General features: G+C 42.6%; 2 protein-coding genes across 6 annotated transcripts; both read right to left on the reverse strand.

The window, feature by feature from the left end:
• Nucleotides 1–8,980: 8,980 nt before the first annotated feature.
• LOC121550792 (transmembrane protease serine 9) lies at nucleotides 8,981–20,171 on the reverse strand. The gene is given in 11 exon segments (XM_045210646.1): nucleotides 8,981–10,299; nucleotides 10,411–10,508; nucleotides 10,836–10,904; nucleotides 10,907–11,091; nucleotides 13,112–13,289; nucleotides 13,405–13,675; nucleotides 14,334–14,470; nucleotides 14,898–15,169; nucleotides 15,490–15,652; nucleotides 15,802–15,822; nucleotides 20,103–20,171. Coding segments are annotated over 11 exon segments (1,860 nt in total). The 5' UTR covers nucleotides 20,161–20,171; the 3' UTR covers nucleotides 8,981–9,891.
• An 8,646-nt stretch (nucleotides 20,172–28,817) lies between these two features.
• Nucleotides 28,818–58,551, reverse strand: LOC121550325 (RNA-binding protein FUS). Of its 5 annotated transcripts, none has more exons than XM_041862550.2 (15): nucleotides 58,383–58,550; nucleotides 53,761–53,785; nucleotides 53,302–53,465; nucleotides 52,903–53,068; nucleotides 52,495–52,736; nucleotides 52,190–52,373; nucleotides 45,903–45,937; nucleotides 36,687–36,722; nucleotides 34,682–34,791; nucleotides 34,219–34,348; nucleotides 33,825–33,953; nucleotides 31,432–31,549; nucleotides 31,231–31,334; nucleotides 30,716–30,854; nucleotides 28,818–29,165 (listed from the first exon to the last, which is right to left on the reverse strand). In XM_041862550.2, exons 1-15 carry the CDS (start codon nucleotides 58,393–58,395, stop codon nucleotides 29,126–29,128), a joined length of 1,635 nt encoding a protein of 544 aa, XP_041718484.2. In that variant the 5' UTR covers nucleotides 58,396–58,550; the 3' UTR covers nucleotides 28,818–29,125. The 5 variants fall into 5 exon arrangements, with proteins under 5 accessions (XP_041718484.2, XP_041718485.2, XP_041718483.2 ...); XM_041862551.2 differs by having other exon boundaries at nucleotides 33,843–33,953; nucleotides 52,495–52,739; XM_041862549.2 differs by having other exon boundaries at nucleotides 52,495–52,739; nucleotides 58,383–58,549.
• Between the last annotated feature and the right edge of the window lie 13,538 nt (nucleotides 58,552–72,089).

Consider the following 72,089-nt stretch of genomic DNA (forward strand, 5'->3'; position numbering starts at 1 on the left):
TATGCCTTTTCAACTTGTGTTAGGTTAACTACCACTTCTGGCTGAAACAGGAGGGTCCGTGTGTGTTAGGAATATGGCCCCCACAATCAGACAGCTACCTATCGTCGGGAGACCTGTGAATCCCCACCCTCGCCCTGAGAACATGTCAGACGCCAGAGGCCAACCCATTGCTTCACCTTCTATCGAACTCACACAGGGATGATCACACAGGGTAAGGGAATCTTCGTTAAGGAGCCAACCCCCGAGCCCTAGTGGTGATCGGTTCTTTCTCCTAACTCTGTGTTAGTTCGTCAGGTGTAGCTGGGTTTACCTTTTTGCAGTGAGTGACATGCACCCAGATGGATCTCTCAGCTATTCTGCTGGCAAAGGCAGTACTTGGTAGGGCCCTTCCCGCCAGGCCTGCTTCAGTCTCCTGGTTAGATAGAGTGGGTCACCTTCTCCTTTAGTTCACCTGTGGGGCACAAAACCTCTGACATACAGGTGTGGTTAATAAACTATCATAAATGTTTGTTTGTTTTTTTAAGTATTTTGTCCTCTCCTTCGTATATATTTAATATTTAATCCAACCATCCCCCTTTTTGACACATGATTTGGCCATGTGTCAATATTACCACCTACCTAAACAATCACTTTGGTAATATTGGTAATTCATTATCCAATTGCCATTCCTCCACTCTCACTTCTGTTATTTTATGGTTCAAATTAAATATATTATTACCAAATTATAATCTTCTTCACAATTTGCACAGTATTACCCTCAACTTAGTAAAATAAACTATCTTAAAGTCCTCCTCTCATGCCTTTAGAATTTACTAGTGTGGATGATTAAAATAACACCAGAATGTTAAAACAGAGTTCAGAGGCAATTGAAATCATTTAACGAACTGTTTAATCCCATAGTATACTAAACATTACCATTATTCTAAATATTTCATAAATGTTAGTTATCCCAAGTGTTCATTAAGTCCTCATGACATTCATTCTCATAAGAAATCATACATACCCCAAACTCAGCCAAAAGCTAAAAAACTCCATAAAATTCACTGTGTGTTCCTCTAAGACCTATCACCCTTGACCTGCTGAAACCCCCCAAAAATTGAAACAACAAGGCTTTATAAACATCATACTAGGTGTGTTGTTTTTTGTTTGAAAAACCCAATTTGAAAAACAACCACAAATAGCCAGGCCTTAATTTGGTAGCTCACTTTTATGACCTAAATACTGCCTAACTTCACTACTGCTCCCCCTAGCCCTGGGCAACATTCCAATGAGATGAGCTAATCTCTTTCTCCTGGTTATCCCCAGTCTTAACCCATCAATAATTGTTTGTATCAATCTAATTCCTCATAACTAATCTATAAAACCACTCAAAATTCCTCGAGTATACAATGATTATTAATTGATTACCCTAACTCTGCTACATGTGATCTCATCTCAAATGATCCATTATCAATTATTTGTTCAACCCCCTAGGAAAATCTGTCTCCCCTTCTATTGTTCCTGTCCCCCCAGTAAATGTCATATTTGAGTTTTTAGCCAATACAATCACGGTTACATCAAATGTTCCCTCATTTAATGGTATTTTCTTCCTAATATAACTTCCCTAAATGAGATTAAATCCCCTGCCTTCCTCTACTATCCTTATATCATTACTGGATCAATGATAATAATTGTAATAACTATTTCACATTAAATTGTGTCTTTTTTCTGATAATGTTATAATTGTAGCCTATTCCATCACTTTAGTTTAAAATATAAGTTTATGTAACAAATCCATAACCCACCACAGGCTGGCGCTATTCCCCCATCACAACAGCCAATGTCACTTGCATCCACGTAACCAAAATACATTATCGTTCTTAATTGTACCAAAAATTTATATTTTCCCCGCTAAACCATTTGAGTTCGCTATTCAATTTATTTAACTGTTCTCTCTGATTATGCCCTAATTAATAAAACAAATACTTGCTATCGTTGATTAGCATACATTTAATGATGTTCCTACCATCTGAACTGTACTGTCTCTCACCCTCCCCTTGCTCCTTCGGGGAGAGCGCATGGTAACCTTATAACATATTTTCATAGACTTTTCTAGAATACTTCTATTTAAGCTATCTAATTCAACCTTTCACATTTCTCAATCCACATAGTAATCTAGGTATATAGCCCCACTGCGAAAGCTTTGTCTACTGTCCCTACCTGTGTTCGAACCAGGGACATCGCCAGTCACTCCACACCATCTACGATTCTCTCAAAGTAAATACTTTCACGTCGCACATCCAGCCACGTCATCACCCCCCGTCTAGCCAGCCCTTCCGTCTCAAACACCCTATTAGCAAAAATAAAACACACTCTCTAACAGCGTTCTGCATTTACCTCTATCATCGGGTTTAAGAACTAATGTAACAACATTAACTATTCTCTATTGCTGTAGTAACGTCTTGTTTGGTTCAGTTTATTTATTACGGAGTGTCCATAATACTATAATAATACATATTCGAATTCCCCTCATGCATACAGATTTCACCTTATGCCATTGAAATGCCAAATAAACCATAATAGTTCAATGGAGCCCCCTATTGGCTCTCCCCTACCTATACATTACTTCCATAACCACATTAGTTATGGTCCGATTAGCAATTAAACCTTATCACATGATCAAACAACGCCACAACCTTAAACTCATATGGGGCGGCAGGCAGCTTAGTGATCAATAGCGCCGCGCCAACAACCGAGAGGTCGCCGGTTCCAATCCCGAGCCGACCAGGCGAAAAATCTGCCGATGTGCCCTCGAGCAAGGCACTCAACCCCAATCGCTCCTGCAAGTCGCTCTGGACAAGAGCGTCTGCCAAATCACCAAAAATGCAAATGTAAATATTCTCTACTTTCTCACCCATCTCATCCCTCGTCAGAAACCCACAGGCACCTCTCAAATAATCACCCCGTGGTGTTCCCAGCCAACTCCCAGTCTTTCCTCGCTCCAAAAGCCACAGTTTCGCTCTCTCCAGCCCCCTCCCCTCGCAACTCTCTCTCCAGTGCTCGGGTGGGAGCAGGCTCCTTCGAGGAGCTGTGTTAGTGTTTCCAATATTCTGTGGTTATTTTAAGTATTTTAGTCTATTTATTTAAATCAAATCACTCCCACCTAATTAGTCAAAGCTGGTGCATGTTTATATTGAAACGATAAACCAAATTATTTCAGTCTAATTGTTTAACCAGTATTTTGCAGGGTCAAACGTCAAACGCCACAGTTCAATCATATCAGCTCAAACGTTTCAGTTCAGTCACACTAGTCATTCATCACTTTAGCTTTATGTTCCTAATTGTTATTAACGGGTTATATGGTTTAAGCAACCACAAACCCAACAGTTAACCCCAAATTATACAGTTTGGACAGCCACAGACGTTTTAATTCCCAATTAGTTTTCTATCAAGGTATACAGGTTTGTCATTCACACTCTCATGCATACGACAACACTCGCACTGTCTAACTTTTAAAGTACCTCCTATGAGCCTTCAGTCATAGCGTCGCACTATCTAATCTATTTTAAAGTACCTCCTATGAGCCTTCAGTCATAGCGTCGCACTATCTAATCTATTTTAAAGTACCTCCTATGAGCCTTCAGTCATAGCGTCGCACTGTCTAATCTATTTTAAAGTACCTCCTATGAGCCTTCAGTCATAGCGTCGCACTATCTAAACTATTTTAAAGTACCTCCTATGAGCCTTCAGTCATAGCGCCGCACTATCTAATCTACTTTAAAGTGCCTCCTATGAGCCTCAGTCATAGCGTCGCACTCCCATGGGTTTAACCATCACAATTATCAAACATTTGCATAGTATATTATGAAATCGAAATAGTATACTGTAATCGTTATTTATAGTACAATAGGGTTCACTTACATCAAACAGGTGTTTCACAAAATTAATTTGGATAAAGCCAATGTGCAAAACTTTAGTTATATTACAATAGATGTTTTGCTTACCTTTTTTAGAAGCCCGGGCAATTTGTGAAACACACGGTTCGAAGACAGCGATTGTCCAATAGGCTGGATGAATTCCAGCGAAGTGAAGTTCCGCTACAAGATCACGTCGGGGTCACCAATTGTTAGAAATTGCGTAATTCAAATCTGGTATTGGAATAAGAATCAAGAGATCTTCAATCCAAGCTTAATTTATTATATGCAAAATGTATGCATGATAAGTATGAAGGTTCGTATATACGGGTCCACTGAAATACCTCGCAGGGCACTCAGAGAACTAAAACATTGTTTACAGGTTCTTTTCTCAAATACTCTGACAGATAGTTCCCACCTCTTCTGTTGGCCAATCAGAGTAAAGGACTGAGTGTGGTTTAGACTTTACTCAGCCAATCCGTTGGCGCAGGGGTTGGTCCCAACTCCTCGGCACTCCATTTGTTGCACACTGTTGCCAGGCATAAGTTGCTATCATAATAACCTGTGGAGTCAGCACCCAAAAGACACCATTCCACTGTACTCCATGTACCCACGTTCAAGGACGGTTTCACAGACAACAAAGAGAGAGTGTTCGTATCTGTGAGAAATACAAGTCTTATCTCATCCTAGCCCCTAACGTTCCCCACATGAATCACAGCCTGCTATGTGAAACAATCCATATCAGTACAGTTCAAACCTATGCTCCTCATTAATACATTCCTTCTAAGTTATTCATCACATACAGATCCAATTATGAGAAAAAATAGAACCCAACAGAATGATGTGAATAATCAAGTTAATAAACGTTGGGTAGTTAGTTAAATTATAGTTAATATACTGCCTGGCATGTTCGATGTATTAGTAGCCAACTAACTTTAGGTAACTAGCTAACATACCGGTACATACTGCTGTAATGCGGTTCGTAAGGATAGTGTAGCTAACAAATTGTCAGCCAACATAAGGTGTAATGTAACTTGAAAAGTCATTACTTTATTACATTGCTCAACATTTTCTTAACATTTGTCATAATTAGTTAAAGCAATGAATTTGTATCCGCTCTCGTTGGACTTTGGCTGCATATTTTCAATTTTCTACTAATCTAAAAACATTGTGAAGCCACACCCATTTTCTGAAGAATTGCATTATGGGCCCTAAAAGCACAGAAATAGTGTCCACTGCTTGTATACTTCCTATTTTGGCGAATTTATTACGATATCTGGGAACTTTTGGCATATTAACCATATCCATACTATGACCAATAAGCATACTACATACGCAATTTACATCACAAATAGTACGGTTAGGCGGTTAGTATGAGCATTGGAACACAGCTCCAGAGCTACCTCTGCTGCGGAGGATAAGTTCATTAGAGTTACCAGCCTCAGAAATTGCAGCCCAAATAAATGCTTTACAGAGTTCAAGTAACAGACACATCTCAACATCAACTGTTCAGAGGAGACTGCGTGAATCAGGCCTTCCTGGTCGAATTGCTGCAAAGAAACCACTACTAAAGGACACCAATATGAAGAAGAGACTTGCTTGGGCCAAGAAACACGAGCAATGGACATTAGACCGGTGGAAATCTGTCCTTTGATCTGATGAGTCCAAATTTGAGATTTTTGTTCCAACCACCGTGTCTTTGTGAGATGCAGAGTAGGTGAACGGATGATCGCAGCATATGTGGCTAAATATGTGTATGCGACCAATAAAATTTGATTGGATTTGGATAAGAGAGATGACTAAAATGTAATGGAAATGTAAAGAGAATTTGTCTTTTAGACCTAAGAAATTCCATATTTGGCTGGGCTCAAGAGTATCCTCACTGATATTTGCATTGATAATACTGTACAGATAGCAAGAAAGCAGTTTATCCTCTACTTCCCTTACATGGGAATTCTGACCCGAGTTAAGCGCACGAAAATGGAACGTAATTCCCCTTTTTATGCACTTTTCTCTCTACTCTAACCTTGAATTTAACTATTTGAATAGCATGATATTCACCCGCTATTCATTGGGGGTGGAGATCAAAGAAATGTGGCAAAGAAATGTGGCGGAGGTGTGTCTACTGATATGCCGTATTCTGACCATGACTTTACACGTGATGAAACGATAAGGTCCAGCAACCTGTCGGTTTCAAGTGGAACAACATCTACTTTCTCTTTTCCGATAGAAATAACACCATTCTCCATGCACTGTAATTTATAAAATTGATAAGGGCTATTCATAAAAGCTAGGTAAATGAATAAGCCGTTTGGATAAGGGGATTGTAAATATAAATGACAATTGTTTTAGATCTATTTTACCTTGTGATCGCCGGAGACAAATGTGAAAAGTCATATGGCAGCAAACTGAAGCATATCAACATATCATCGTGAAATGCTAGAGGTTACCAGAGGTTACTTGTCAAAAAGCAGCTCTTTCTAAAGATCTAATTTGACTGTACTGTATATATAAATATGTACAGTGCCGTCAACGTATTCCCCTTGACTCTTTCCACATTTTGTTGTGTTACAAATTGGGATTAAAATGGATTTAATATACTTTTTTTGTCAACAATCTACACAAAATACTCTATCAAAGTGGAAGAAAAATGTTCACAAAAAATATTAATACAAATAAAACACTAATGTATCATGATTAGATAAGTATTCAACCCCCTGAGTTAAAACATGTTAGAATCACCTTTGGCAGCGATTACAGCTGTGAGTTTCTGGGTAGGTCTCTAAGAGCTTTGCACACCTGGATTGTACAATATTTATACATTATTATTTGTACAATTATTCAAGCTCTGCCAAGTTGGTTGTTGATCATTGCTAGACAGCCATTTTCAAGTCTTGCCATAGATTTTCAAGCCGATTTAAGTCAAAACTGTAGCTAGGCCACTCAGGAACATTCAATGTCATTTTGGTAAGCAACTCAGTGTATATTTGGCCTTGTGGTTTAGGTTATTGTCCTGCTGAAAGGTGAATTTGTCTTCCAGTGTCTGTTTGAAAGCAGACTAAACCAGGTTTTCCTCTAGGATTATGCCTGTGCTTAGCTCTATTCCGTTTATTTTTATCCCCCCAAAAAACTCTAGTCCTTGCCAATGATAAGCATACCCATAACATGATGCAGCCACCACAATCCTTGCGTGGTACTCAGTGATGTGTTGTGTTGGATTTGCCCCAAACATAACCCTTTGTATTCAGGACATAAAGTTAATTTCTTTGCCACATTTTTTTTTTTTTTTACATTAGTGCCTTATTGCAAACAGGATGCATATTTTGGAATATTTTTATTCTGTACAGGCTTCCTTCTTTTCACTCTGTCATTTAGGTTAGTATTGTGGAGTAACTACAATGTTGTTGATCCATCCTCAGTTTTCTCCTAACACAGCCATGAAATTCTAACTGTTTTAAAGTCACCATTGGCCTTATGGTGAAATCCCTGAGCGGTTTCCTTCCTCTCCAGCAACTGAGTTAGGAAGGATGCCTGTATCTTTGTGGTGACTGGGTGTAGTGATACACCATCCAAAGTGTAATAACTTCATCATGCTCAAAGGAATATTCAATGTCTTTGGAAAATCTCCCTGGTCTTTGTGGTTGAATCTGTGTTTGAAATTCACTGCACGACTGAGGGACCTTACAGATAATTGTATTTGTGGGGTACAGAGATGAGGGAGCCATTCAAAAATAAGTTGCACATAAGTTACAGTGTTTAAATTATGTGACTTGTTAAGCGCATACATTTTTTTATTCCTGAAATTATTTAGGCTTGCCATAACAAAGGGGTTGAATACTTATTGACTAAATACATTTCAGCTTACATTTTTTATTAATTTGTAAACATTTCGAAAAACACAATTCCACTTTGGGGTATTGTGTGTAGGCCAGTGACACAAAATCTAACTGTAATCCATTTTAGATTCAGGCTGTAACACAACAAAATATTGAAAAAGTCAAGGGGTGTGAATACTTTCTGAAGGCACTGTATATATGAAAAGTGTGTAAATAGTTTGTTTTGTTGTCTCTTTGTGTCTTTCCTATATATAACTCTTATTTATTTATTTTATTTTTATTTACAATAATGTAATATCTTGTTGTTCTTGTCTATTACTGTTCTATACTTTGTCATGTGTTTGTACGTTTTATGTAGACCTCAGGAATAGTAGCTGTGTAGTAGCTAAGGGCGATCCTAATAAACTAAACTAAACTTATCACCTTCTCCACAGTGAAGTTTATGAAATGCTGGCCTTATAACTTGCAAGAATTACATTTGGAGATCCAATCTTCTGTAGCCATGCGCAGATGACAGTATAGCGCCAAACCTACCGAATTGATATATGATTTCTAGAATGTTTTAATTATATGCCTGGACTTTTTACTGTATGTTTTACAATTTGTATCGTGTTAAATATTAGCCACTATCGGTAGCCACTGTCAGTTATACCCACATACATTTATAACGGTCACATTAGTTTTAGTTTCCTTACATTTTGCATCATTCCATTACATTGTTAGTTTACCTTTCTTTCCTCTGTCACATCCGTTTGTTTGTTCCTGAGGATCGCTAGCAATAGTGTATCATATTAGGCCAACGTATTACAAGTTGTGCAATAATTTGGGACATGTAGCCTATTTGAATCATTATGGAACGCAGACCATACGTAGCAGTTTAAACCTGGAGCCTGGTGCACAGTTCATGACAATTGGACCTTTGTCATCACAATTCCATGATTAGTGTGGATTATTAGGGTAGATTTATAGGACTCTTGTTGGAGGACTCCGAATTTTAGGAATATTTCAACCAGGGTTTCTGGAAAACCGTTTTGTAGTCTGGCTGACACCTAACTCAGTCCTCCCTCGCTGTGTACCACACGAGTTACATCAGCCAGGGTATGAACTTTGGGAAAGTTACCAGAATTTTGCAACCCTACAACAAATTATGATATTATTATGAGGACATGGTATTATAGGAAAATATGATACATTATATTTTTTTCTACAATCAAAATTGATAAACAGTTGACTAGACAAAGGGACACAAACTGGCAACCATACATTTATTGACTGAATATTACAGAAACATTTTTGTCAATGTATTTTTTGTCTTGAAATTGTATTAATTCATCACTGACATACAGTATAGGACTACTTCCTGCATAGAGCACTTTAAGATGGTGGAGAGACAAGGTTCTTCAAGTAAAGCAAAAGATCTTAGCAAATGCTTTCAGAACATGAAAATAAAAAACGTGTCATATTTTATTTTTGTACACAAAATAAAGTCTGTGCTTCACACAACATCAAGGATTACCCTGCTTACATAGAGATAGTTGTTAAAACACACAGTCATATTCAAAGCTTAGTTAGAAACATGATGAAATACAAAATCTCATACAAAATATACCTTCGACAGGCAGCATTTTGGATTCAAGTCTGTTAAACCATCATCATAACGTTGTGGTGTGTTAAGTATATAATAATCCATGGCACATGTCCAGTAAAGTGCAGTATGACTATCTAATAGTTCAGTGCATGTAGGCTACTTAAAGTGCCATTTTGGGTCACAGATACTCCAGTATAGACTCTACTATAATCTTTGGGGAAAGTCGAGTGTGCTACTACGGTCATATTTATCTGGATATTAATATGTAACACATGCCCAGATAGCTTTGAACAGAAAATCAAGCATATTGAATCATAGCATCACAACAAATATTGTGACAGCAAAAATATATATTATTGATTGTTTTTCTTTACTATGTCAAAGCCAAAGGGGAAGTTGTAAACATTCATAATTCAAGTGATTGGAGATGAAGGCTCCCTGAGTTCAACATTGCAATCTTGGCTTTGACAGACACTGCCAGTCACTGACAGAAATTGATGAATTGCTAGAAAAATAGACTTTTGATTGGTGGAAAGTTACATAAAGGGCTTGGTTGCCATGGAGTTGCTTAGTGTCAATTCCAACCCAACAGGAGGACAGAGGAGAGAGAGAAGAGGAGGACGAGGAAGAGAGAGAAGGAGGAGTGGGCTGGGGAAGCTCCACTGCTGCCACCAACTGAGGGGGTCGTGATAGCGATGGTAGCAGTGGTTGTGGTGTTTGTGGCGGTGGTGGGGGATAGAAAGGGTCCCAGTTTGTCAGCCAGGAAGTTCTTAAAGTGAGAGGTTTTGGTGAAGACTTGGATGGTGGAGATGCGGGGACTCTGGCTCGATAGTGCTTTGCTAGTGCTGTTAGTGCTAGTGGTGTTGCTGCTAGTGGTGTTGCTGCTAGTGGTGTTGCTGCTGCTGCTGCTGTCGACAGTCAACACAGCAGTCTGAAACCACGAGTTGCCCTGCTTACACATCAGAGGACCACCAACATCACCCTATGGGGAGAGACGCATGGGTTAATATGGTTATACTGTTATGTGCTTATAATAACATGATGCAAGCAAAATAGTAAGACGGGACAGATTAATAGATCAACTGTACCATACCTGCAGTAGTGTCACAGTTCCGGTGCAAATGTTGTCCGAAGATGAAACATTCACGCAGTCCACCACAGAGGTCTGGAACTCCTGCAGGACTTGCTCAGCTGAGGACAGAGAGAGAGAGAGTGTATTACTTATCATACCAATACACACACACACACATCCACCCATACTCCTAAGGTCGTATCTTTTCGGAAACAATCCCTAGCCAGCCCCTACCCTAGGCATTTGTGTACATCTGAGAGGCCTGGATAGAGTGTAAGCAATATGGTGAAAATCCCACCTATCCTATCAGAGGAAAGGTGGACCTACAGTCCTACCATTGCTTTTCCAATTCTTTCAGATGTACACAAGTGTCTAGGCGCTATAGAGGTTGTTCCTGAACAGGCACATTTCTCACAAACACACAGACAGTTGTCCATCCACTTACCCCCCACCCTGGCCCGTGCCCCAGCCAGCCACCCAGCACTTAGTCCCTGTGCTGAAGGTGCTGATTCCTGGTCCACACAGATAGGCTGGATATAGTTAGACAACTTGGGTTTGCTGGCCAGTAGGAGGATGGCCACGTTGTTGCCCGTCAGGTTGCTCATGGTGATGTTGAGGACATTCAGGGTTACCTCGTTAGGGTTGGAGCCGTTTTGCTTCAGACGGCCCAGGATCACGGTCCACTGAGAGACGTTGGGCTGGCTTGAGAGATGGAATGAGTTGTGTCTGTTTAGTGAGGGACACTAAATTCTTCATTCTGATTGCTGTCTTATGAAATGCTTATGTACTGCTTATAAATGCGATATGTAGGGGTTATGAATGTGTTATGAAGAATGTGTTACTCCCTAGGTAGGCACCCGTCATACAATATCTAACTTTTGGGCGACCCCGACCAAATTCGCATAGAAATGTGAGTTATAGATCTTTCATTCCCGTTGAAAGCAAGCTGTAGATCTGTTGTATGTGTGCTATTTCTATGCTTCCCATTCTGAAGTTTTGTTTTTGCATCTTTTACTTTCAGTTTTGTACACCAGCCTCAAACAGCTGAAAATACAATATTTTTGGTTATGGAAAATATATTTCACAGTGGTTTAGATGGTACAATGATTGTCTACACAATGATTGCTTGTTTTGTCACATAAACTGAAATTAGGCAAATGGCGGCGCGATTTCTGCATAGTGCATCTAACTTTAGTATGAATGTTGTCATCATTTTCAATACAATTAATGATTGTAGCAAGTTCATATTTTCTTACTTGCAGTTGTTGACATAAGTATTTATTAAATTAATATACACTGCTTATGAATGTGATATGTATGGGTTATGTATACTGAACAAAAATATAAACGCAACATGTAAAGTGTTGGTCCCATGTTTCATGAGCTGAAATAAAAGATCCCAGAAATGTTCCATTCGCACAAAAAGCGTATTTCTTTCAAATTTTGTGCACATCTTTGTTTACATCCCTGTTAGTGAGCATTTCTCCTTTGCCAAGATAATCGAGCCACCTGACAGGTGTGGCATATCAAGATGCTGATCAGCATGATCATTACACAGGTGCAACTTGTGCTGGGGACAGGGCACTCTAAAATGTGCAGTTTTGTCACACAACCCAATACCTCAGATGTCTCAAGTTTTGAGGGAGCGTGCAATTGGCACACTTACTGCAGGAATGTCCACCAGAGCTGTAGCCAGATAATTGAATGTTAATTTCTCTACCATAAGCCATCGTTTTAGAGAATTTGGCAGTACGTCCAATCGGCCTCATAACTGCAGACCATGTGTAACCACGCCAGCCCAGGACCTCCACATCTGGCTTCTTCACCTGCGGGATCGTCTGAGACTAGCCACTTGGACAGCTGATGAAACGGAGGAGTATTTATGTCTGTAATAAAGCCCTTTTGTGGGGAAAAAGTCATACTGATTGGCTGGGTCTGGCTCCCCAGTGTGTGGGCTTGGCTCCCAAGTAGGCCTATGCCCTCCCAGGCCCACCCATGGCTGTGGCCCTGCCCAGTCATGTGAAATCCATAGATTAAGGCCTAATTTATTTATTTCAATTGACTAATTTTCTTATATGAACTGCAACTCAGTATAATGTTGCATTTATATTTTTGTTCAGTATATATGTATCTATGAAGGTATCAAAACTTTAAACTGTCCAGCTGATCAGGATGGTAAAACCAGAATTGTACAGTAGTTTTGGAGAGATGTTGGCTGATGGCTCTCCCCTTTGGTACACTACAGTAAAGGGCTCTACACACTCTACGCAAACAGAGCGACAGAGCGTTGTATACAAGACCGTTCCAAAAATTCAGTACATAGAACCATGCAGAGTGTGACGCAAACGGAGGTCCGTCGCGCAGTTGGCCCCATGCAGTCACATCCAGACACTGATTGACATGATGATTACACCATGGCCATGCTTTCTGCAGCACTGGTTGTGTAAAACATGGATGGTGTTTTTGCACAGCTATCCCTAAAATGATTTTCACTAGCACAATGATTGTACGAATGTCCTACGTCGGACTAATTAACCTTGGTTAACCTTTTGCATGAGTCTTGAAAAGGAAAGCGTCATTAAATGTTAATGTAATGGCACCTTGAAAAATCTAAAAATAGGTTATATGACTAGATTTCCTTAGAATCATGTAAGGACTGACATTTTAATCCAGAATTTAACTACTTGCTCTCCCCTTTCACATACAGGTAGAGTTAACTTACCTGGAGAAGCAGCTAGCGTCGCTCATGACAGAGTCCACCGCCACTAACGTGCCCCCGCAGACGTGTGCTCCGTTCTTCCGTAGGCTGGCTATCCAGGGCCAGGTGCCTGCTGTCGCCAACGAGCTTCCCCCACCAATACGGGAGTTCAAAGAGGCGCTGGCGCTGCCACACACCACAGCTGCAGAGGGAGAGACAGATAAAAGGGAGTAATCCAGTAGTCAGATTTGTTACAGAGGTAGAGAGATTCACATCAAGGTTTAGCCATATTCACAAGTTAGACTATAGGTGCGTACGTGCAGGTGTGGTAGTAGGGGTGGTGGTGGTTCTGACTGATGGCAGACCAGCGCAGGTGACACTGAGGTCAGAGTCAGTCCCATTGGAGGAGAAGGTGACGAAGCCTGGCTGGTTACTGGTGATCTGGCTGTTGATCCAGGTCTGGAACAGGGAAACTCTGGCGTACACCCCTGGGAAATTTGCCAGAGCACAGCCATGGCCAAAGCTCACAACGCCAGACTGGATCCAGCGAGTACCCTGTTTGCTCACCATCGGACCTCCTGAGTCCCCCTATGCATAGACAGATTTACAGTGTCACTGAGATTGAATTTTCACAGGATTATGAAATATAATGGGTCGGTTTCCAAGATGAAGCCTAGTCTCAGACGAAGAAGCATTTTCAATGGGGAATCTCTATTGAAAATGCTTTTTAGTCTAGGATTAGGTATAACCTGTGTCTGGAGAATTGGTCCAATGTGTAATTGACCGACACTGTAATAAACAAAAATGCTATATTTTTTTTAGGGGGTAGATCAGCTTTAATATTGCAGATAGATTGTAACTTCCATCAATGTAATTGTCTGCATCACTTCCAATCCCCCATATGTTTTTTTTCTCATATATATATATATATATATATACACACATACATACACTCATACATATCCTTTTAAAAATTATATTTCCCTTCATTACTTTCCAACAACAATGCTTAGGCCTCTACATACTATATACATTTTATGGACACAGTCAAATTTTACAATAATTATATTATTATTATTTTTTTACTCCTGAACTTCCTCCGATCATTTTCATGATGTCCATCTGGTTTGCTTCTATATGCCATAATTTTCTAACTGTGCTCTTTCACAAAAGCTCTCAACCTATAACCTATATACTTATTATGGACACAGTATGCTTTACATTAGTTAACAAAAAGGCATTTTACCTGACAGGAATCCTTTCCTCCTGCTGATAAACCAGCACAGATCATGTTGTCAGTGATGGAGCCAACTCCATAGTTACAGTTACACTGCCTGTTTCCCACTACTGGCACATTCACCTCCTGTAGGGTCTGTGGTAGAGCTGGGATGATAAACGGAAAATTATTGACCCCGACCATACCAACCACTTACAGGCATTGCTGATATTGTTCATTAAGATAAGTAGCCTATGATAGAGAAATTTGAAATGAAATAAGTTTGCTGATATGGGTGATTGTTCATGGGAAAATTGATGGCTACAACAATCAAACTAGTAGTAGTAGTTTAAAGGGTAATAAAAAAAACTGGGTTGTACATGAATGTTATAAACGTATTGTGCCATTCATCGTTATCGCATCAATTCAGGCAATTTATCACAATATACATTTTTCGCCATATCGTCCAGCTCTAGTCTGTGGTGAGGGCAGGGACACTGAGGAGACACATTCAACCCATACACAAGACAATATCTCTCAGAATTCTGATCCATCATCAGTAGTACTTAAAGCAAGCTATATCTGTGTACTCACATCCTCCACTGCTGGTGGTTCCCCAGCCGGTGACCCAGCTAGTAGTGCCAGCATAGAAGGAGCTACCTGGTGCTGCCAGGCAGACTGGCTGGATGTAGTTGGTAAAAGTCACGGGGGAGGAGAGCTTCAGCAGACACATGTCGTTGTCACTGGTACTACTGAGGTAGTTGGGGTGGCGGATGATCTGAGCGACCGTCTGGCTCACCTCGTTGGGGTTGGAGCCCTGCTGGCTCTGACGACCCAAGGAGACCACCACATTTGATGTACTGGTGCTGAGAAAAAGAGTTTCAAGTTAGAAGTGTATTAAATGTTTGAAGGGCCGGTAGCACCCACCTCAGCAATATTTGAGTATTATCGTATTTACGAACTTCTTCCCTTTACTTCCCACATCTCATTTTGGTTGGTAAATTAAAACATGGGGAGGAAAGTCTGTTTACAAAGTATTTTTACTGTCCCAAAAACTATTTAGTGGTTTTATGTGATCACATGAAAATCTAAATATATATTATTATTCCTACTTTGTGACAGTTTGTGGAAATACTACAATACGGATTTGATTGAATTGAGCCCTGTGTTTTTTATGGGTCCTCACCTGGGAAAGCAGTGAGCAGCAGTCAGCACCCACTCTTTGTTGATAAGGGATCCCCCACAAAAATGTCTGCCAGATATCTGCAGACTGACCTGCCATGGCCAATTCCCTGTAGGAGCATCCTGACCCCCCACGATCCTAGTGTTGAGAGGAGAGATTCCACACACTAACAAAGACACAGATGGACAAGGGATTACAACAGAGCACACACAGGAAGTGAAGAGATTGGAAGCTCACAGTCAGTGAATAGGTGCATGGTTATGTCGTTCAATTAGGAAAAGAACGGACATTTGATTGAAAAACGAGGGGACTTACCATCCAACTGAGAGTGAGACCCTGTAAAACAGGAGAAGCAGAAAACAGTTGAACAGTTTGGTTTTGGCACACTGTGGGCAAACATGTAATTCATAACTCTTTGCACTCCATTGGTTTTATAGTAGCTACATACAGTCACGAAGCTCTGTCTGTCTGGCTGGCTAGGTGGCTGGCTGTGAATGATTATTGTGTTTTCTGATGGTACTGTACAGTATGTGTGTATTTAGTGTCCCAACAGAGTTTTCCTGTGAACAAACTCTGTCAAACTGTTTTCTTGTTATGAGTCTGTGGATTGTTAAGCCAAACGCCATCTGTCAAAACTAGTTTCATCACTGTGTGTGTTACCCAATGCTACTGTGCACTTAACATTATCCAGAATGTATGTTTAACACTAATTAGCACATTACCTATTAAAACAACCTATGAGAATAGATTACTCTCAGAATTACTAAGACATTTTTATATTGTATACTAATACTAATGAACTAATACTAAATAAATATAATTTGTGGACCAAAGCCTTATGAGTAAGATAAAGAGGATGATTAAATATATAATGTATCTTTAGATAAGAGCTAAAGAAAAACAGGCTCACCAGGAAACAAAATCTCTAAACAAAAGATAACAAGAAAAAATGCACAATCATCCTATAAAGGAAGCAATGTCGTCACAACAAACAGTAATCCGTACTGTAGGACTGTAAGGGGATTTCACATGAAAGAATACTTGGTAGCGTTTTATAATGTATTGCTTCTACATCTGCATTGCTTGCTGTTTGGGGTTTTAGGCTGGGTTTCTGTATAGCACTTTGTGACATCGGCTGATGTAAAAAGGGCTTTCTAAATCAAATTTGATTGATTGAAAAAATGTGATTGATAAGACTAAAAAGGATAGATCCCCCAATCACCCTTCTCTTGCCTCCACTATTGTTTTGAATCTTCTCAGTATGTGACAAATCAATGGTCTAAAGAGGCTTCCTCTCCTTACCTACTTATTTGAAGTCATCTAAAAGGTGAAATTAAGCCAACTGCTAAACGTCTGTCATACTAACACTTTCACCTACTCTGTCTTTTCAGACCAGTGCAGCTAAAGGAGCACCTTACTTCTGGGTGCTCTGTGGGTGTGACTGTCAGGTTGGCTGGCTTCACATTCAGTCTCCACCCACTAAATTAAAATCAGGTCATATTTTGTAATGAATGTATACAACACATAAAGAGGCAAACAGACAAATCAGACTTGAGATATGTTTCTACAAGTTCATTGCATTACATAATGAACATACCAAAGATTCTATTCCATCCAACTGTTTTGTGTGAGGACAAACACAACTTGCCAGTCACCACCAATGTTCATAGACTTTGGAACCTCAATTTCCTCCCTGTACTCTCACTTAAGACAAGGACAGACAAGCATTGCATTGGTGACACAAGTTTCCACTAAGATGGAATATGTCATTGTCAGCCGAAGGCACAACATTTCCTTTACATGCTCATTGAACTAGTGTTAAAAAGCCATTCATTGGTCTTGCTCAACTCTCCAAACACTTCAGAAGGCACGCACTCACTCACTCACACACACACACACACACACACACACACACACACACACACACACACACACACACACACACGCACACGCAAGTCAGTGAAAGACTGATAGGCCTAATTAAGGTATGTCTTTTTCACATCAGGTCCAGTGGCACAAACAGGAAGACCAAGTGTCAATCATTTTACAGGTGCATCGATACTGGCTTTACAGACGTATTAGATCTAAGAACAAACACAGTCATACAGGCCGCAAATGTGGTGCATGTGTCAATTAAAAAATATGTATTTATTTAGAATGGAGACGTCTCTTCTTGAAAGTGCTTTAGCTTTTTTTCTCAAGCTGTTCACAAATGCAAATTCTCATGCAAAAAAAAAGTGAATTTGTCTGGCTGCCTAGTTTGTATAAAGGTATACACATCACATGCATAGGAACATTGCCTGTGGTCTTTTCTATTTCAGGAATTGCTCATCTCCTTTATGCTGTCATCAGTTGTTGTCATGCCATGCTATCATCAAAGTGAGCTCTCTCTCTCTCTCTCTCGATACTTAATGGCAGATTGTAGTTTAATGAGTCTCATTACTTGAATGAGGAATTTTGATGCTTTTTAAATGTTTTACAGGGGGAAATTTTTGTATTGAACCTTTATTTTATTGAACCTTTATATTGAACCTTTATATTGAGCTCCTGAGTGGCGCAGTGGTCTAAGGCACTGCATCGCAGTGCTAACTGTGCCACTAGAGATCCTGGTTCGAATCCAGGCTCTGTCGCAGCCGGCCGTGACCGGGAGACTCATGGGCGGCGCACAATTGGCCCAGGGTAGGGGAGGGAATGGCTGGCAGGGATGTAGCTCAGTTGATAGAGCATGGCGTTTGCAATGCCAGGGTTGTGGGTTCGATTCCCACGGAGGGCCAGTATAAAAAAATATGTATTCACTAACTGTAAGTCGCTCTGGATAAGAGCGTCTGCTAAATGACTAAAATGTATTTATCTTGGGCACTTTTGAGGGAGACCTGGGGCCTCATTTATAAACATTGCATACCTACAAAATATACCCCAAAACATGCACAAGCCAGTTTTCATTAAAACATTGGCATTTAGAAAAACTGAACTTGAGGTGAAAATGTGCTTACCTCCACGTAAACTTTAGAACATGTGTACACACAATTTCTAGTGGTTGAAGTATTGCATTGCAAGCAGGCCGTTAATGAGAAGAGCAAAAATCTGTTTATTTTATCTTTGATAATCTGAACTAATTAAAAATAGGAATATTTATTTCCATAGTCATTGCTTTTCTAACTGTGATGGTTTAGAATACCATTCGTCAGATCTGTTATTAGATAAGCTATTTCAAGTATTTGGTCTGAGATCCGGAGCGCGGTTTACAATATCATTTAATGGAACAGACATTTTCCATTGACATAGCCTACTCTATTTCCAATTTCTTGAGTAGACAATCATTCTGAATTGGCAGGCTGTGCAGCATATTTACATTGAAGGGAAAATGCAATACAAAACATTGTTGAATTAAAACCTTCTGCTAACAGGTCCACAACAATTTGTCGTGTTTTTTTCCTTTTAGAAACAATCACAGTCCTTTGCCAAATACAGCAGAAGTCCTGCGCACAGTTTTATGAAATGGCGTACGCAGATATTAATGTGACATTATGAAACGTTTATAAATTAGGCCACTGGCCAAGAGGGAAGTCATCTGTGTTAATTATGGTCACCAAGTCACGTGTGCGATTCACCTTTCATCTCATAAATTGTTTTATGCTGTCCCCTTCCCTGTAATTGTGTTTGTAATTTTTAGCAAATTTTACCCCATTTTCTTGTTATCCAATTTTGTATTTACGACCTTGTCTCAATGCAACAACTCTCCAACGGGCATCCTCCGAGACATCCCCGCCAAGGCGCGCTGCTTCTTATCGACACTGCTCGCTAACCCAGAAGTCAGCCGCCCCAATATGTCGGGTCGTCACTAGTTAACACAGCCACAAAGTCATAAACCCTGCCTATTTCTACAATTTCAAACCTTAACCCTAAGATTAAATTAGAACCCAAAAAGCTCATTTTTGTTTTTTTTACGATATAGACAATTTTGACTTTGTGGCTGTGCTATCTATTGGGAACCAATGTGTCGGAGGCAAACATGGTTCAAGGAAACCCCAGCCGGCCTATACCCTCCCCTAGCCCGAACGACGCTGGGCCAATTGTTCGCTGCCCTTGGGAGCTCCCGGTCATGGCCGGCTGTGACACAACTTGGGCTCGAACCCCCCTTCCCTTTCTTTACTGTTTTGAAATTAGATGTATAACTTCAACTGGTCCACAAACCCTATACACACACTGTCCCTTTTGCAGTGTAATGAAGTTATGTTATGTTGCCATGATGCTCCGCTTTAGACGGATAAATGTAAGGACACACATTATACCTAGCTCACACAACATACATACATACATACATACATACGCTTGTTAAACAAATATTTGACAAATGTAAACATTCTGCCTTAAATTAGGCACAGGACCACCCTCAAGGCCCAAAACAGTCTAACAGGTCTCTCCTGTGTCACAAGGCACATGACATCCTGCTTTGACTGTCTTTATTGGCTATGCCTGTATTCTATAAATAGTCAATACGGCCCATATCACCCACCACCACCACCAACACCATTCCATAACCTGACCAACTCCTTGACTCCAGTCACCAGTCAATAGAAGGAAAGAAGTGGAATAATGGGAATCTCGTCTCTTACCTTTTGAAAGGAGGGCAACTAGTAGAGTCACCAAACAGAGTGCTGTGTAGACTTCCATCGTTTCAATGCCAGCCACAATAGCCCGTCCTGTTTATGTTTATGCTTTTATACTCCGCCCTGCCTTCACTCCTCCCCTTTATCTATCTTTCTCTCGCTCACACAGAAACCTGAGTCAAACCCACACCCTGATACACCTGTTCTCTCTCCTCCTTCTCTCCTCCCTCTTTCCAAGGGAGGGAGGAGAGCCGCTGAGGTTGTCACAAGGGCAAGGCCATTGGTTTTCCATTGCTGTAATCTGTGATCATTTCTCCCGTCTATCAATCTATCGATGGGTATAGATATATATCTATCTCATCTGTAATTTATCCTGTGTATAAGAGAGGATGTGTTGCACAGTTATGTTCAAAGGGTTGTGTGTGAGTTTAGTGTGTGTGACAAGAAGAATACTTATAACCTGTTCAATGACAGACATGTACAGTTGAAGTCGGAAGTTTACATACACCTTAGCCAAATACATTTAAACTCAGTTTCACAATTCCTGACATTTAATCCTAGTAAAAATTCCCTATTTTAGGTCAGTTAGGATCACCACTTTATTTTAAGAATGTGAAATGTCAGAATAATAGTAGAGAGAATGATTTATTTCAGCTTTTATTTCTTTCATCACATGCCCAGTGGGTCAGATGTTTACATACACTCAGTATTAGTATTTGGTAGCATTGCCTTTAAGTTGTTTAACTTGGGTCAAACGTTTCAGGTAGCCTTCCATAAGCTTCCCACAATAAGTTGGGTGAATTTTTGCCCATTCCTCCTGACAGAGCTGGTGTAACGGAGTCAGGTTTGTAGGCCTCCTTGCTCGCACATGCTTTTTCAGTTCTGCCCACAAATGTTCTATAGGCTTGAGGTCGGGGCTTTGTGATGGCCACTCCAATACCTTGACTTTGTTGTCCTTAAGCCATTTTGCCACAACTTTGAAAGTATGCTTGAGGTCATTGTCCATTTGTAAGACCCATTTGCGACCAAGCTTTAACTTCCTGACTGATGTCTTGAGATGTTGCTTCAATATATCCACATAATTTTCCTTCCTCATGATGCCATCTATTTTGTGAAGTGCACCAGTCCCTCCTGCAGCAAAGTACCCCCTCAGCATGATGCTGCCACCCCCGTGCTTCACGGTTGGGATGGTGTTCTTCGGCTTGCAAGCGTCCCCCTTTTTCCTCCAAACATAACAATGGTCATTATGGCCAAACAGTTCTATTTTTGTTTCATCAGACCAGAGGACATTTCTCCAAAAAGTACGATCTTTGTCCCCAAGTGCAGTTGCAAACCGTAGTCTGGCTTTTTTATGGCGGTTTTGGAGCAGTGGGTTCGTCCTTGCTGAGCGGCCTTTCAGGTTATGTCGATATAGGACTCGTTTTACTGTGGATATAGATACTTTTGCACCTGTTTCCTCCAGCATCTTCACAAGGTCCTTTGCTGTTGTTCTGGGATTGATTTGCACTTTTCGCACCAAAGTACATTCATCTCTAGGAGACAGAACGCGTCTCCTTCCTGAGTGGTATGACAGCTGCGTGGTCCCATGGTGTGTATACTTGTATACTATTGTTTGTACAGATGAACGTGGTACCTTCAGGCGTTTGGAAATTGCTCCCAAGGATGAACCAGACTTGTGGAGGTCTACAATTTCATTTTCTGAGGTCTTGATTTTCCCATGATGTCAAGCAAATCGGCACTGAGTTTGAAGGTAGGCCTTGAAATACATCCACAGGTGCACCTCCAATTGACTCAAACAATGTCAATTAGCCTATCAAAAGCTTCTAAAGCCATGACATCATTTTCTGGAATTTTCCAAGCTGTTTAAAGGCACAGTCAACTTAGTGTATGTAAACTTCTGACCCACTGGAATTGTGATACAGTGAATTATAAGTGAAATAATCTGTCTGTAAACAATTGTTGGAAAAATTACTTGTGTCATGCAACCGACTTGTCAAAACTATAGTTTGTTAACAAGGATTTTGTAGAGTGGTTGAAAAACAAGTTTTATTGACTCCAACCTAAGTGTATGTAAACTTCCGACTTCAACTGTATTTGTTTAAAATCTATCACTTGACAGTTTCATTTCAGAGAGACAAGTAACCATGTATACAAATATTTGTTTTAAGTATTCAATACAGTATTATGAGATCTGTATGTAAAACATTTACATTTGAAATTGTTGTCATTTAATCAGATGCTCTTATCCAGACCAATTTACAGTGAGTGCATTCATCTTAAGATAGCTACGTTTTGCAACAACAACAAAAATCATCTAAAATGAAAATTGAATATCTGAGATCAGTAATATTTTACACACACATGAAAGTACACATAAGCAATGATGTCTGATGAAAAAACACAATGTGAAAAATGTGTGGATATTGTGTTTTGGAAACTCTTCACATATACAAAACGATGTGCACACCCCTTCAAAGTAGTGGATTCGGCTATTTCCACCACACCCGTTGCTGCCAGGTGTATAAAATCGAGCACACAGCCAGGCAATCTCCATAGACAAACACTGACAGTAGAATGGCCTTACTGAAGAGCTCAGTGACTTTCAACTTGGCACCGTCATAGGATGCCACCTTTCCAACAAGTCAGTTTGTCAAATTTCTGCCCTTCTAGACCTGCCCCGGTAAACTGTAAGTGCTCATATTGTGAAGTGGAAACATCTAGGAGCAACAGTGGCTCAGCCGCGAAGTGGTAAGCCACACAAGTTCACAGAACGGGACTGCCGAGTGCTGAAGCGTGTAACAATCGTCTGTCCTCGGTTGCAACTCTCACTACCGAGTTCCAAACTGCCTCTGGAAGCAACGTCAGCACAAGAACAGTTAGTCGGGAGCTTCATGAAATGGGTTTCCATGGCCGAGCAGCCGCACACAATCCCAAGATTCGGCTGGAGTAGTGTAAAGCTCGCCGCCATTGGACTCTGGAGCAGTGGAAACGTGTTCTCTGGAGTGATGAATCACGCTTCACGTTTTTTATGGTTCGGGCTAGGCCCATTAGTTCCAGTGAAGGAAATCTTAACGCTCAGCATACAATGACATTCTAGACGATTATGTACTTCCAACTTTGTGGCAACAGTTTGGGGAAGGCCCTTCCCTGTTTGAGCATGACAATGCCCCCGTGCACAAAGCGAGGTCCATACAGAAATGGTTTATCAAGATCGGTGTGGAAGAACTTGACTGGCCTGCACAGAGCCCTGACCTCAACCCCATCAAACACCTTTGAGATTAATTGGAACGCTGACTGCGAGCCAGACCTAATCGTCCAACTTCAGTGCCCAACCTCACTAATGCTCTTGTGGCTGAATGGAAGCATGTTCCCGCAGCAATGTTCCAACATCTAGTGGAAAGCCTTCCCAGAAGTGGAGGCTGTTATAGCAGCAAAGGGGGGACCAACTCCATATGAATGCCCATGATTTTGGAATAAGATGTTCAACAAGCAGGTGTCCACATACTTTTGGTCATGTAGTGTATGTCGCCCTAAGAGTTGGTAGAATATCAGTACAAATAATTGACACCTGTAATTTCTGCCAAAGGTGCTTCCACCAAGAATAAAACTCTGCGGTGTGAAGACATACGGAATTAACTTTGTTTTTAATTTTCATTCACTTTGAAAAAGTTGGAGCAGGTTGTGTTGGTCTGTAGTAACAAAATCAAATGTAATCCCTTTTTAGATTTAATTATAAGGCAGCAAAATGTGACAACTGTGCAAGGCACTGTATTGACAGAAGACATTACATAAAGGTTGTGATGGGATGAAACCTGGAGGAAAAAACACCTGGACCAGCAGCATTCTTGTCTGTCCATTATGTTCTCTAGTGACTGAGCCACATACACATATTGTTTTTCTTTGACCTGCTTTGTTTCCCTCTCAAAGTACTTGCTGACAAATGTATTTAAACGTTCCGCTACCGGTACTAACTAGCTTTTGTTCCGAGCACTAAGTGTGTCTTAGTATTATTTGAGTTTGAGACAGCCACCATTCTACGCATACGAAGTGTACTGTACATGTTACATTATGTATACATGGTTGGGGACATTTTATTCAGGGATTAATTGGATATTCAATTGACATAGAGAATATTCTCATTGGAAATAATAGGCAATTCACTGATTTAGAAATAGTGATTTAATATAGTGAGTGAATTGAATTGAGATGGCCCTCATCCTTGTCACACAAATCCAGTCAACCTGAATGTGTTGCTGTATGACCCATCCCTTTTTAATCCCTTAACAAATCCTGAAGTGAATGAGATGACCAGATCGGCAGACAGCCATGCAATCTCCATAGCATAACATTGCCCTTACTGAAGAGCTCAGTGACTTTCAATGTGGCACCGTCATAGGATGCCACCTTTCCAACAAGTCAGTTCGTCATATTTCTGCCCTGCACTTCTGTCCACTATTCCTCTCCTGAAGTGAAGTGTTAAAACGCACACTAGCTTGTGTTGCAGTTACACCCACAATTTACATTGTAGAAAACATTGAGATAACTCCCACACACACGATTTAACCTCTGCACATTTACTATCAATATTTTAGTCAGAGACCTTTTTGAAGAAATGTATCTATTTTCTCCCTATTCCTCTGTCCAACCCCTCATTTCCTCTGCTACATAAATATAAACGCAACATGCAACAATTTCAAAGATTTTACTGAGTTACAGTTCATATAAGGAAATCAGTCAATTGATTACATTCACTATGGATTTCACATGACTGGGAATACAGATATGCATCTGTTGGTCACAGATACCTTTTTTTAAAAGGTAGGGGCATGGATCAGAAAACCTGTCAGTATTTGGTGTGACCACCATTTGCCTCATGCAGCGCGACACATCTCCTTCGCATAGAGTTGATCAGGCTGTTGATTGTGGCCTGTGGAATGTTGTCCTGGGACATTTTCAGCTTCCGGGAATTGTGTAAAGATCTTTGCGACATGGGGGCTGTGCATTATCATGCTGAAACATGAGGTGATGGCGGCGGATGAATTGCACGACAATGGGCCTCAGAATCTTGTCACGGTATCTCTGTGCATTCAAATTGCCATCGATAAAATGAAATTGTGTTTGTTGTACGTAGTTTATGCCCCCCCTCAGACAATCCTGCCGGTGAAGAAGCCGGATGTGGAGGTCCACACGTGGCCTGCGGTTGTGAGGCCGGTTGGACATACTGCCAAATTCTCTAAAACGATGTTGGAGGCGGTTTATAGTAGCGAAATGAACATGAACTCTGGTGGACATTCCTGCAGTCAGCATGCCAATTGCACGCTCCCTCAAAACTTGAGACATCTATGGCATTGTGTTGTGTGACAAAACTGCACATTTTAAAGTGGCCTTTTATTGTCCCCAACACAAGGTGCACCTGTATAATGATCATGCTGTTTACTCAGCTTCTTGATATGCCACACCTGTCTGGCATAGGATAAATGCTCACTAACAGGGATGTAAACAAATTTGTGCACCAAATGAGAGAAATAAGCTTTTTGTGCGCATGGAATATTTCAGCGATCTTTTATTTCCGCTCATGAAATATGGGACCAACACATTACATGTTGCGTTTATATTTTTGTTCAGTGTAATATAAAAGCGAAAATAGTCGCTAGCTATATCATTTGAAGAATGACAATTTTGAAATGATAGTAGGTGGTTCCACCACCAAGGTACACAATGTCTAACCAAAGTACAAAGTTAATGGGGTCCTTATCACCAAACATGATTTATTCACCATAATTCATCTTTTAACCCCTACAGTCCCGTGGCCTTTAGGCTGGGGTCAAATGGTTAACCTCCTTCATGTTACCATGCTAGTATATTTGTATATTCTCCTTCCTGTGGCTTCATCAAGTCATACTGGCCAACTACCTGAGTGATGTTCACATCAACTCTCAAAACCACTTGGTTAAATGAATCAAGTCCATCCTGTACTGCAAATCCACACAAATGCCATGACAATGGAAGGAATGCTAACCTTGGTGAACCGACCCTACCGGTTTATCTACCCATGTCTCTAATTATCCATACATACACGCCAGGGGACATGGAAACACACACACAGGGTAAAAATACTACAGCTCATTAGGGCCTGAAACTGCAAACTAATCCAAGCATTTGAAGGAAACGACAAGACAGTTGGGCCACAGACAATGGAATATGTGTTGACAAACAAATCCTTATTCAGCCCCTCATAGTTGCATAATTTTATATAAGTTTGCTAATTTCTGCTAGAAAGCTTTGAGTTGGTGGGAAACTTGTCCTATTTCCTCAATTGTGGCAAACAAACAAATGAGGGATTCAAAGTTCAACTGTGATGAGTGGACACAACTGTGTAGGCCAGAAAGCCCTTTATTCCTAATAGTAGGCTCTGGCGTAAGCTATTGCAGCAACATCGACCAAAATAAAAGAAAGCATAGTTGTGTGTTTACACAGTTTCACAATGGTACCTGTTTGTCATCAATAAGGATGGAATGTGCTCAAGCCACTTCTCTGTTCCCATTAAGTTTCTAATGGTCAGGCTTCTTAGAATTTCTAATGTTTACTGTTGCGTGGAGGACTAGCTGAACTCGCTTCGAATGCCTGTCAGGAAATGTTCACTAATAATAAGTGTCAAACAATCGCCTGGGCAAAGAAACCTCACTCTGTGGGAAAGCTCCTCTTAAGCATAAACTGAAGAATATTCCACATACACAGAAGGGTTGCGTAGCAAATGGCACCCTATTCTCTTTATAGTACACTACTTTTGACCAGAGGCCTATAGTGGTAGTGCACTATAAATTAAACAGCGTGCCATTTGGGACACATCCAAGGTTGATAATTAAACCATCAAAGTTAAATGGTAGCTTCTTCCTCCTGCGGTGTTCTAGCTGCACATGACAACCCAGGTGAAATGGTGGGACATTCAGTCTTACCACATACAGTGAGCTCCATAATTCATTGGACAGTGACCATTGTTTTGTTACTTTGGTTCTGTACTCTAGCACTTTGAGTTTGAAAGGATACAATGAGAATGAGGGTGAAGTGCAGACTGTCAGCTTTAATTTGAGGGTATTTTCATACATATCGGATGAACCGTTGAGAAATGACAGCACCTTTTCTACATGGTCCCCCCATTTTAAGGTACTACAAGTATTTGTTAAATTGGCTTCACAGATGTGTCGTTAGGCAGATGTATTCATTTGTGTCGTTAGTGAATGCAGGAGAGCTGTTGATGAATAGTAATGATTCTAGACTTTGCTATTGCCTTTGGAGGTTGTTATTGGGGTGTGACAACATGAGGAAGACAGCAGTGTCGATGCAAATGAAGTTGGCTGTCATAAGGCTCAGAAATGAAAATCAATCATTCAGGAACATTGCAAAAACCCTGGCCATGCCCAAGTCAACAGTTTGGTTCATCATTAACAAGAAAAAAACAACCGGTGAACTCAATTATGTCAAAAGATCTGGTAGACCACTGTAGTAGATGACCGGAGAATACTCTCTATGGTGAAGAAACCCCCCTGACAACAGCCCAACAGATCAAAAACACTCTCCTGGATGCAGGTGTAGATGTGTCAGTCTACCATACGTAGAAGACTACACCAGCAGGACTGCAGATGGTACACTACAAGATGCAAACCACTGATAAGTCTGAAGAACAGAAAGGCGAGATTAGTTTGCTAAAAAGCACCTAAAAGAGCCCCAAGAGTTCTGGAAAAAAGTATTGTGGACAGATGAGACAAAGATTAACATGTACCAGAGTGATGGAAAGACAAAAGTGTGGAGAAAAAAAAGAAATGCCCATGATCCAAAGCATACCACCTCATCCGTGAAACATGGTGGAGGGGGTGTTATGGCTTGGGCCAGTATGGCTGCCAGTGGAACAGGCTCACTTGTCTTCATCGATGATGTGACTGCAGACAGAAGTAGAACAATGAATTCTGAAGTCTACAGAAATATTTTATCTGCTCAGATAAAACCAAATGCCTCCAAACTCATTGGACAGCACTTCATCATGCAACAAGACAATGACCCTAAACATACTGCTAGAGCAACAAAGGGGTTTTTGATGGCCAAAAAGTGGAAAATCCTTGACTGGCCGAGTCAATCACCGGATCTGAATCCAATTGAACATGCATTTTACATGCTGAAGAGGAGACTGAAGGCAATAAGTCCCCGAAACAAGCAGGAACTGAAGATGGCTGCAGTACAGGCCTGGCAGAGCATCACCAGGGAAGATACCCAGCGTCTGGTGATGTCGATGCATCGCAGACTTCAAGCAGTCATTGCATGCAAAGGATATGCGACCAAATATTAACAATGATTACTTTATTCTACATTATGTTAAACTGTCCGATGTTTTTTGATGCCCGAAAATGGGGGGGACCATGTACAAAAGCTTCTATAATTCCTAAACGGTTCATCCGATATGCATGAAAATACCCTCAAATTAAAGCTGACAGTCTGCACTTCACCCTCATTGTCATTGTATCCTTTCAAACTCAAAGTGCTAGAGTACAGAACCAAAATAACAAAAAAATTGTCACTGTCCAGTGAATTATGGAGCTCACTGTACATGTTTGAGTGGTGTAAGATCTTGTGTATCAACTTACGACCAAAAGTTGGAAATAGTCCATTCATCATTGTGCTGAGATATTGTTCGATGCCTGAACCTCCACTCAACTCCAAAACAAAACGTTTAGTTTTATAAATACTTTAATCTTAAAACAAAAACATTAAGATTCCAAAACAACTCAAGACAGCAACAAAACATTTCAACAGCTCTTCAAGAACAAATAAAACCAAGTTAACCAAACTTGAGGGAGTGGAGAATATGGGGAGTATGCAAGAGTGTGTGTGTGTGTATCTGTCAAAACAGTCAGGAAACATGGTCAAAGTAACAACTTGTAACACTGTATAAAAGGAGGGTTTGGGAGGAAAGTAGGAGGAGAAGGTGTGGAGAGGAGGAGGATGGAGAACTAGTCCCAGCTTGGAATGGCTTTGGCCTAGTAGGGCCTGTCTCTGCGGTCCTGTCTGTGTTCACCCCTACAACAGAAAGATATGTCACATTGTTAAAGGAGTTTAAAAAACCTGCAGTTTAAAGAAATAACAAAGGGATACCCCCCCTCCTTTACTAATTAGTGACCTTAATTCATCAATCAGGTAAACCGGAGGAGCGAAAACCTGCAGACACTCAGCCCTCCGTGGAATGAGTGACAGGTGCACTATTGTGTCCAATTGTAGGGTATTCTGAAATGTGTTGTGTGTGAGATGCGTAAAAACAATGGAGTGGTGTGTACTTGAGTGCGAGTCTGGTATTTGTATATGTTTGTTGTGTATGGACCAGAGTGTTTGTTCGGAAATACAAAAAGTATGTGGACACCTGCTCGTCGAACATCTCATTCCAAAATCACATGCATTCATATGGAGTTGGTCCCCCCTTTGCTGCTATAACAGCCTCCACTTCTGGGAAGGCTTTCCACTAGATGTTGGAATATTGGAGACTTGCTTCCATTCAGCCACAAGAGCATTAGTGAGGTCAGGCACGGATCTTGGGCGATTAGGCCTGGCTCGCAGTCGGCGTTCCAATTCATCCCAAAGGTGTTCGATGGGGTTGAGATCAGGGCTCTATGCAGGCCAGTCAAGTTCTTCCACACCGATCTCGACAAACCATTTCTGTATGGACCTCGCTTTGTGCACGGGGACATTGTCATGCTAAAACAGGAAAAGGCCTTCCCCAAACTGTTGCCACAAAGTTGGAAGCACAGAATCATCAAGAATGTCATTGTATGCTGAGCGTTAAGATTTCCCTTCACTGGAACTAAGAGGCCTAGAGCAAACCATGAAAAACAGCTGCAGACATTATTCCTCCTCCACCAAACTTTACAGTTGGCACTATGCATTGGGGCAGGTAGCGTTCTCCTGGCACCTGCCAAACTCAGATTCGTCCGTCGGACTGCCAGATGGTGAAGCGTGGTTCATCACTCCAGAGAACGCGTTTCCACTGCTCCAGAGTCCAATGGCGCGAGCTTTACACCATTCCAGCCGACACTTGGCATTGCGCATGGTGATCTTAGGCTTGTGTGCGGCTGCTCGGCCATGGAAACCCATTTCATTAAGTTCGCAACAAACAGTTATTGTGCTGACTTTGCTTCCGGAGGCAGTTCGGAACTTGGTAGTGAGTGTTGCAACCGAGGACAGACCATTTTTACACGCTTCAGCACTCGGCGGACCTGTTCTGTGAGCTTGTGTGGCCTACCACTTCGCTACCACAACGTTTCCACTTCACAATACCAGCACTTACAGTTGACCGGGGCAGATCTAGCAGGGCAGAAATTTGACCAACTGACTTGTTGGAAAGGTGGCATCCTATGACGGTGCCACATTGAAAGTCACTGAGCTCTTCAGTAAGGCCATTATACTGCCAATGTTAGGCTATGGAGATTGCATGGCTGTTTGCTCGATTTTATAGACCTGTCAGCAACGGGTGTGGCTGAAATAGCCGAATCCACTAATTTGAAGGGGTGTCCACATACTTTTGTATATATTAATAAGTCATAGTGTGGTACAATCTTGGGACACGTGCACCTGCTTACCTTCCATCCATCTTGCCCGGTCCGAATCCACCCCGGTCGCCTCCGGGTCCGCCTCGGAACCCACCTCTGTCACCCCCTCGGCCCCGGAATCCCCCGCGGTCAAAACCCCCACGACCCCCTCTGTCTCCACCGAAACCTCCTGACAGACAGAAATACAGAGAGAGATACAGAGAGGGACAGAAAAAAAAGGAGGAAATGTCATTAAAACAAGTTAACATAGAGCTACGGGCTGCATCCAGTTTCATTGTGCCCTTGGCCACTAGGCTAACAGCCTAGTATAAAAGGCAGTCTCCACCTCACCCATTAGTCTTTGTTAGCACATAAGCTAATAATTATCTGTACACAGACTTCCTGTAGCCATTAGGCTGCTCCCTTTGTGTGAGCGTGTATCAGTCGAGTTAGCAACAAAGCTGCCTCTGAGCAGTAGTCAGCCACTGAGCTAAAAAACTAGGCTAAAATGCTAGACTAAAACATTAGGCTGAAGTCTAAAAGCAGAACATTGGTTTCAGACTTACTGCCTCCATCCATAGGAGACATGCCACCGTCGGCCCCCTCTGGTTTGGGGGATTTGCACTGGTTACACTCGTTCCTCCACGAAAAGTTCATGTTCCCACACACCCTGAAAGGAATGAGACAGAGAATCTCAGACACACCATAATAACTAGCGGCTCACCCCAATCCTCACCCCCAAAATATACACCTCCTCCCTGACTTACGGGTTGGAACACTTCCAGTCTCCAGCTCTCTGCTGTCCTCCATTGCCACGGCCACCGTTGTCGCCAGAGAAACCACCACCACCTCTACCGCCTCCGAACCCGCCACGACCCATCGGCCCTACAGAGACAAAGAGTTAGAATATACAGGACAGGTACAATCATACTTACAGTTGAAGTCGGAAGTTTACATACACTTAGGTTGGAGTAATTAAAACTCGTTTTTCAACCACTCCGCAAATTTCTTGTTAACAAACTATAGTTTTGGCAAGTCAGTTAGGACATCTACTTTGTGCATGACACAAGTAAATTTTCCATCAATTGTTTACAGACAGATTATTTCACTTATAATTCACTGTATCACAATTCCAGTGGGCCAGAAGTTTACATACACTAAGTTGACTGTGGCTATTTTGTGAAAAAAAAAGAAAAAAAAAAAGAAAGTTGACTGTGCCTTTAAACAGCTTGGAAAATTCCAGAAAATGATGTCATGGCTTTAGAAGCTTCTGATAGGCTAATCATTTGAGTCAATTGGAGGTGTACCCGTGGATGTATTTCAAGGCCTACCTTGAAACTCAGTGCCTCTTTGCTTGACATCATGGGAAAATCAAAAGAAATCAGCCAAGACCTCAGAAACAAAATTGTAGACCTCCACAAGTCTGGTTCATCCTTGGGAGCAATTTCCAAACAACCTGAAGGTACCACATTCAACAATAGTACGCAAGTAAACACACCATGGGACCACGCAGCCGTCATACCACTCAGGAAGGAGACGCGTTCTGTCTCCTAGAGATGAACGTACTTTGGTGCGAAAAGTGCAAATCAATCCCAGAACAACAGCAAAGGACCTTGTGAAGATGCTGCAGGAAACAGGTACAAAAGTATCTATATCCACAGTTAAACGAGTCCTATATCGACATAACCTGAAAGGCCGCTCAGCAAGGAAGAAGCCACTGCTCCAAAACCGCCATTAAAAAGCCCGACTACGGTTTGCAACTGCACATGGGGACAAAGATCGTACTTTTTGGAGAAATGTCCTCTGGTCTGATGAAACAGAAATAGAACTGTTTGGCCATAATGACCATTGTTATGTTTGGAGGAAAAAGGGGGGTACTTGCAAGCCGAAGAACACCATCCCGACCGTGAAGCACGGGGGTGGCAGCATCATGCTGTGGGAGTGCTTTGCTGCAGGTGGGACTGGTGCACTTCACAAAATAGATGGCACCATGAGGAAGGAAAATTATTTGGATATATTGAAGCAACTTCTCAAGACATCAGTCAGGAAGTTAAAGCTTGGTCGCAAATGGGTCTTCCAAATGGACAATGACCACAAGTATACTTCCAAAGTTGTGGCAAAATGGCTTAAGGACAACAAAGTCAAGGTATTGGAGTGGCCAACACAAAGCCCTGACCTCAATCCTATAGAACATTTGTGGGAAGAACTGAAAAAGCGTGTGCGAGCAAGGAGGCCTACAAACCTGACTCCGTTACACCAGCTCTGTGAAGAGGAATGGGCCAAAATTCACCCAACTTATTGTGGGAAGCTTGAAGGAAGGCTACCCGAAACGTTTGACCCAAGTTAAACAATTTAAAGGCAATGCTACCAAATACTAATTGAGTGTATGTAAACTTCTGACCCACTGGGCATGTGATGAAAGAAATAAAAGCTGAAATAAATCACTCTACTATTATTCTGACATTTCACATTCTTAAAATAAAGTGGTGATCCTAACTGACCTAAGACAGGGAATTTTTACTAGGATTAAATGTCAGGAATTGTGAAAAACTGTGTTTAAATGTATTTGGCTATGGTGTATATAAACTTCCGACTTCAACTGTAGCTCTCGAGAACCCAAGGGGGGTATACCCAGCCCTTGAGTTCTCAACTGAAGGTACGGACCACAGCTGCGTCAATTAACTACAATCCCGACGCTCTGTTTTAACATTTAGAACTGTATTAATCCTCGCTAGCGATACGGTTTTGGAAACCTTTGAAATGTAACTTTCATATAAGCGAGAAAGAATCAAAAGATACACGTACTGTGCGCAGTTTAGCAAAGTTGCACCAGGCTGTTTTCACACACCGCCTCAGCTACGACATCGCCTTACCTTGCGCTCGCATTTCCATTGGACCATTCCATTCCACATTTCCTGCTGGATCGCATGTGTTTCTCAAAATACAGCAGGGTGCAACTTTCCTAAACTGAATACAGTAAGTGTATCTTTTGTGTGTGTGAGGAGCAAGCAGTTTGCTGGAACAGTTCCCTTTCAATTCAATCAATTTACGAAATTCTAATTAAAGAATCGGAAAATCCTAAATTCATATTCTACCTGAACTGAAATGAAGTGGAATTGACTCCAACTCAATTGACCCAACCCTATAATGACCAACTCACCACCAAACTCTGCCTCACCTCCTCGTCCTCGGCCACCTCTCATGCCGCCACCCCCACCCCGGCCTACTCCGAAATCCGCCCTGCGGGTCGCAAAGGACACCTTGATGGGGTTCCCTTTGAAGTCCTTCCCTGCAATGGAGAAAACAATATAATATGATATAAAACACAAATATGAAGGGCAACAAGTGAAAATCAGTGACTACCTATTCTCCTCAGTGACTAAAAGATTAAACAAACCCATTAGACAAATAAAATGCTCAGAGACTACACTTAAAGTTATAGAAAATAATTCAAATGGAGAAATGTAATGTTGTACGTTTCAGTAAAATATTGTATCCCCCCCCAAAAAAAAATTAATTAAAAACAGAAGTTTCTCCTCAGGTAATCCCCTCACCATCAAACCAGTCGATGGCAGCTTTGGCAGAAGGGGGGTCGTCAAAGGACACGGTGGCCTCGCCCTTCAGCTTCCCTGTCTCTCTGTCTGTATACAGGTTGATCATGGGCAGACCAGTCTTCTTATTGATCTGACAGATGGAGAAAGGGAGGGAGAGTGTGACAAAGAGAGAGAGAGAGGGGGAGAGAACGAGTAGAAAACGAGAGATGGAATGAGAAAAAAAGCAACATTAAGATACAGAAGGAAAAATGCATTAGATGTAAGCATTGCATAGGTAAACACAATGGCAGTAGCCTACCACTCAAAACATAGCCTGTAAGTAATCTATAGCAAAGCCTCAGGAAAAGATGCCACCCATGCACCAAAGTCAAGGCAGTGATGGGTGTGGCAGGTATAATTCAATGGAGGGAGTTGTTAAGGGAGTTAAATAATTAAATAAGTAGGTAGGTAGGCAGGTCGGTACCTTGATGATGCCTATCTGCTTGAAGAAGTCAGCCACAGAATCAACGGTGTAGCCGTCTCCCATGCCTTGCACGAAGATCGTGTTGTTGTCAGAGTTATCCTGATCTTCCACTGTAGGGAGGTGGTCAGGTCAGCATAGGGTTAATACACAGTGATAGTTAGTCGGAATTTTACATACACCTTAGCCAAATACATTTAAACTCAGTTTTTCACAATTCCTGACATTTTATCCTAGTAAAAATTCCCTGTCTTAGGTCAGTTAGGATCACCACTTTATTTTAAGAATGTGAAATGTCAGAATAATAGTAGAGTGATTTATTTCAGCTTTTATTTATTTCATCACATGCCCAGTGGGTCAGAAGTTTACATACACTCAGTATTAGTATTTGGTAGCATTGCCTTTAAGTTGTTTAACTTGGGTCAAACGTTTCAGGTAGCCTTTCACAAGCTTCCCACAATAAGTTGGGTGAATTTTGGCCCATTCCTCCTGACAGAGCTGGTGTAACTGAGTCAGGTTTGTAGGCCTCCTTGCTCGCACACACTTTTCAGTTCTGTCCACACATTTTCTATAGGATTGAGGTCGGGGCTTTGTGATGGCTACTCCAATACCTTGACTTTGTTGTCCTTAAGCCATTTTGCCACAACTTTGGAAGTATGCTTGAAGTCCATTTGTAAGACCCATTTGCGACCAAGCTTTAACTTCCTGACTGATGTCTTGAGATGTTGCTTCAATATATCCACATAATTTTCACATTAATTTTTTTATGATGCCATCTATTTTGTGAAGTGCACCAGTCCCTCCTGCAGCAAAGCACCCCCACAGCATGATGCTGCCACCCCTGTGCTTCACGGTCGGGATGGTGTTCTTTGGCTAGCAAGCTACCCCCTTTTTCCTCCAAACATAACAATGGTCATTATGGCCAAACAGTTCTATTTCATCAGACCAGAGGACATTTCTCCAAAAAGTACGATCTTTGTCCCCATGTGCAGTTGCAAACCGTAGTCTGGCTTTTTTAATTGCGGTTTTGGAGCAGTGGCTTCTTCCTTGCTGAGCGGCCTTTCAGGTTATGTCGATATAGGACTCGTTTTACTGTGGATATAGATACTTTTGTACCTGTTTCCTCCAGCATCTTCACAAGGTCCTTTGCTGTTGTTCTGGGATTGATTAGCACTTTTCGCACCAAAGTACGTTCATCTCTAGGAGACAGAACGTGTCTCCTTCCTGAGCGGTATGACGGCTGCGTGGTCCCATGGTGTTTATACTTGCGTACTATTGTTTGTACAGATGAACGTGGTACCTTCAGGCGTTTGGAAATTGCTCCCAAGGATGAACCAAACTTGTGGAGGTCTACAATTTTTTTTCTGAGGTCTTGGCTGATTTCTTTTGATTTTCCCATGATGTCAAGCAAAGAGGCACTGAGATTGAAATACATCCACAGGTACACCTCGAATTGACTCAAATTATGTAAATTAGCCTATCAGAAGCTTCTAATGCCATGACATCATTTTCAGGAATTTTCCAAGCTGTTTAAAGGCACAGTCAACTTAAACTTCTGACGCACTGGTATTGTGATAGTGAATTATAAGTGAAATAATCTGTCTGTAAACAATTGTTGGAAAACGTACTTGTGTCATGCACAAAGTAGATGTCCTAACCGACTTGCCAAAACTATAGTTTGTTAACCAAAAATGTGTGGAGTGGTTGAAAAACTAGTTTTAATGACTCCAACCTAAGTGTATGTAAACTTCCCACTTCAACTGTACATTCATTCATTATGTAAGGTGGTTCTGATCTATATCCCAGAAAATACATACTTCTTAACAGAATTAATATACACAATTTGTAGAGGTAGGAGCAGATCAGAAAAGCAAAGAAAAGCATGATGCATACTGCTGCTGATCTAAAGCAATATAGTGACACAAACTAATGAACTTAATAACATGATGGCAAGAAATGTAATCAGTTCTAATTGTAGCACTATGAACTGTCAGAGGTCCGTACTTACTGGAGCTGGGCCCACCAGGTCCCTGGTCTCTTGGTCCTTCAGGAAGAAAAATGACATAATTACGTTTTTTAAGTGGACACTGCTTGCGCTGCCACACATACTACTACTCTAGAGTCCCACAACCTTTGCACAACTACGCATTCTTTCGATTCTCATATCCCTACAAAACCGCTCACACAAAACACACCGACTAGTATACCGTTCTACATGCCTTTTGGGTAGTGTGTACAGTGTATACCTGACATGGACCATTACAGTGTATACCTGACATGGACCATTACAGTGTATACCTGACATGGACCATTACAGTGTATACCTGACATGGACCATTACAGTGTATACCTGACATGGACCAGACTCCAGATTTGAGACACTATTGAAGTTAAATAATGACCCATGACATCCATAGAGTACGTTGTACAACCTTCCTATCACTTTATCAGATGTGTTACAAATAGAATCCATTTCCTGTTTTTTCCTCACCATTATCAAATAAAACCTTTCATTGCACTTTATCACACGTTTTCATTGATAATCCATCCGTTCCACATGTACCAACCAGCATTACTAGGAATTAATGCATTTAACACAAGGGACCGACGAGATCTTTGAACCCAGTGGTCGATACGACCAAGGAACCTCCACCATTTTACTGAGTTACAGTTCATTTAAGGAAATAAGTCAATTGAAATAAATTAGATTAGGCCCTAATCTATGGATTTCACATGACGGAATACAGATATGCATCTGTTGGTCACAGATACCCTATAGTACGTGGACACCTTCAAATTAGTGGATTTGGCTATTCCAGCCACACCCGTTGCTGACAGGTGTATAAAATGTAGCACACAGCCATGCAATCTCCATAGACAAACATTGGCAGTAGAATGGCCTTACTGAAGAGCTCAGTGACTTTCAACGTGGCACCGTCATAGGATGCCACCTTTCCAACAAGTCAGTTCGTCAAATTTCTTCCCTGCTAGAGCTGCCCCGGTCAACTGTAAGTGCTGTTAGTGTGAAGCGGAAACGTCTAGGAGCAACAACGGCTCAGCAGCGAAGTGGTAGGCCACACAAGCTCACAGAACGGGACCATCGAGTGCTGAAGCGCATAAAAATAATCTGTCCTCGGTTGCAACACTCACTACCGAGTTCCAAACTGCCTCTGGAAGCAAAGTCAGCACACAAGCCTAAGATCGCCATGCGCAATGCCAAGCGTTGGCTGTAATGGTGTGAAGCTCGCCACCATTGGACTTTGGAGCAGTGGAAATGGGTTCTCTGGAGTAATGAATCACGCTTCACCATCTGGCAGTCTGACGGACAAATCTGGGCTTGGCGGATGCCAGGACAACGCTACCTGGCCCAATGCATAGTGCCAACTGTAAAGTTTGGTGGAGGAGGAATAATGGTTTGGGGCTGTTTTTCATGGTTTGGGCTAGACCCCTTCGTTCCAGTGAAGGGAAATATTAATGCTACAGCATACAATGACATTCTAGACGATTCTGTGCTTTGTGGCAACAGTTTGGGGAAGGCCCTTTCCTGTTTCAGCATGACAATGCCCCCATGCACAAAGCGAGGTCCATACAGAAATGGTTTGTTGATCTGCGTGGAAGAACTTGACTGGCCTGCACAGAGCCCTGACCTCAACCCCATCTAAAACATTTGGGATGAATTGGAACGCCAACTGCGAGCCAGGCCAAATCGCCCAACAACAGTACCCGACCTCACTACTGCTTGTGGCTGAATGGAAGGAAGTCCCCGCAGCATAGTTCCAACATCTAGTGGAAAGCCTTCCCAGAAGAGTGGAGGCTGTTATAGCAGCAAGGGGGGGTCATGTACTGTACCTTTAAATAAATAAAAAAGGGGTGTGGATCAGAAAACCAGTCAGTATCTGGTGTGACCACGATTTACCCCATAGAGCGTGACACATCTCCTTTGCATAGAGTTGATCAGGCTGTTGATTGTGGGCTGTGGAATGATGTCCCACTCCTCTTCAATGGCTATGCGAAGTTGCTGGATATTGGTGGGAACTGAAACACTCCGTCGTACACAGCGATCCAGAGCATCCCAAACATGCTCATTGGGTCACATGTCTGGTGAGTATGCAGGCCATGGAAGAACTGGGACATTTACAGCTTTTCAGGAATTGTGTACAGATCCTTGCGACATGGGGCTGTGCATTATGCTGAAACATGAGGTGATGGCAGCGGATGAATGGCACGACAATGGGCCTCAGGATCTCGTCACGTATCTCTGGGCATTCAAATTGCCATCGATAAAATGCAATTGTGTTTGTTGTCCGTAGCTTGTGCCTGCCCATACCATAACCCCACCATGGGGCACTCAGTTCACAACGTTCACATCAGCAAATCGCTTGCCCACACAACGCCATAAGGAACAGTTGAAAACCGGGATTCATCTGTGAAGAGCACACTTTCTCCAGCATGCCAGTGGCCGTTAAAGGTGAGCATTTGCCCACTGAAGTCAGTTACGACACTGAACTGCAGTCAGGTCAAGACCCTGGTGAGGACGACGGGCATGCAGATGAGCTTCCCGAGACGGTTTCTGCCAATTTGTGCAGAACTTCTTTGGTTGTGCAAACCCACAGTTTAATCAGCTGTCTGGGTGGCTGGTCTCAGACCATCTCGCAGGTGAAGAAGCCGGATGTGGAGGTCCTGGACTGGTGTGGTTACACGTGGTGTGCAGATGTGAGGCCAGTTGGATGTACTGCCAAATTCTCTAAAATGATGTTGGAGGTGGCATATGGTAGTGAAATGAACATTAAATTCTCTCGCAACAGCTCTTCTGGACATCCCTGCAGTCAGCATGCCAATTGCATGCTCCCTCAACTTGAGACTGCTGTGGGATTGTGTTGTGTGACAAAACTGCACATTTTAGAGAGGCCTTTTACTGTCCCTAGCACAAGGTGCACCTGTGTAATGATCATGCTGTTTAAAATCAGCTTTTTTAAATGCCACACTTATAGGGATGTAAACAAATGTGCGCACAAAATGAGACAAATAAGCTTTTTATGCGTATGGAAAATTTAGGGGATCTTTTATTTCAGCACATGAAACATGGGACCAACACTTTATATTTTTGTTCAGTATACTTTACTCAGGAGGTCCATCTCTTTACCATGCAGTTGTGTTGCCGCTATTGATTTACCCACACGGTGGCTACTTTCAGAAGCTGTACTCTTACTTTGTGGCCAAGATAACCCACTTTGCTCATTGTACCACATTTCTGAGAACAAGATTTGACTTGTATGTTGATTTCACTGTTTTCATCTCATGTGTAGAGAACAATAAGGCAAGTGTGGATCAATTGGCGCCTTTTCCTAGACCATGTTGCTATGTGCATAATAGCAAAGTTAACCAGCATATTGGTGTTGAGAACAATGCGGCAGAGGCAAGAGTTAGGAGACGAGAACAGCCCTTACCTTAATTGGATAAGAAAAGTGAGGAGAGTTAACCCCAACCTAATTAGGTCTATAATCAATAGCCTAACTTAAATGTGCCTGGCTTTATAAATCATCCATATACACTACCAGTCAAAAGTTTGGACACACTTACTAATTCAAGGGTTTTTCTTTAAAGTATTTTCTAAATTGTAGAATAATAGTGAAGATATCAAAACTATGAAATAACACATATGGAACCATGTAGTAACCAAAACAAAAGTTTCAAAATATATTTTATATACCACCCTTTGCCTTGATGATAGCTTTGCACACTCTTGGCATTCTCTCAACCAGCTTCACCTGGAATGCTTTTCCAACAGTCTTGAAGGAGTTCCCACATATGCTGAGCACTTGTTGGCTGCTTTTCCTTCACTCTGCAGTCCAACTCATCCCAAACCATCTCAATTGGGTTGCGGTCAGGGGATTGTGGAGGCCAGGTCATCTGATGCAGCACTCCATCACTCTCCTTCTTGGTCAAATCGCCCTTATACAGCCTGGAGGTGTGTTGGGTCATTGTCCTGTTGAAAAACACGATTATCCCACTAAGCCCAAACCAGATGGGATGGCGTATCGCTGCAGAATGCTGTGGTAGCCATGCTGGTTAAGTGTGCCTTGAATTCTAAATAAATCACAGACAGTGTCACCAGCAAAGCACCCCCACACCATAACACCTCCTCTTCGCTTAACGGTGGGAACTACACACGCGGAGATCATCCGTTCACCCACACCGCGTCTCACAAAGACACAGTGGTTGGAACCAAAAATCTCAAATTTGGACTCCAGACCAAAGGACTGATTTCCACCGGTCTAATGTCCATTGCTCGTGTTTCTTGGCCCAAGCAAGTCTCTTTTTCTTAATGGTGTCCTTTAGTAGTGGTTTATTTGCAGCAAATCGACCATAAAGGCCTGATTCACGCAGTCTCCTCTCAACAGTTGATGTTGAGATGTGTCTGTTACTTGAACTCTGTGAAGCATTTATTTGGCCTGCAATTTCTGAGGCTGGTAACTCTAATGAACTTATCCTCTGCAGCAGAGGTAGCTCTGGGTCTTCCTTTCCTGTGGAGGTCCTCATGAGAGTGAGTTTCATCATAGCGCTTGAAGAAACTCTCAAAGTTCTTCACATTTTCCAGATTGACTGACCTTCATGGCTTAAAGTAATGATGGACTGTCGTTTTTCTTTGCTTATTTGAGCTGTTCTTGCCATAATATGGACTTGGTCTTTTACCGAATAGGGCTATCTTCTGTATTACACCCCCCAAACTTTTGACTGGTACTGTATATCTACCTACCTATTTATCGTATTATTATTTTTTTTGGGGGGGGGGACCAAGAATTCATCATGCTTTAGTCTCGTTTCAAATATTCTGCTGAACTACGTCAACACAAACTGAGGACATTCACAGAAAACAAGGCCTCGCCAAGAGTTTAACATTACATTTTGATAGTGTATGGATCCCACCTCAGACATATCAGCATGACATATCACATGCAACACAACCATTGGGGAAAATACCATGACTGCATTCACTATTTCCTTCCAGTAATGTCTTAACACTTCATTTACCAGTTTGAGAAAACATTTTCCCCTGGAGCACTGATTGCCACATAAACAGGTATCTGGTACAAGAACAGTTTGTACATTGAACCAACAAACACTTCCTCATTTCTTTAGTCGACCACACCAGTTACAGGATGAGGAGTCATTAGTGCACCCTTGCAACACCACAATAACCCTTTAGTGTTTTGTCCACTCCCGTTCACTACCTATCTGGGAGAAAACAGTTTTTTCCTCATACATATTTCCCATTCTGTTCCCTTCCCTCCGATCGATGCCGTTACGTAACCAGAGTAAGGGTTCAGTATTTTCTTTAGTTACATACTGTAAGTTTACACAGGACAGGTGATTCATTAATCTGTCTATGCTTGACTTTTGACTTCCATTTTCAAAGGAGGAATGACTAACATACAAACCACACTGGCTATGTTGCGTGTGCAAGCATTGCAAAATAAATGTACATATACATGTTATTCAATAATTTCGCACGTGAACGAGTCTGCGTAGCCAAGCGCTAAAATAGAACTTGGTTCTATTTGAGACACTTCACATGGTGCAAGTCCCTTCCTTACAGGAAGATACAAACCCACGTGGACGCTTGAAAAGACAAAATGAGGAGAGATTCATTAAAGATTAAAAAAAACTAACTAGGTTTCCGTTTTTATCTGTGGATAAACTGTCAGAGTAGAGGAACACACAATTTTGTATGACTCTGGGTCAAAATTTGACAAAGAACCAGCTAAAAAGAGGACCATATGCATGTCAGATAAAATAACCTAATGTCCATGAATGTTTCATGCATGTTTCGACCTGCCCCAAAATTAATATAGATGGTTCACTGTTGGTTTTGATATTTTAACCTGCATGTCATTATCGCGTCTGGTGTGGATGGCGCCGGTGTAGTCAGCATGTAAGCACAAGATGGTAACTAAAAAACCACCATTGAAGACTTTACCATCATCAGTACTTCTACCCATGATTTTTGAAGTGGACTGTCTGGGCAGTAAACTTCAACAGCATTTAGAAATCAGAAGGTGCAGAGCCAAATTCCTCACACCAACAAGACAACAGTGAGAGTGGAGAAGGAAAGGGAGAAACATGACCCCTACGTCAGTTGCTTTCCTTAGAGTTCACCCTGAAATTTGATGTCGTCACAGATACTGCAGATTATTGTGAGGATATAACTTTGATAGTTTTTTTCAGCAACACTTGACACCGTTGTGACGGCTGTAACAGCCCTGACCATTTATCTGGGCACAACCCCTCTTTTGTCAAAATCTTCTCAAGCAAGTAGAAATACCTTATTTGACGGGGGGACGGGGGGGGGCAACATCCATTATTGAGATTCAATCAGCCCGGTAGTCACATTAAAACTTTGACACTTAGAAAGACCTTCCGTCTCAACTCAAATAATCTTAGAGCCCAGTGACTCAAATTCAGAGGATTAAAGCAAGATAACTTCAAATCAACAGAGATTGAGGTTACTGTACAGCTCCCTCTGCTGCTAAGGATTTTGGAGTGCAGTGTAAACGCTATCCTACGCAGTACCAAACACGACAGTGACATTTCTGATATGGAACATACACACTGATTATTCTTACCTGTTGAGGTGACAACATGCAGTACATACATAATCTGCAACATAGCATATTGAGGTGTTGTAGATGTATTACATATGAAAAAAACAAGACAACTAAGATATAATATTATACCAATAGCAGGTTTTTATCCAAGGCAACATACTCTGGAGCTACATTAAAGCATGGCGTCAGCGTATTTTGCCTGAGTACTTAAGTTGCTACATACACGCACTCAGAGAGCAATACAGTCAATGAAAATCAGCTCACATGGATGCAAAATCTAAATTTGAAAGGACAAATCAAGTGTGCGTAAGTACAAGCACCCACAGTCTTGACAAATATAACAATCAGCTCCAAATCACAAAAGATGAAGAGCTGAGTCATCGCTGAAAAGGGGTACGCCTCGAGGTTGCATATAGGAAAGTGAAAAATATAACAAAAAACGTATCATTTAACTAATTCCTTTGTAGCCCATTTAATAATTTGAATTTACAACAACTGAAAAAGCATCAAGTAAATGAAGAAAGCAAGACTTCCGGGAACGCAGGCGAAACAGACCAAGCAGACCAAGCTGGGGTTTGAGAAAATTCTTCCTTAGTTGTTATTTTCTCGAAATCTAAAAGGCACAACCTAGATTAGAGCCAATGTCTTAAGTAATTGAACATGTTATTACTTCAACCTCGTGAAAGTGACAAACACACTTTAATTTAAAAAAAAAAACTTTATAATCGAAGGAGTGGATTCGGCTATTTCAGCCACACCCGTCGCTGACAGGTGTATAAAATCGAGCACACACCATGCAATCTCTATAGACAAACATTGGCAGTAGAATGACCTTAATGAAGAGCTCAGTGACTTTCAACGTGGCATCGTCATAGGATGCAACCTTGCCAACAAGTCAGTTCGTCAAATGTCTGCCCTGCTAGAGCTGCCCCGGTCAACTGTAAGTGCTGTTATTGTGATGTGGAAACATCTAGGAGCAACAACGGCTCAGCCACGAAGTGGTAGGCCAAACAAGCTCACAGAACGAGACCGCCGAGAGCTGAAGCGCATAGTGCGTAAAAAATAATCTGTCCTCAGTTGCAACACTCACTACCGAGTTCCAAACTGCCTCTGGAAGCAACGTCAGCACAAGAACTGTTAGTCGGGAGCTTCATGAAATGGGTCTCCACGGCCTAGCAGCAGCACACAAGCCTAAGATCACCATGCGCAATGCCAAGCGTCGGCTGGAGTGGTGTAAAGCTCGCCGCCATTGGACTCTGGAGCAGTGGAAATGCGTTCTCTGAAGTGATGAATCACGCTTCACCATGTGGAAGTCCGACAGACGAATCTGGGTTTGGCGGATGCCAGGAGATCGCTACCTGCCCCAATGCATGGTGCCAATTGTAAAGTTTTGTGGAGGAGGAATAATGGTCTAGGGCTGTTTTTCATGGTTTGGGCTAGACCCCTAGTTCCAGTGAAGGGAAATCTTAATGACATTCTAGAGGATTCTGTGCTTCGAATTTTGTGGCTACAGTTTGGGGAAGGCCCTTTCATGTTTCAGCATGACAATCCCCCCATGCACAACGCGAAGTCCATGCAGAAATGGTTTGTCAAGATCGGTGTGGAAGAACTTGACTGGCCTGCACTGAGCCCTGACCTCAACCCCATCGAACACCTTTGGGATGAATTGGAACGGCGACTGTGAGCCAGGCCTAATCGCCTAACATCAGTGCCCGACCTCACTAATGGTCGTGGCTGAATGGAAGCAAGTCAGCGAAGCAATGTTCCAACATCTAGTGGAAAGCCTTCCCAGAAGAGTGGGGGCTGTTATAGCAGCAAAGGGGGGACCAACTCCATATTACTGCCCATGATTATGGAATGAGATGTTCGACGAGCAGGTGTCCACATACTTTTGGTCATGTAGTGTATGTCATGTTTCCACCAATGATAATTGGTTTCTATGGCTCGGGCATCAGCAGTAGAAAATAAAACCCAGCGTATTTTTTCAGCTCGATGCTGGGGGACAACGCAACGCCAGGAATGTGGCTGCTTCCATTTATTACGACGAGATCAATTATTCCGCCTCTCCAGCGTCAACGCGACGCTGAACACTTGACGCCCCAATGTAGCTCCAGCCATGCGTGCTTACGTTTATTGTATGGGTGTGGGCCCAGCGGGAATCAAACCACACAATCCTAGTGTTACAAGCGCAGTGCTCTATCAACTGAGCAAAACAGGACCAAGATCTGTTGAAAGCAACCCATCTACTGAATAATGAAGACCTTAAATCCTAATTACGTTTGACTTTTCTACCATGACCCTTTTTCACCTCAATATGCTATGCTTTCTTTCTAGTCTACCCATAACTCCTGAATGTACGTTTTGTTTCTAAGATAAAATCATGACCAATCTTTCCTTGTTGGTTAACTTTGTATAATACTTCCCATATTGGTTGTTCTTCCGACATCAATTCCCTCTTCCCACGATCAAAAAAACATCACATAATAGTTTTAATGTCCGGGGCCAGTTTCTTTTTTGGGCCAATAATCTTAACCTTTTGTATCTTGTTTTTCCCCCTCCCTTTAAGCTTGACTCTTTAAACCCACCAAATCTCTTATTTAAAGAGTTTTGTCACTTACCACCAAACTTATTGAATCCTCCACGATCGCCCATTCTGATGAGGAGAGAAAAGCGACACGCATTGAAGGCTGGTGTGGATGGAGCCAAATTTCTCTCAAGAGAGGGTTTCCACCCCCTTTTTACCCCATCCCCTCTTTACTCTCTTTCACCTCTCTTACTTTGTTCACCCCCTATCTCTTCTTTGGAACCACCCTAGGATGTGTCCCTTCTCCTTGACAACTGAGGATGGTCGGAGGTCAGTTTTGATGACCTTGTCTGTTTGGTACGCTAGTCCTCAGACCTTCGCATCTTGTTTGCAAGTGGGTTTTAATCCGAAGATCAAAATTGTCAACAGTCACTTCTCCTTGCTTTGTACAAGAGATCACTTAACACTCCTTTTGCATTGATCTCTGAAACCAACTCAGACCAAATGTTCTTATTTCCTGGAACTGCTGTGTTGTGTTGTACACAGTTCTATAACACTGCAACAGCTGCGGAATTCAAGTACACATAAATTAAGCACCTACAGAAAGGAGTTTAATGAAACCTTCCTTGATATGTTCTATATAGGTGACCGTCTTGAGACTTTGACATTGTCTGAAGAGCACACTTCCTAGGTAGGTCTTTGACATCCTTTCTAACTGATCAGTCAGTCCATGTTGCACTTGCAACTCTTATTCTTTAACCCCTGCCTATAGTCTTCTCAGTGAATGTCTCCTGCCTGTCCTTCCTTCTTTCTACCATTCCCCCTTTCCTCAAGAGAAAAAACTAAATGAGAAACAGAAGCCCACCATGGAGAGGTGAGAGCCTAGGAGGAGATTCAGAGATTTATTAAAGCATCATATCACACAGTAAAGGGTGGGTGGGAAAGTGGTGTTATAGAGGTGAAGAGGAGGGTGGAGTGGGGTGGATGACAAGGTCATGTGGTGTGTTTGTGTGTGGACAGTGTCAGTGTGCACATAAAGGTTTGCCAGTAAGACCCTTCAAATAGTTCACTAAGATAAATAAATCATCACACGGCTGCAAATGTAAGCAGAGGATAACTCTTGATGAAATGTGATAATGGCTACAGTGCTTTAGCTAAGAAAAACAGGGGTGGATGAGTGCCAGAATCTAACATGTGCTACCTTTGTATTCTGGATCTTTCAAAGTCACTCAAGGCACTTCAGGGATTTCATTTCCGCCATGGCAAGGTGAGCATAAAAAAAAAAAGCCTGCTATATTGCATAATACATTTAGTAGATGGGAAGCAAACAAATAAAAAGTTCAAGGCTACTAGGTCTGATTAGTGAGCGATAGACAAGGCAGTTTGAATAGACACTCACAGAGACCTGTAAGGATTTGGTTTTGCGTTGTCACAACCAGTCTAATCTGAATCTCTTGCTTATTGGTAACATTTCAGCAACGTAGCATGTTTAAAGTTAAAATGGATGACGTTTAGCAGCATTTAGCTTTTAAAGAACCACACAACTGTGGGTCAGTTGCACAGCTAGGTAGTTAATGCTAGTAGGATACTGCTTACTTCATCACAGTGGCTTTGGTGATGCTGTATTTGCACATAAGCAACCACAAACACAAATGTGCACTTTACACAGCATTTTTCCTATAGCCATGGATTGCGTTTGCTTGTGTGAGTGAGCATGGGCAGTTGTCAGTGTGAAAGTGCACAACGCTAGTATGAGACTCAGTTCAGGTTCCATAGATAACAGGCAGCGAGGAGAACATGGGGACTGAAGTAATTACTTAACAACCAAATAATTGGGAGAACCTAAGACCGATGTCTATCACATTCAAAAACTTCCTTCGCAAACAACCCCTAAAACCAGCCAGAACACTTACTTTGTCATGTCTCGTGGGTCGCATGTACATAGAACTCCAAACTATTCAACCCCTACTGAGTTCAAGTTTTTCCATGATCATAGCTGCACTAGCACACCAGTGCAGCCATTTTTCATTGACCAAATTGACAAGCGCTTCGAACATTTCATGTGGACAATTACATCTTTCCTTGTCCCCCTTGGATTTCCAGGTAACCGACAATGTCACCAAGACAATCATTTCACCACTGAGTTGTTTCTGTACCATCAGACAGATAATAGTATTTTTGGGGGATATCCGGATAGTGGAAATGCATGTTTTAAAGAAAAACTTCAAATGGAGACTTTTGGTTGATCATTGCAGCCTACTCCTCCTCATTTAGCCAACTTAATTATGTAATTTGAATTCCATTTTGAATTTATTAGAAATCTCCCACATCACCTGCTACACATGGAGCCTCTAACTGTAGCACCACTCTGATTGACCAACAATAACAACAAGCTACACGTGTGAAACGTGTTTAGGCTAACGGTGAGTCTTTTTAAATGGGGCGCACTTATAAAAACGGTCACATTTGGAATGTAATGATCTATCCTTGTAGGCTATGTAGCAATGTCGCATAAATAATTTAATTTTAGACAACAACAAAAAAATATATATATATATTCTCTAGGGCTGACCCCAATTAGTCGACTGGTCGATTGTTTGGTCAGGCTGTTGGTTGACCGAGATCGTTTTAGTCGAACAGTAACACACACACTACCAGTCAAAAGTTTTAGAACACCTACTCATTCAAGGGTTTTTTCTTTATTTTTACTATTTTCTACATTGTAGAATAATAGTGAAGACATCAAAACTATGAAATTACACATATGGAATCATGTAGTAAGACCAAGTCCATATTATGGCAAGAACAGTTCAAATAAAAATAAGCAAAGCGAAACGACAGTCCATCATTACTTTAAGATATGAAGGTCAGTCATCTGTGAAAATTTCAAGAACTTTGAAACTTTCTTTAAGAGCAGCCACAAAAACCATCTAGCGTTATGATGAAACTGGCTCTCATGAGGACCGCCACAGGAATAGAATACCCAAATGTACCTCTGCTGCAGAGGATAAGTTCATTAGAGTTACCAGCCTCAGAAATTGCAGCCCAAATAAATGCTTCACAGAGTTCAAGTAACAGACATCTCAACATCAACTGTTCAGAGGAGACTGTGTGAATCAGGCCTAAACGGTCAAATTGCTGCAAAGAAACAACTACTAAAGGACACCAATAAGAAGAAGAGGTGTGGTCCTCTGTAGCTCAGCTGGTAGAGCACGGCGCTTGTAACGCCAAGGTAGTGGGTTCGATCCCCGGGACCACCCATACACAAAAGAATGTATGCACGCATGACTGTAAGTCGCTTTGGATAAAAGCGTCTGCTAAATGGCATATTATTATTATTACTTGCTTGGGCCAAGAAACACGAGCAATGGACATTAGACCGGTGGAAATCGGTCCTTTGGTCTGATGAGTCCAAATTTGAGATTTTTGGTTCCAACCGCCGTGTCTTTGTGAGACGCGGTGTGTGTGAACGGATGATCTCCGCATGTGTATTTCCAACCGTAAAGCATGGAGGTGTTGGTGTTATGGTGTGGGGGTGCTTAGCTGGTGACACTGTCTGATTTATTTAGAAGAATTCAAGGCACACTTAACCAGCATGGCTACCACAGCATTCTGCAGTGATACGCCATCCCATCTGGTTTGGGCTTAGTGGTACTATAATTTGTTTTTCAACAGGACAATGACCCAACACCTCCAGGCTGTGTAAGGGCTATTTGACCAAGAAGGAGAGTGATGGAGTGCTGCATCAGATTACCTGGCCTCTACAATCCCGTGACCTCAACCAAATTGAGATGGTTTGGGATGAGTTGGACCGCAGAGTGAAGGAACAGCAGCAAACAAGTGCTCAGCATGTGGGAACTCCTTCAAGACTGTTGGAAAAGCATTCCAGGTGAAGCTGGTTGAGAGAATGCCAAGAGTGTGCAAAGCTATCATCAAGGCAAAGGGTGGCTATTTGAAGAATCTCAAATATAAAATATTTGTTTAACACTTTTTTGGTTACTACATGATTCCATATGTGTTTCTATCTATGTATATATTTGCGCCCATCTCAGTGAACTAAACCATTGCGGAGGCCTAGACTAAAAGCCAACTCATGCTTGATCCAAAAATGTGGTCAGAGGCTCCATATGGAGGGTGTGACGCAATTGCGGAGCCTCCAGAGGCATGCAGAAGCCAAATCGAGCTCCTTACCGCATTGCCATGCGCCCCCCAAATTTTCTAACAATGCGGAGGGCTCTGTATAACTCCGCATTGACATGATTGGTTGACGGTAGGTGGAGGCGGTACATCCTGTAGAAAACACAAACTCACTTCCTTGACAACAGCTCTGTGCCACGAAACGCAACAAATATGAATGCCCTGACTTCTGCCTTGGCCGTATCACCGTAAATGCTGCATGGCCAATGCAGACGTCAGAACCATGCGCACAGATGCACTTCTCTCTCCAGAATGCGCTCTCTCCCGCCAATTTGTGCACATTCATTGTTTCACAATTGTGTGAATTGTTTGCATTTGATTGTTAGTGTATATCAATTCCCCATGACATATCACCAGTAGTACATTTACTGTTAATTCCTATAATTTCTAATCTACAATGTTTGTTACGATAATTTCTGTTAATGCATTCAATATTAGTCTATTATTCCAGTCTTCCCATTATCATTGTCAGAGTGGACAAATTTTTTGCAGAGTGCACAACCTATACTACACTTGTGAGAAACACAAGGTTAATTTCATTCAATTTACGAGTTGTGTCAATTTATTCATTGTCTTTTGTTTGGCGCGCTCCTGTCAATGTTGAGTTAGGACGCACACTCATAGAAGTAGTCTTATAGGCTACCTGGCCTGCGCATAAATGTAGGCATATAAAATGTGCCCATTTGGGGGTCTGATAGTATTTCTGATTGGCTTAACGCACCACCACTAATGACCTGTGGAGCTTCTCAAAGTAATGTTTTCTTCACCTCAAACAGCAACAAACAAAGTCTGTTTTTATAGCCATTGAGAATTACAATAGTTCCTCAATGTATTTGAAAAACCTTTCCTTTCAATAACCACTCAGAGTGAAAAGGGAAAAATGTCATGCTCTGATCCAGTCAAAACATCATAAAATAGGCCTACCCGATTACTTCTTATCAGTGCTTGACTTGGACTGAAAAAGGTTCCGGGACTCATTTTGGGTGCTGGTACTGTTTATATTTAGGTGCAGGAGCTCCACAATACCTTTGAGCTAATATTCTAGAAGAGGAACAGGAGCTCAAGCAGTAGAACATTTGAGGTGCCCGTACTCAGCTCCGGTGAGCTCCTGCCCAGGTCAACCACTGCTTCTTATCCCTTGCGCAAATAGCCTACAGCTGTGTTTGTCCCGAGCTCACTGGTACGGGAAACTGAGCGCCCAGACTATTTTATACAATGTCGCAAATTCGCTAGCGCAGGCTTCGGGCCGGACCCAAGTTAATAGTTGATACAATGTTTCAAGTTCGTTGCAGACAGGCCATGTGTAGCCAATGTGATTTATAGGATATTCCTTTTTTTCCCCAATCAGGATATTTTCTACCTGCAGGCTGCAATGTTTTTACTGGTTGGCTTTATGTAGGCCATTTTTACATAGTTGGCCATGGCAATAGAAGTTACTTTTTAGGTTTGTATCATTTCATTTAGATTTGGATAGAATTTTCATTAACCACATAACATTGATTTTAAAATATGAAGAAGTTATTATAAATTAAATTGTTTCACGGAAATGTGTATATGAAAACCATAACTGGCACGCAGATCGGTAGAAATTGTAAGATACGTTGGCATTCCACATGAGAAAGGTTGCGGACTCCTCGTGTAGCCTATTACCGGCAACTTCAGGAGAGTAATGGCAGAATCTGTAAAAGCCAGCAGGAGCGGGAGGAGAATAGTTGGGTCAGGTTAAGGTTTTTTCCTTCTGGTTATCTAGATCTCTGGCGCCCTCGAGGCATTTGTCTTATTTCATCAAACCGTAAGCTCAATTCTTATAGTTGATTTTATTAAAACACATTTATTGACAACCATGTCCATTTACGGAAAAATACACGCAGAAAAATTTAGACCAATCGATTGGAAAATATTTTTTGGGGGTCAGGGACAGCCCTAATTCTCTCCAAGTAATGGAATACTAACGTCAAACACAGACACTTTGGATTGAGTATCAACCCGCTACACTACACAGGTGTTTACTTGACTGATGTGTAGATGTATCCAAACATAGATACAAGAGTTGAGTGTGTGTATGTCCTTTTGTTTTGTGGTGAGTCCAGGTAAATGTTATGGGGGACTGATGCAAGACGTCTAAGTGAATACTGAGGCGGGTGTGTGTGTGTTTGTGTAGGAGCGGAGCTATTGAGTCCTTACCCCATGCCGCCTGTGCCTCTAGGTCCGACACCTCGGTCGAATCCCCGGTCACCATCCCCACGACCTCTAAAGCCGCCTCCCCTTTCTCCACGGCCTCGCACGCCACTTTCTCCATAGCCTCCGTCCGAGCCACCATACCCTCCTCCACCACCTCCTCCCATTGGTGGCGAGTTACCTCTGTACCCTGTGGAGTAGTAGATGGAGGAGATTGAGGTTGAGATTCCGGGTGGGTGCTCAAAAAGAGAAGGGTGGGTGTATTCGAATGAACGTCAACTGGACCTCTAATATCAGAGGGGATTCCTTACCTCCACCCCCCTGGCTGTACTTGGTCTGCTGGCCGTAGCTCTGGGGTGGAGGTGAGCTGTAACTGGGGGCCTGGCTGTAGGGAGCCCCCCCGGGCTTCTGCTGGCCCCCGCAAGCCCCACTCTGTCCACCGCCACTGCCCCCATAGCCACCTCCACCTCCGCTCTGGCTCCCGTAGCTTCCCCCACCCCCACTCTGCGGTGGCTGCTGCCCGTAGTTAGAGGGCTGGGAGTTGTTGCCATAGCTACTGTGGAAAAGGGACAAAAAAGCAGCAATGTTATTTTAAGCCCAGCTGCTTCCACTTTTAGGAACACTAAGGATATGCATCAACATTTCATGGTTTATCAACACATTTTGTATGCTCATCCCACAATGCAGAACTTCCCAAACAGTCTTCCATAGTCTCTCACCTGGTAGAAGACTGTGCAGCAGCAGACTGCTGTTGTCCATATCCAGAGTAGGACGACTGCTGGTTGTAGCCGCTCTGTGGTGGCTGACTACTACTACTACTACTGTTGTAGCCCCCAGAGCTGTAGGACTGACCGCCCTGGGATGGAGGCTGAGAACCACATCCTCCTGAAGGAAGGTCACAGCAAGGGAGACAGAGAGGGGATGTGAGGTGGATATGCATCTGCAGGCATAAGCTACCAAGCACCAATTATGGAATCCAAAAACTGTTTGTCAATAAATAGCTCCATCGCCAGATAAGACAACAGGGGACAATGCTTAGAGACCAGACTACATCAGGAACACAATGCCTATAGCTGCACGATGAATGAATATTTATTATGGTGCCGCTGGTCACGTACCTGACTGCGACTGGCCGTAGTTAGAGCCGTAGCCTCCCTGGCCATAGGAGGCAGAGTTGCCCTCAGAGCTCTGGTTGTAGCTTCCACCGCTGCCGTAGCCCTGCTGGGCGGACGATTGACTGTAGCCACTCTGGCTGGCCTGGCCACCACCATAGGACCCATAGCTGAAAGCAGCAAATGCAGATATTATATGGAGTGACAACATGCACATACAATCTCATCTCAATATAAGAAATGTGTCACTTCAAAACTGGTGTGAAAAGTAATTTCAGTGAGAAACTGAACTTATATAGGACTTCACATACATTCAGAAGACACCTTGATCAAGCTTGCAGAACATAATGTAGGCTGGGCTTAGCCAGAGGCATGTATTTAACTTTAGATGGCTCTGAGTTTAGCAATCTGGGATTCATTTAACATCCACCAATAAAACGATACCATACACATATTTTGACTCACCCCTGGGCTGCAGTCGGAGGGTAATCTGAGGAACAAGAAAGGGATGTGATCAGTAGAGGTAGCCTAATAGTAGGGTGTCCACCCACTCTGCCTAGCGGGTAAAAACGAACTTTGGCAATGAAATTCCACTTAATGTTATAAAACACATTTTACCAAGACAAATATGATTCTTCATGTTCTGAATCGTTCAGTGGGGTCCCTCTCTAACATATCATTAACACTATATCCAAAAAGTAGGATTTCGTAACCCAATACATAATTGACAGAGCTTTGCTGCTTTTCTCGCAGTAACTTGAGGATTTTACATGTTGTGGTGGTCGTCTGCAAAGTTGTTTCTGCGGGTCGTAAAAAGCTAAATATGCATGACACGAAATGAATGAAATGTAAAAGCCTTTGAAAATAAAAGGTTTGCGGTACGCGCAGTGCCCGACTGCCCGACTAGGCAGTCTAATTTACTGCAATTCTACAGATCTACCCATGGGGCTTAGAGAAAATGTGCAGTTTTAAAGCGAGTTTCCTGAAAATCAAAACATTTTGCCATGGCTTATGCTATCTGAGTGACTTAAACATTATACCAAAATCAATGGGAGCCCCATGCCATGACAAAAATAATTCTGAATGAATCATTAGGAGTTTTAGATTCTCCCTGACTGTCTAACTTTTATTTTTGGTTAGTTCTCAAAGGTGATTTTATAAAAAATATATATATATACACAGTTCATTCGGAAAGTATTCAGACCCCTTGACTTTTTCCACTTTGTTACCTTACAGCCTAAAATGGATTAAATTGTTTTTTCCCCGTTCATCAATCTACACACAATGCCCCATAATGACAAAGCAAATACAGGTTTAGACATTTTTGCAAATATAAAAAAAAAAATGTTTCCTGAAATATCACATTTACAGTAGTATGTGTATTCAGACCCTTTACTCAGTACTTTGTTGAAGCACCTTTATCAGCGATTACAGCCTCAAATCTTCTTGGGTATGACACTACAAGCTTGGCACACCTGTATTTGGGGAGTTTCTTCCATTCTTCTCTGCAGATCCTCTCAAGCGCTGTCAGGTTGGATGGGGAGCGTCACTGCACAGCAATTTTCAGGTCTCTCCAGAGATGTTCAATCAGGATCAAGTACGGGCTCTGGCTGGGCCACTCAAGAACATTCAGAGACTTGTCCCGAAGCCACTCCTGCGTTGTCTTGGCTGTATGCTTAAGGTCGTTGTCCTGTTGGAAGGTGAACCGTCACCCCAGTCAGGTACTGAGCGCTTTGGAGCAGGTTTTCATCAAGGGTCTCTCTGTACTTTGCTCCGTTCATCTTTCCCCTCGATCCTGACTAGTCTCCCAGTCCCTGCCGCTGAAAAACATCCCCCCAGCATGATGCTGCCACCACCATGCTTTACCATAGGGATGGTGCCAGCTTTCCTCCAGACGTGACCATTGGTATTCAGGCCAAAGAGTTCAATCTTGGTTTCATCAGACGAGAGAATCTTGTTTCTCATGGTCTGAGAGTCCTTTAGGTGCCTTTTGGCAAACTCCAAACGGGCTGTCATGTGCCTTTTACTGAGGAGTGGCTTCCGTCTGGCTACTCTACCATAAAGGCCTGATTGGTGGAGTGCTGCAGTGATGGTTGTCCTTCCGGAAGGTTCTCCCATCTCCACAGATGAAATCTAGAGCTCTGTCAGAGTGCCCATCGGGTTCTTGGTCACCTCCCTGACGGACAATTCCTTCGATCTCATGGCTTGGGTTTGACATGCACTGTCAATTGTGGAACCTTATATAGACAGGTGTGTGCCTTTCCAAATCAAGTCCAATCAATTGAATTTACCACAGGTGGACTCCAATAAATAATATAATATGCCATTTAGCAGACGCTTTTATCCAAAGCGACTTACAGTCATGCATGCATACATTTATTTTATTTTTTGTGTATGGGTGGTCCCGGGGATTGAACCCACTACCTTGGCGTTACAAGCGCCGTGCTCTAACAGCTGAGCTACAGAGGCCCAATCAAGTTGTAGAAACATCTCAAGGATGATCAATGGAAACAGGATGCACCTGAGCTCAATTGACTTATAGCAAAGGGTCTGAATACTTATGTAAATAAGGTATGTTTTTTAATTTTTTATAAATTTGCTAAATGTTCTAAAAACCTTTTTTTTTTGCTTTGTCATTATGGGGTATAGTGTGTAGATTGATGAGGATTTGTATTTATTTAATCCATTTTAGAATAAGGCTGTAATGTAACAAAATTTGGAAAAGGGGAAGGGCCCTGAACACACTTAAATGCACTCTGTTAGGGGGTGGCAGGTAGCTTAGTGGTTAAGAGCGTTGTGCCAGTAACCGAAAGGTCGCTGGTTCTAATCTCCGAGCCGACTAGGTGAAAAATCTGTCGATGTGCCTTTGAGCAAGGCAATTAACCCTAATTGCTCCTGTAAATCGCTCTGAATAAGAGTGTCTGCTAAATGACTAAAAATTTTAAAAATGTACATTTAATCTATTAATTGAATGGTGCCCTTCGGAAAATACATTTAAATTGTGTTTTACTGCAATTTCTTCCACCCTGCTCCATGTATTCAATGTATTCCATTTCAAATGTGGCTTCCAGTGCAGCTTTATGCCGTGTTCAAAACAAATGGGAACTCTGGAAAAAAAACGAGCTCTGACTGGGAAAAATCGATTTCAACGGATGACCTGAAGATCACTGACGTCATGATTTGACCTTGTATTTTTCCAAGTTCCCAGTGGTTTTGAATGCAGCATTTCTTCCAGGCTATGACGACACATCTGGCAGTTCCTTCTCTGTATGTTCCTAGGAGCTAGCTATTTGTTCCCTAAAAGCAGGGGTGAAAGTAAGGCGATAATGGCGTTCCGGCAAAATAAATAGTGGGGGTACGCCGTACTGGTAAAACGTGAGCCTATCACAATTAATACAACATGCCCAAAAAACGATTGGCTATTACAGCATTATTTAACACTACTGCATGTCAGCCGCATGAAAAATGTATGAATTGACTGGAAAACAGGGGGTATACACTCCCCAAATTGCATTGTGGTTCAATGAGAACACTTACATTTTGTCAAGGTGGAGATGAGTGGCGGAGACATGCACCAGACACACAGAGATGAGTGGCCGAGAACGAAGCGCGTGCAGAAAAAAGTTGATGGATAAATTCACGCTACAAGTGTTAGCCTAATGACAGTCGCAGAATGTCACTACAATACACGTAGGTGTCTCTTTCCATTCATCAAATTGCAGGTCAATTGAATTGCCAAAATGATAGTCTACGTAGCTTACTCCTGTCTAAACAGAAATAAATACAATCATTCAAAATAGGCTACTACACCAGAAAGCATGATTTGGCAGCAGAGGATCATTAGCTTCTTTTTTTCCCTCTTTTTTATTATTATTTTAAATCACATAGCCTACAGTCGGAAGGGCCTGCAATTTGGACAGCGCGCCAGGCAAATTCCAAATAGGCCTAGATTGTGGAGTTGCGACTCATTGAAAAGCAGAGAGCCAGACATATCGCAATATTTAAAAATACAATCACGGAAAAACAGTTTGGAAAGCAAATGGCTGTTGCTGTAAAGAGATTACAATGAAAATAATCCAATCTGTCTTTTAGTCATCAAAATTCTCAACTTAATTGAGTGAACAGTAGCCTAGTATCTTATTGGTTCCAGCATTTTAGTATTTTTGCGAACAGTGATTGAGTTATAATATTAGCCTAAATTATGAATATCCAATCTAATCAACACATTAGTAATAGTAGGCTATCTTACATAAGTCTGTAAATGCGAGGATGCATGGAATGCTTTATTATAAGGGTCCATGTTTATGGTGAAATGTAGCTTTGCGCCGCCTATGTTAAAAGGTATTGCATGTTAAAAGTGATATGGCAAATATCTACTAGGCCTAGGCACACAGACATCATATACAGTGCATTTGGAAAGTATTCAGACCTGTACCCTTTTTCCATTTATTAATTATTATTTTTTGGGGGGACTATTTAATCCATTTTAGAATAAGGCTGTAACGTAACAATGTGGAAAAAGTAAAGGGGTCTGAATACTTTCCGAATGCACTGTATTTAATGAATATGGCTTCTATGTGTAAGCTATAAAAAAATATATGCGTGCGCGCACTTGGGTGTCCCGTACCGATAATAAATTAAATCTACTTTCACCCCTGCCTAAAAGTAATCTTATTCCGACTATTTAGAATATGTTAGCTAAGCGACCAAGCTAATAAGATGACATCTACAAAACTAGGTCAGTAGCTAGCACAGACCGGTCTCCTTGCTTGGTTCAGTTGGTTGTTGAACGCATTAGCTTGCAGCTAAACAAAATGGTGGTTGTCGAATTTGCCTATCTAACTAGTTAACAGTCTTTTATTTTGGCTAACTTTTGTTTGACTTGACAAGTTCACTTGCCAACAGTTACAAATATTTTAAATGTTTCCTTTGCTAGCTAGCTATCTAAAACAACATATGTATAACGTTACACAGTTAGCTGACTGACGTTAGCTTGCAAGCTAGCTACTTTTCATCTGACGTTAGCTAGCTTTTTGTTTTTAATGGCCATTTCAGATATAACGTTGTCTTGTCCAGTGTATTCTTACCATTCGACGCCATCTTCTCGTTTAAAACCTTCGAGTCTGAGTTCAAACTTGTCAGATGTTGATTAGTTAACTAACGTTAGCCTATTCTTCAACACAGCAGGTCGCACCAGCTGCTAATGGTAGAAAATGGTTCTCTCAGCCTCCAGTCTTATGCCGCGTTCACATACTATTCGGAAATTTGAAACTCGGGAATGTCAGACTTGCTAACTGATTGTAGTTATACACGTTCCGCGTTCAACCAGTTATTAAGTCGGAAATGTCCGAGTTTCCTAGTTCCGACTAGTACGTGAATGCAGCAATATTGCACTGGTCATATGTCAGATGACGACTCCATCATAAAGTAATACAAGCGTCATCAAGGACCACATTTATCCATAGCCAAAGGTTTGTCTGATTTAATTCTCACCTATTAATTAAGCAAGAAATTAGGATTTCCATCTGCTCAGTAGTCCATGTGTCAAATACTTGAGGTGCCACAAAAGTAGACAGTTAGAAAAAAACATTTTTTTATAGAACACTAATCATATTAAACACATTTTCTCCTTTATTTGAAATGGCAATATGTGTATGCTATGGATTTGGTAACAAGGAAAAATCATTTACACACTCGAAAGACTCACACAATCACAGACCGCCACCATGTAACATACAAAATATTTCAGTCGAGATGAGCAGGCCCATAGCTGTGGTGGAGTGTAATACAGTGTTTTTCTTGAGTCATGCACATTGCTGAATGGAGGGGTGTCAAAGGATCCCCAGGAGTTTGAAATTATCTCAGTCAAAACAAACAAGTTTTACACATCCAGATAAAAATAAATTATCACGTTATGTTTCAGGTGGATTTTCAGTGTGTCGGTCAAGTCTAATTGCCATTTTAGGTATTGGCCTTTTAGTTATTGTTTGTCAGGTATGTTTAAACAGGTATTGTAGTTTAACAAGACCAACATTTAGGCTATTGGCACTGAATCAGAACATGGAGCGCTTCTTCATGGCTTCTTCATGTAATCATTTTCATATTATGAGCTGTTTGACACAATAATGACACAGTAGACTAAGGCTAAATTACATACTACTTCAAACATGTCATGTTTTATACTTATGCCTACATGGCATGCATCTTGTTTATATCAATGTGGATGTTTAGTGCTTGTACAGGTGATTCTTATGGTTGTCAAACACCGTTGTATGCACATACACTAGACATCTACATATTTACTGCATCTTTGCAGGTTTCTGTAGGCTGGGATGTTTTGCCAGCAGTAGTGAAGCCAGGGTGTATCCTAGTACCAGAGCCCCACTGGCTGCTCTCTGTGTGGCCCCACTGGCTGCTCTCTGTGTGGCCCCACCTATGAGCTGGGCCTCTGGGACTATGGCTCTTATGAAATCAGCGAAGGCAGACACCTTGGCGTAGACTCCAGGCTGGTTGCGCTGAGCACAGTCTAGTCCAAAACTCACCACCCCAGCTTGGATCCATGTCCCGTTTTCTATGGGGCAGACCAAGGGTCCTCCAGAGTCCCCCTGAGACCCGAGGAGAACAAAAACATGTTTAGAGACTCAAAATGTGTGTGACTGTGTTTGCCAAGGGAATTGGAATGCTTAGGTAGGTGTGTCTGGATGTTTGTCCACAGGTATGCATATACACTTGTGTGAAAGTGTTTGTGCAGGTGGATGGGCTGTCTATCGAAGCACTGTTACCCGTCGCTCCACAAAAGCCTCGGCCCTTGCAGAGCAAGGGAAACAACTACTTCAAGGTCTCAGAACGAGTGATGTCACCGATTGAAACGCTACTAGCGCGCACCGCTAACTAGCTAGCCATTTCACACCGGTTACACTCGCTGGAATACACGGAGTGGCGGTCTATCTGGACGACATCGTGGTACACGGCCCAGACCTCCACATCCATTTCCAGCGACTCCACAGAGTATTCAGTGCTCTACTGCAGAACAACCTGACACTGAACGGAGAAAAGTGCACCTTTGCAGCTCCAGTCGTCGTTTGTGGGGTTCCACCTGTCAGCCAAAGGCATTGCCCAACTCATGTCGAACATCGAAGCTGTCCACCGCATCCTGTCCACCGCATCCTCACTGAAGAGCCAGCTCACCACAGCCCCAATCTTGGCTCACTTTGACCCCGCCTGCCGCACCATCGTCACCTGTGATGCCTCAGCTGGAGCACTGGGCACAGCTGCAGAATGGCATTGAGGCCCGTCGCATTCACCTCGAGGGCCCTGACCGATGGGCCGACCACCTCAGACAGTATGACTACCAGCTCAAGTTCACTCTGAGGAGGGACAACGTGGTAGCAGACCTCCTCTCACGTTCCATCGACGCTCCTACTCCAACCGTCTCACCAGACGACAATGAAACAGAGTTCGTACAAATGCTCCACGCTCTCCTTCAGCCAGCCACCTCACTGGAGGAGCTGAAGCAAGCATCTGAACAGGACCCCACACTGTCTACCCTGCGCACCTAATTTACATATATACTGGATGGCCAGCACGTGTGCTGGAAGAGCTGGCGCCTTTCACCAGGGTGAAGCATTTACTTTCTTGCTTTGCACTGTGGTCCCGTGGCCTGCGTGCGCGTGTTCTATTCATGGCGCACAAAGGTCACTTGGGAAGGTCAAGCAGCGATGTCGAGACCTCGTGTGGTGAGTATTTGTATTTATTAGGGATCCCCATTAGCTGCTGCCAAGGCTCTTCCTGGGGTCCAAACATATATTAAAGCATTTACAATACATATAAAACAAAATATAAAACAGTACATCATGACATTATTACACCACTACCTATCTACAATACAAAATGTTTAATACCACCATACAACAATATCACAATGTGTGCGTATGCATGTGTCTATACCCTTGTGTGTGTCTCTTCACAGTCCCCGTTGTTCCATAAGGTGTATTTTTACCTGTTAAAAAAAAAAAATCTGATTCTGCTGCTTGCAGTTACCTGATGTGGAATAGAGTTCCATGTAGTCATGGCCCTATGTAGTACTGTGCGCCTCCCATAGTCTGTTCTGGACTTGGGGACTGTGAAGAGACCTCTGGTGGCATGTCTTGTGGGGTATGCATGAGTGTCCGAGCTGTGTGCCAGTATTCCAAACAGACAGCTCGGTACATTCAGCTTGTCGACACCTCTTCCATTCTGAGCCAGGAGAGACTGACATGCATGTCATTAATGTTAGCGCTCCGTGTACTTTTAAGGGCCAGCCGTGCTGCCCTGTTCTGAGCCAACTGCAATTTTCCCAAGTCCCTCTTTGTGGCACCTGACCACACTACTGAACAGTAGTCTAGGTGCAACAAAACAAGGCCTGTAGGACCTGCCTTGTTGATAGTGTTGTTAAGAAGGCAGAGCAGCGCTTAATTATGGACATACTTCTCCCCATCTTAGCTACTGTTGTATCAATATGCTTTGACCATGACAGTCTACAATCCAGGGTTACTCCAAGCAGTTTAGTCACCTCAACTTGCTCAATTTCCACATTATTCATTACAAGATGTAGTTGAGGTTTAGGGTTTAGTGAATGATTTGACCCGAATACAATGCTTTTAGTTTTGGAAATATTCAGTACTAATTTATTCCTTGCCACCCATTCCGAAACTAACTGCAACTCTTTGTTAAGTGTTGCAGTTATTTCAGTTGCTGTAGTAGCTGACGTAGCTACTCAAAGCAAGTGGCATGTCATTAGTAGAGATTGAAGAAAGTAATGGGCCTAGACAGCTGCCCTGGGGAATTCCTGATTCTACCTGGATTATGTTGGAGAGGCTTCCATTAAAGAACACCCTCTGTGTTCTGTTAGACAAGTAACTCTTTATCCACATTATAGCAAGGGGTGTAAAGCCATAACGCATTCGTTTTTTCCAGCAGCAGACTATGATCGATAATGTCAAAAGCCGCACATAAGTCTAACAAAACAGCCCCCCCAATCTTTTTATCATCCATTTCTCTCAGCCAATCATCAGTCATTTGTGTAAGTGCTGTGCTTGTTGAATGTCCTTCTCTATAAGCATGCTGAAAGTTTGTTGTCAATTTGTTTACAGTAAAATAGTATTGTATCTGGTCAAACACAATTTTTTCCAATAGTTTACTAAGGGTTGGTAACAGGCTAATTGGTCGGCTATTTGAGTCAGTAAAGGAGGCTTTACTATTCTTAAGTAGCGGAATTACTTTTGCTTCCCTCCAAGCCTGGGGGCACACACATTCTAGTAGGCTTAAATTGAAAATATGGCAAATAGGAGTGGCAATATCGTCCGCTATTATCCTCAGCAATTTTCTATCCAAGTTGTCAGACCCCGGTGGCTTGTCATTGTTAATAGACAACAATCATTTTTTCACCTATTCAACACTCACTTTACGGAATTCAAAATTACAATGCTTGTCTTTCATAATTTGGTCAGATATACAATTGTTGCTGGCATGTCGTCTAACTTTGCTAATCTTGCCAATGAAAAAAGTATTTAAGTAGTTGGCAATATCAGTTGGTTTTGTGATGAATGAGCCATCTGATTCAATGAATGATGGAGCCGAGTTTGCCTTTTTTCCCAAAATTTCATTTAAGGTGCTCCAAAGCTTTTTACTATCATTCTTTATATAATTTATCCTTGTTTCTTATTGTTGTTTCTTCTTATTTTTATTAAGTTTATTCCCGTGATTTCTCAATTTGCAATACATTTGCCAATCGGTTGTGCAGCCAGACTTATTTGCCATTCCTTTTGCCTCATCCCTCTCAACCATACAATTTTTCAATTCCTCATCAAGCCACAGGGATTTAACAGTTTTTACAGTCATTTTCTTATTGGGTGCATGCTTATTAGTAACTGGAATAAGCAATTTCATTAATGTGTCAAGTGCAGTGTCTGTTTGCTCCTCATTACACACCACAGACCAACATATATTCTTTACATCAACAACACAGGAATCACTACAAAACTTCTAGTATGACCTCTTATACACAATATTAGGCCCATCCTTTGGAACTTTGTTTTTCCTAGATATGGCTACTACACTGCTCAAAAAAATAAAGGGAACACTAAAATAACACATCCTAGATCTGAATGAATGAAATAATCTTATTAAATACTTTTTTCTTTACATAGTTGAATGTGCTGACAACAAAATCACACAAAAATTATCAATGGAAATCAAATTTATCAACCCATGGAGGTCTGGATTTGGAGTCACCCTCAAAATTAAAGTGGAAAACCACACTACAGGCTGATCCAACTTTGATGTAATGTCCTTAAAACAAGTCAAAATGAGGCTCAGTAGTGTGTGTGGCCTCCACGTGCCTGTATGACCTCCCTACAACGCCTGGGCATGCTCCTGATGAGGTGGCGGATCGTCTCCTGAGGGATCTCCTCCCAGACCTGGACTAAAGCATCCGCCAACTCCTGGACAGTCTGTGGTGCAACGTGGCGTTGGTGGATGGAGCGAGACATGATGTCCCAGATGTGCTCAATTGGATTCAGGTCTGGGGAACGGGCGGGCCAGTCCATAGCATCAATGCCTTCCTCTTGCAGGAACTGCTGACACACTACAGCCACATGAGGTCTAGCATTGTCTTGCATTAGGAGGAACCCAGGGCCAACCGCACCAGCATATGGTCTCACAAGGGGTCTGAGGATCTCATCTCGGTACCTAATGGCAGTCAGGCTACCTCTGGCGAGCACATGGAGGGCTGTGCGGCCCCCCAAAGAAATGCCACCCCACACCATGACTGACCCACCGCCAAACCGGTCATGCTGGAGGATGTTGCAGGCAGCAGAACGTTCTCCACGGCGTCTCCAGACTCTGTCACGTCTGTCACGTGCTCAGTGTGAACCTGCTTTCATCTGTGAAGAGCACAGGGCGCCAGTGGCAAATGCCAAACGTCCTGCACAGTGTTGGGCTGTAAGCACAACCCCCACCTGTGGACGTCGGGCCCTCATACCACCCTCATGGAGTCTGTTTCTGACCGTTTGAGCAGACACATGCACATTTGTGGCCTGCTGGAGGTCATTTTGCAGGGCTCTGGCAGTGCTCCTCCTGCTCCTCCTTGCACAAAGGCGGAGGTAGCAGTCCTGCTGCTGGGTTGTTGCCCTCCTACGGCCTCCTCCACGTCTCCTGATGTACTGGCCTGTCTCCTGGTAGCGCCTCCATGCTCTGGACACTACGCTGACAGACACAGCAAACCTTCTTGCCACAGCTCGCATTGATGTGCCATCCTGGATGAGCTGCACTACCTGAGCCACTTGTGTGGGTTGTAGACTCCGTCTCATGCTACCACTAGAGTGAAAGTACCGCCAGCATTCAAAAGTGACCAAAACATCAGCCAGGAAGCATAGGAACTGAGAAGTGGTCTGTGGTCACCACCTGCAAAACCAGTCCTTTATTGGGGGTGTCTTGCTAATTGCCTATAATTTCCACCTGTTGTCTATTCCATTTGCACAACAGCATGTGAAATTTATTGTCAATCAGTGTTGCTTCCTAAGTGGACAGTTTGATTTCACAGAAGTGTGATTGATTTGGAGTTACATTGTGTTGTTTAAGTGTTCCCTTAATTTTTTTGAGCAGTGTGTATTGTGATCACTACATCCAATGGATTTGGATACTGCTTTCAAACAAATCTCTGCAGGATTAGTAAAGATATGATCAATACATGTTGATGATTTAATTCCTATACTGTTTGTAACCACCCTGGTAGGTTGACTGATAACCTGAACCAGGTTGCAGGCACTGGTTACAGTTTGAAGCTTTCTCTTGAGTGGGCAGCCTGATGAAAGCCAGTCAATATTTAAATCACCCAGAAAGTATACCTCTCTATTGATATCACATACATTATCAAGCATTTCACACATGTTATCCAGATACTGACTGTTAGCACTTGGTGGTCTATAGCAGCTTCCCACCAGAATTGGCTTTAGGTGAGGCAGATGAACCTGTAGCCATATTACTTCAACAGTATTTAACATGAGATCCTCTCTAATCTTCACAGGAATGTGGTTCTGAATATAAACAGCAACACCTCCACCATTGGCATTTCTATCTTTTCTGTAAATGTTATAACCTTGTATTGCTACCACTGTATCATCAAAGGTATTATCTAAGTGAGTTTCACAGATAGTCAGAATATGAATGTCATCTGTTACTAGCAAATTATTGATTTCATGAACCTTGTTTCTTAAGCTACATATGTTAACGTTTGAGCACTTTTCTTCTGGGATGCTTACTTGTTTTTATTACTTTACTGGGAAGCTTAGCAGCAGTAGATATGCTCATGTTCTTTATGTTAGTGCAGGGTGAGCTGCACACAGTGGACTGCCTCCTCGGGCACACCGGCTCAGTGCTAACAGTATACATCTGGTTCTTAGGCACATGATTACTGCACACAATAGCTGTAGGATCAGCAGAGGCATTCAGGGCAGTTAGTGGGACATAAATTAGGTTACTTATATTGTGCCTACCGACGCCCCTGATGTAATGTACATTTGCTGAAGCATTTTGACAACTCTGCGTCACAATGGCAGGGATTAGCTGAGCTGGGCTTGGGTCATTGCTAAGTCATTGTCTCAACGCAGCCTTATAATGCTGTGAAAGGATCCAGGAACCCAGATGATTTGGGTGGATCCCATCCTCCTTATAAAATGTGTTTTGTTTCCAAAAGGTATCGAAATTGTCACCAAAAGTTACACCCATTGAGCTGCAATAATCATGTAGCCAGTTGTGAAGAGCAAGAATCCTGCCAAGATTCAGAGAGGGCACAGGGCTAGATATGATTGGTTTTTTGTTAGTGTCTAGCAGAGAGTCAATCAGCTCTTTAAAATCCAGTTTCAACTGTTTAGAGCTGCCCTTCATAATGTCATTTAAACCCACATGGACTATGATATAAATTATTTCCATGTCCTGACGTAGTACATTCGGGAGCAGCTTAGTAATGTAATTTACTTGAGTTCCGGGATAGGACATTTGTTTTTGCACCAGGAACGGTCACATTTCTTACCATGGAGCTGCCCAAAATCATGGCTGGCGAGAAGGACGAGGAAATTCGCCCACCCCCACGCTTCACAGGATGCAGGCCACCAACAGATGGAGAAGCCCTGCTCGATCCAGTGCAGGGACGGAAGGTTGCCGACGTCGACTTCGAATTCGTAGTAGTAGGCACTGCGGCTGCAGACACAGGCACCCCCAGCGACGAAGGTGCAGGAAGATCAGGCTCCAGGACGGCAAAACTATTTGTTGTTTGTATCCGCTCCGGGCCTCTCGTTGGGAGTGTAGACTGCTTTGCGGGAGGTCGCTGTCTTCGGCTTCCACAGGTTGTGACATGCGACCATCGTTGATTGCCTTTCTCCTCATGCTGTGCTCCTTCGATGGCGCTATCAGTTGGGGGAGCTCCGTGCAACACCGGCCAGTCGGATAACGACAAATGACAAAGCAGAGATGCATCCAACAAGCGTGAACGCCGTCCAGCCACCGGCGTAGAAAATGTAAACATTCCACTCTGCGTTTTCCCCAGTTTCTTACGTAGGCTGGTGACTTGCGTGATCAAGGAAGCCACCTCAGGCCTATAATCCTCGGCAAGTAAACAATTGCCGCATTGGAACTCAGAGTGATCCGGTTTGTCCCGAAACAAAGCGTAATAGATACAGCTCCTACAGCGCTGGAACCGTTCATTTAGTTCTCCAGACAAAGAGGGCTCCATTGCAAAACTCATCTGGTACCAACTTCGTTAGCTTGATGGCTAGCAGCTTAGCGTCTCTGTCAAGCAGGCTTCAACCTGTCTCTTAAGCGGGATTCCGGGAATTGAACGAGAAGGAGAGAGTAGGCATCGACCACGACATTGAAGCCCTGGTCAGGGATTGGGCTGCGTGCCTCCCCACCCTCCCCTGCAGCCTCTCGCATGGCTGTCCCGCCCCTGGGATCTATTTGGACATCTGTGGCGAGATCCATGGGCAAGCAGTCCTTCAGCATCAGCGCTTCCTGGTGGTGGCATACGACCATCGTGGACATCCTAGACAGCCTGTTTGCAAGGTGGGGTCTGCCCCTCACCACAGACTGGGCTCCAGCTAACCTCTGCCAAGTTCTCCTCCTTCCTCAGCAACAAGGGAATCAAACACATCTGCACGGCCTACTACAACCAACAAGCTAACGGAGGAGTGGAATGCTTCAACCAAACGCTGAAGAACGGCATCAGAGCACACCTGGTCCAGGGGTGCATGTTCCAAACCGCCCTGAACCAAACGCTAATGCACTACAGAGCAAGCAAACACACAATACAGGTTTCAGCGGCATCTCTCATCCTAGGACGTGAGATGGAACTGCCATTGGACAGACTCAAAACACAGGGTGTGGTAACACTGGCGACTAGGCGCAACCAAGCAAAGCAGGCAGTCACCAGGCACCAAAGAGCAATGAAACAGCGCTTCGACAAGGCACACAGTGTGAAGAAGCCGATCATCCAAGTGTCAGACTAGGTCCGAGCCCGTCGGCCTCAGCGGTGCAACAAAATGGCCTTATTCTGGTTCCAGGTTGTTCGACAACTGAGGCCCACCACATTCATTCTGAGCAATCGATCATGCTGGCATGCCAGCCACCTAAGGAAAGTCCCTGCCCCTCATGGAATATAAATGCCCACTCTTCTCTCACAGGCCAGTACAACACGGACATACAGGCCAGAGACACCACCTGATGGACCTCCTCCACCACTACCACCCGAGCCCCAGCCTTTGTGGGCACCCCAAGGGCCAAAGCCACAAGCGGTGGCGGCTGAAGATCGGCCTGTGCGGGAACGGACTCACCCTGCTCATCTGGACGACTACATAACCTCCTTTCACACTTAGGCGTCTTAGCTAACCCAACAGGTTCATGGACGGAACTGTTTAGTTTTGGAGAGTTGTTGTTTACTCCTCTGCTGTTTAAGGGTTAATGTTTCTTATTACAGGTATCACTCTGCATTGTTTCCCTATGGACTTTTTTCTATATGGTACCAGTCCCTGGTTTTGAAAAGGGGGAAGGGGGGGGGGGATGTCCTGTACGTCGTACTGTGTGGTTGTTATGGTTTACGACAGTGTGCCGCTCTAGGTATGAATGGGTTGTCAGAATGAGTGGCACGTCATTAAACGGCAGTGTGATGTACAATGTGAAACCATGCAGACGTGCGTTCTTCAACAGCTAAGATAGATATAACAGCCCTGCTTTGTGATCTATTGCCTACATCAACAGCCAGGGTTGAATTAAATAGGACTATGCCTAGGCACAATACTTTTTTATTGCACATTTAATTAAATTGACGCATTTGGCAATGTTCAACTATAATTCATTGGCATAAAATGTACCATATAAACAAAAGTATTTACTGTGAAAGTTGATAGGGGCTTTGTCTCTCTGGATAAGAGAGTCTGCTTAATGACTAAAATTATTTAAAATATAAATCACCCTCTTCTCTCCCAACTGGCCCAGAAATCACCAACTTTGTGTCAACAGTTTATGGAAGGCCCTTTCCGGTTTCAGTATGACAATGCCCCCCGTGCACAAACCGAGGTCCATACAGAAATTGTTTGTTGAGATCGGTGTGGAAGAACTTGACTGGCCTGCACAGAGCCCTGACCTCAACCCCATCGAACACCTTTGGGATGAATTAGAACGCCGACTGCGAGCCAGGCCTAATCGCCCAACATCAGTGCCCGACCTCACTAATGCTCGTGGCTGAATGGAAGCAAGTCCCCGCAGCAATGTTCCAACATCTAGTGGAAAGCCTTCAGAGAAGAGTGGAGGCTGTTCTAGCAGCAAAGGGGGGACCAACTCCATATTAATGCCCATGATTTTGGAATGAGATGACCAGAAGTATGTGAAGTATAACAGGTAACTATTTTGTATAATTCTGACAATATTTCTAAAATAGGCGATTCAACCAGGACAAACTGCTCAGAGACAACCCTGGTTGGATCCTCTGCCGATCCCACGGGCAGTAAGTAGTCTTACTTGGGGAAGCAGTGAGTGGCGGACAGCACCCAGTCCCTGGTGATGAGGGAGCCCCCACATACATGTCCACTGGCCCCAATCTGAATGTCCACCTGCCACGGCCATGCTCCTTCTCGAGCTGCACTTCCTCAGGGGAGGCTGTCCACACGCTGACAGAAAGGGACAGAACTTTGGTACAAGGGGAAGGTGGGGTATGGTGGGATTAGGGGTAACATACCTCTCCCCGCTTGTCCCCCTTTTGTCACACACAAAACACCAATATTCCTTCAACACAGTTTATACAAATGCTAAGAGGAGCCTATAATTTACAAACAGATCAGGGCCAGCTGAGGGTGTACTTCTCTCCTCACAACATACCAGTGGCAGTCATGGCTCCGTCTGCATATATTATTCTACAATAATAACAGAGCAAAGCCCAGACAGCATTAAGCATATGGTAACATGTTTACCTTGAGCTTCACCTGTCCTCAAACCTGTGGAAGAGAATTGAAAGAAAGCAAATGTGAATTTCTTGATGTTCAGCTCTGTAGTAAAAGGGTTTCTTTACCAAGAGATATTGAAAAAGTATAATCTTTTTAGAACTTTTTTTTAAGGTGGTTTTAGAGTTGAAGGTGAGGGGATATACAGTGGCTTGCGAAAGTATTCACCCCCCCTTGGCATTTTTCCTATTTTGATGCCTTAAAACCTGGAATTAAAATTGATTTTTGGGGGGTTTGTATCATTTGATTTACACAAGGTGCCTACCACTTTGAAGATGCAAAATATTTTTTTGTGTGAAACAAACAAGAAATAAGACCTTGAGCGTGCATAACTATTCACAGTACCTGCCGATGAAAAACATCCCCACAACATGACGCTGCCACCACCATGCTTCACTGTGGGGATGGTGTTCTCGGGATGATGAGAGGTGTTGGGTTTGTGCCAGACATAGCGTTTTCCTTGATGGCCAAAAAGCTCAATTTCAGTCTCATCTGACCAGAGTACCTTCTTCCAAATGTTTGGGGAGTCTCCCACATGCCTTTTGACGAACACCAAACGTGTTTGCTTATTTTTTTCTTTAAGCAATGGCTTTTTTCTGGCCAATCTTCCATAAAGCCCAGCTCTGTGGAGTATACGGCTTAAAGTGGTCCTATGGACAGATACTCCAATCTCCGCTGTGGAGCTTTGCAGCTCCTTCAGGGTTATCTTTGGTCTCTTTGTTGCCTCTCTGATTAATGCCCTCCTTGCCTGGTCTGTGAGTTTTGGTGGGCGGCCCTCTCTTGGCAGGTTTATTGTGGTGCCATATTCTTTCCATTTTTTAATAATGGATTGAAATGGTGCTCCGTGGGATGTTCAAAGTTTCTGATATTTTTTTATAACCCAACCCTGATCTGTACTTCTCCACAACTTTGTCCCTGACCTGTTTGGAGAGCTCCTTGGTCTTCATGGTGCCACTTGCTTAGTGGTGTTGCAGACTCTGGGGCCTTTCAGAACAGGTGTATATATACTGAAATCATGTGACAGATCATGTGACACTTAGATTGCACACAGGTGGACTTTATTTAACTAATTATGTGACTTCTGAATGTAATTGGTTGCACCAGACCTTATTTAGGGGCTTCATAGCAAAGGGGGTGAATACATATGCACGCACCACTTTTCCGTTATTTATTTTTTTGAAATTTTTAAAACTAAGTTTCACTTCACCAATTTGGACTATTTTGATATAATATAATAGGGAAAATGCCAAGGGGGAAGAACACTTTTGCAAGGCACTGTATAGCGGATCAACCTTGCTATTGTACATCAAATCAATGTGTTACAAAAGGTATTAGCCCAGCGTTTCCCAAACTAGGGGTCGTCTGATTTGAAAATGGGGTTATCACTTTTTTTCCCTTGTCAAACTGGGGTCACACACAAGAAACGTTTGGGAAACCCTGTTTTAGCCTATTATAATCGCCTATTAGCATCTACAAGCTTAAAAGGCAGTGAAAAGAAAATAGCCTTACTGGTGGCTGACAAAACAATGAAGAACTGGTTGCCAGGATTCACCATCCTGTTTCATAGTCATTACATTATCAGGAAAAAACGTTCAAGGGAAAATAGAATAGAGTAAAAGCCTATTCAAATTTCCAACTCAGTGTTGTTGCCATGAACAATCAAGCCATTGTTCTTACATTTACATTTTAGTCATTTAGCAGACGCTCTTATCCAGAGCTACTTACAGTTAGTGAATGCATACATGTTTTTTGTGGGTTTTTTCATACTGGCGCCCCGTGGGAAACGAACCCACGTCCCTGCCGGCCAAACCCTCCCCTACCTTGGATGACGCTGGACCAATTGTGCGCCGCCCATGGGTCTCCCGGTCGCGGCCGGCTGCGACAGAGCCTGGACTCGAACCAGGATCTCTAGTGGCACAGCTAGCACTGCGCCACTCGGGAGTCAAAGCGAGCGGAACGGAATCGTTGGTCCTTACCTGGGTGAAGGTAGTGTCCACTGTATAAAAGGAAAAATCTGCTGCAAAACCCACTTTTTTTTTTTTTTACTTAACTAATGCAGTAGTCAGAACCAGCACCGACTGAGAAGAGCTGTTAAGGGAATGCGTTGATACCAAAACATTGTTTTATTTCAGAATAACTGAGCACTATCCGTGCCCGCTAGTTGAGTCCGTTTCAGGGTGAATCTCAGAAGAACGTGGTCGACCAGTACAGGAGGCAGGGGAAGGAGGGGGAATAGGGGATAAGGTGGAAACGTGTGTAATTACCTGC

This window comes from Coregonus clupeaformis, chromosome 35 (genome assembly GCF_020615455.1).
Source record: "Coregonus clupeaformis isolate EN_2021a chromosome 35, ASM2061545v1, whole genome shotgun sequence".
Lineage (NCBI taxonomy): Eukaryota > Metazoa > Chordata > Actinopteri > Salmoniformes > Salmonidae > Coregonus > Coregonus clupeaformis.

What these genes read in the sequence shown, in the direction of transcription:
- LOC121550325 (XM_041862549.2), bottom strand. An exon ending in AGGATTCAATAAGTTTGGTG is followed by an intron (nt 36,723 to 45,902) that starts GTAAGTGACAAA and finishes TTCTTCCTGAAG; the next exon opens with GACCAAGAGACCAGGGACCT. An exon ending in CCGGGCAAGATGGATGGAAG is followed by an intron (nt 29,166 to 30,715) that starts GTAAGCAGGTGC and finishes TTTCTGTTGTAG; the next exon opens with GGGTGAACACAGACAGGACC.